Source organism: Xiphophorus couchianus, chromosome 18 (assembly GCF_001444195.1).
Source record: "Xiphophorus couchianus chromosome 18, X_couchianus-1.0, whole genome shotgun sequence".
Lineage (NCBI taxonomy): Eukaryota > Metazoa > Chordata > Actinopteri > Cyprinodontiformes > Poeciliidae > Xiphophorus > Xiphophorus couchianus.
This window is the reverse complement of record NC_040245.1, coordinates 6,478,672-6,548,119: the sequence shown is the minus strand read 5'-3', so window position 1 is coordinate 6,548,119 and position 69,448 is coordinate 6,478,672. Positions and strand designations below refer to the sequence as shown.

The 69,448-nt window shown below is 37.5% G+C and overlaps 4 protein-coding genes across 5 annotated transcripts; all 4 read left to right on the top strand.

Moving 5' to 3' along the window:
* Positions 1 to 9,479: 9,479 nt before the first annotated feature.
* On the top strand, positions 9,480 to 13,187 carry LOC114161889 (tubulin beta-4B chain-like). Of its 2 annotated transcripts, none has more exons than XM_028045520.1 (7): positions 9,480 to 9,656; positions 10,599 to 10,707; positions 11,093 to 11,203; positions 11,764 to 12,008; positions 12,107 to 12,429; positions 12,536 to 12,880; positions 12,952 to 13,187. In XM_028045520.1, exons 1-7 carry the CDS (start codon positions 9,600 to 9,602, stop codon positions 13,094 to 13,096), a joined length of 1,335 nt encoding a protein of 444 aa, XP_027901321.1. In that variant the 5' UTR covers positions 9,480 to 9,599; the 3' UTR covers positions 13,097 to 13,187. The 2 variants fall into 2 exon arrangements, with proteins under 2 accessions (XP_027901321.1, XP_027901320.1); XM_028045519.1 differs by lacking the exon at positions 9,480 to 9,656 and adding an exon at positions 10,269 to 10,423.
* A 4,389-nt stretch (positions 13,188 to 17,576) lies between these two features.
* rab30 (RAB30, member RAS oncogene family) lies at positions 17,577 to 20,930 on the top strand. The gene is made up of 5 exons (XM_028045521.1): positions 17,577 to 17,737; positions 19,277 to 19,375; positions 19,464 to 19,547; positions 19,655 to 19,838; positions 20,397 to 20,930. Exons 2-5 carry the CDS (start codon positions 19,283 to 19,285, stop codon positions 20,645 to 20,647), a joined length of 612 nt encoding a protein of 203 aa, XP_027901322.1. The 5' UTR covers positions 17,577 to 17,737; positions 19,277 to 19,282; the 3' UTR covers positions 20,648 to 20,930.
* Positions 20,931 to 24,309: 3,379 nt separating this feature from the next.
* Positions 24,310 to 39,280, top strand: prcp (prolylcarboxypeptidase (angiotensinase C)). The gene is made up of 9 exons (XM_028045518.1): positions 24,310 to 24,796; positions 32,338 to 32,478; positions 32,912 to 33,013; positions 33,123 to 33,304; positions 33,474 to 33,631; positions 34,257 to 34,429; positions 36,727 to 36,894; positions 36,983 to 37,170; positions 38,441 to 39,280. Exons 1-9 carry the CDS (start codon positions 24,614 to 24,616, stop codon positions 38,688 to 38,690), a joined length of 1,545 nt encoding a protein of 514 aa, XP_027901319.1. The 5' UTR covers positions 24,310 to 24,613; the 3' UTR covers positions 38,691 to 39,280.
* A 6,674-nt stretch (positions 39,281 to 45,954) lies between these two features.
* On the top strand, positions 45,955 to 47,688 carry fam181b (family with sequence similarity 181 member B). The gene has a single exon (XM_028044541.1). It carries the CDS (start codon positions 45,955 to 45,957, stop codon positions 47,182 to 47,184), a length of 1,230 nt encoding a protein of 409 aa, XP_027900342.1. The 3' UTR covers positions 47,185 to 47,688.
* Positions 47,689 to 69,448: the final 21,760 nt, after the last annotated feature.

The window sequence follows — 69,448 nt, the reverse complement described above, 5'->3', positions numbered from 1 at the left end:
CCTCGCGCATTATATGACACAATATTAATATCAGTCATTTATTTATCAGGATCTGCGTGGCCGTCGCTCATTTGCGGTGCTACAGATGCAGATACGTTGTCTTGCTGCAGTATACCAGTCTCTGACATATGAGCCAAACGGATGCTGTTATTTTTTGGTCTGCGCGCCTCAAAGTAGCGACGCACATACACACCCGATGGCCAGAGTTTAGGATCGTATACTTCTGCAACTTCCGAGCACTCTGCAGTTATATGAAACGAGCTAAATCGGTTACGCATCGAGTCTATCTTCCTGCATGTCACCGATTGGCCCAGTTTCTCAGTTAGATAGGCACTCAGAGTGTCAGCATCAAGGTCGGGAGAGAATTTCGTAGCAAAGACACTTACCAGCTTGGTTCTAACCACTGGGATGTTAGTCGCTGTGCCAGTGCCAATAATTCCTCCTTTGCGCTGCTCCCGCTTTTGACGGTTTTGTGTTCCATGTTCCAATGACACTGCTCCCTTCAAGGGTTTCTGGGGCTTCTGCTTCCCTTTCCTCAAAACAGTACTCCAAGCCGGAGACAGGACTTGTTGATTGGAGGCGTCTTCTGGTTGCTGTTGTTTAGCGTCTTTCCCACGTAGCTCTTCCAATTCCGCCTCAGCCTGCGTCGATCCATGCACGGGTTCATTAGCTCGACTGGATTCATAAGGTGGTTCAATATTCGTCAGCCGGCGCTCCAGATCCACCGTCGCTCGTCCAAGATTTTCACTCACAGTAGCCTGAGCTTCCATAGCTCCTCTTAGTACAGAGACTTCCTGGCTCAGACGCTCCATTCTACCAAGCAGGGCCGAGGCATCAATGTTGCCGAAACCAACAGGTGGAAGGTCGTCCAGGTAGTGCGAAACAAAACGGGGAATATTCTCACCACGCTCGTTTAACAACTTCAAACAATCCTTTACATTATTTACGTCTCTCTGCGCGCCCTTATGTTTGATGTTACGCTGCTTTGTTGGGCACAGTTCATACAGGAGTCGTTTGGATTCTTCAATCCAGTCAGATGAAAATTTGTTTGTAGCCAGTAAAACAATGTCATCGTGCGGCAGTGTTTTTATCTTAGCAGAGATAAAATGTAAAAACTCATCTTCCACAATCACTTTACCGCAGGTAGTGTTATAGACATCAGGTTTTGTCCGAGAAAAGGCATTGTCAAAACGATACGCTCCTGCTGTTGCTGCCGCCGCTGCCGCCGCCGCCATAAAATTACACTTCGTAATGTTTTGTTGTCCCATGGGACAAGAATTAACCAATCATCTTGAAATTTAGGTCGCTCAGTCCTACTATCACACAAAACAATCCTTGAGAATTTGAAAGTATTTCCTCTTTAATTGCCAACGTTATGGGAGGGCACCAAATATTTCAGCTATCTGAAATCAGTTGTTCCCCTTCTTATATAGGAGCTATAATTGTTTCAAAAACTTCTTAAGTGTGTTTATTCCTCTCATAACAAATAAAGTCGGAAACATTTGCTCTTTATTTGCTAAAGTGGGCTGAGGGCGAGGAGGTGGGGATATTTCACCTGTCTGAAGGTGAAATTTTCAGGGAAATCTTTGAAGTTCCCAAGTATGATACATGGGAACTTCAAAGACAGTGTAAGAGCCTTATGGTTGAAATGAGCAGTTACTGATGTGGCAGGATCACACGGCTTTGACACTTGGGTGGTGGGTGTGTCGAGGTGGGCGTGACTGTCACTAAGGTATGAATGGGAGCCATACTGGCGCGCTGATTGTATGTATGAGGAAGCGGGTGCGCCGGTGGTGGTCATAATTTCTGTTGACCGTGTTGTAATGTCGCTTATTGTTAGCCACATCGTATGGTTTAGCCTGGTCAGTATGTGTCAGTCCATGTAAAATCTGAAGTATGACAGTCAAGTGGAATAAATTGATGATTGCAACAACAAACTGAAGCGACTTGGAGTGTATTGAAGCACGCGTCGGACAGTCTGAAATTCACCGCGTTAACCCAGTGCGGCCCTCTACAATACCGCTAGTTTGCCGCACAATTATCGTCAACAGAAAGACAATCGAATGAGCGGATCATTGGAAAGGCAAGTCTGGATTCTTCGCTTCTGCTTGGAACAGTTTGGAAGCCGTAATGGCGCACGCAGCGCAGCGTCATCAGTTAATTGAATGAGATTCCTTCACTGCAGCTCAATCAAGTTCGCTGGAACTGAGGTATGGACAAATACACACACTGAATCGCTTTGTCTGAAGAGGAATTGTTAAAGTCAAACAACGGGAAATGGAGTCAGCTGGATCTAAATCAAGTTCCGTTGTAAGCGGTAAAGATGAAAAAAGACGACCAAAATTAACTGTTAAAGCATTACAACATAAAATTGAGAAGCTTCAAAAGGATCTCAAAGCAAAGGTTTATAAAATTAAAGGAGAAATAAACATTATTAAAGAGCTTATGAAAAATGAAGGAAATCTTGAGAGTGTTCAGTCTCACTGTGATGATTTAAAACTAATGCTTGAAAATGCGAAACAGCTGTATGAGTCTGTTATCCCACTGTTTCCTGCTGAAGAACAAGAAAGACAAAACACTTGGTTTTCAAGCTTGTGTAAATATAATTCTGAATTTATACAAGAAGTTGAAAAATGGCTTTCAGGTGCAGAACAACTCAACAATGCAGCTCAAATGGGTGAAGAAGCTGAATTAAATCAGGCTCAATTGTCCAGTGTTGATCTCTGCGTGAATAAAGAGCTTAATGCACCTTTAGTTTCTCAGCATTTAGAGTGTGATGAAAATGCTGATGTTGAGGATGATGTAAAGCCAAGTGACAGTGTTTCTAATGTTGACAGCAGAAGGTCTAGAGGAAGTCGTTCATCAAGAATTAAGTCCTCTGTGTCTTCTACATTTTCAGCTCGTGTTAAAGCAGAAGCAGATATGGCTGCATTAAAGGCACGACACAAGCTGTTGAAACAAAAACATGCTTTAGAGGAGCAGGAGGAACAGCTAAGGAAAAAGAAAGAAGAACTGGATTTGGAGATTGAACTTGCAGCCTCAATGGCTAAAGTTAAGGTGTTTCAGAGCTCTGTCTGTTCTCAAGTAACTAGTGCTGCACAGATTAGATCTGATGGCATGAATTCATATTTTGAGCATGAAAATAAAAGATCTCAAATGTTGAATGTGGATGCAGATACATTTGTACCTACAGCAGCTGGAACTGACTGTCATGATAAAGCTCCAACCTTTCAGTCCTATTCTTGTTTGGGTGCACGACCTAAAAACACAAAGGTTAAACAAAATCCAGACACATTTACTGACCAGGTGAAGATAAAAACAACACAAGTTGAAGTTCCAACAGACCGAATGTTTCATCAAACTCAGCCACAATTATCACATCATAAAAATTCATTGTCAGTTGATGAAAATAAACAACTGTTAAGTGTATTGGAAAGGCAGAATGAAATTACAAGCTTGCTTGTAAATCAACAATCTTTATTTTTTCTGCCAAAACGAGACATACCGATATTTGATGGTGATCCACTCCAATTTAAGACATTCATGACAGCGTTTGAACACAGCATTGAAACAAAGGTGCACAGTGCCAAAGATTGTTTATACTTCTTGGAGCAGTACACTAGAGGTCAGCCTCATGACCTAGTAAGAAGTTGTGTTCATATGCCTAGTGATTCTGGATATGCTAAAGCTAAATCTTTACTTCAAGAACATTTTGGTTGTTCATTGAAGATAATTGCTGGATATATGAATAAAGTTTTGTCATGGCCTGCTTTGCAAGCAGAAGATGTAAAAGCTTTACAAGCGTACAGCTTTCTGCTCAGGGAATGCTGCAATGTGATGGAAAACAATGGCTGTATGCATGAGTTGGATGTCCCTGCCAATATGCAAGCAATCATCAAAAAACTGCCCTTTAAACTGCGGGACAGATGGAGAAATGATGTTTGTGATTTACAGGAGAAGTTCAAAAGAAGAGTAACTTTCAGTGACATTGTTCGGTTCATAGAAAGGCAAGTGAAGATCACCAGTGATCCACTTTTCGGTGATATTCAAGATTCTTTATCTAGACCAAAGAAGGATGTAGGAGTCTATAAATCACAGCAGCGATTAAAGATAAAAGGAAGTAGTTTTGCTACTATTGTTGGAGATATGCAGAAGAAAGCTGACCTTGAAGTAAAGAAAGGACAAGAGACAGTTGTTATAAAGAGTTGTTTATTTTGTGGAGCTGGACATTCCTTGGACACATGCCCTCTACTGGGAAGGAGGACACATGGGGAGAAATTGACATTTCTGAAAGAAAATGGGGTGTGTTTTGGCTGTTTATGCACTGGGCACATCAGCAAAGACTGTGAAAGGCGGCATCACTGTAAAGTGTGTAGCTTAAGACATCCCACCATGCTTCATGTCTTCTCCAAAGAAAAGGAAACTGGTCCAGTCCATATGAAGAAGGAAGTGGAGACAACAAGTGGAAGTGCCTCCATCTCTGCTCAATCCAGTGGTCTAACTGGGGCCGGTGAGCATGGCTGTACTCTTTCTATTTTACCAGTCAGAGTGAAGTCTACAAAGAGCCAGAAAACAATAATAACATATGCTTTTTTAGATCCTGGAAGCTCTGCATCATTCTGTACCGAAGAACTGATGAACAGATTATATGTCACTGGGAGACATACAAGCATCCTTTTACAGACAATGGGTCAAGAAAGGGTGGTTGGAAGCAACATTGTGTCAGATTTGGAGATTGCTGGACTAAATGAAGACATCTTTTGTGAATTACCTGACTTATTCACACAAAGAAGCATGCCCGTTCATAACAGCAACATCCCCCACCAAGAAGACCTCGAAAGATGGCCACATCTGAAAAATTTGAGGATAACTGAAATCAATTCAGGAGTTGATTTGCTTATTGGAACCAATGTGCCTAAAGCGCTGGAGCCATGGGATGTCATCCGAAGTCAAAATGGAGGCCCCTATGCAGTTAGGACGATTCTTGGATGGACAGTGAATGGACCTCTCAGAGGAGACTGTGATGTCGACACAAAAGAGCCACAATCAACTGTTACTGTTAACAGGATTTCTGTGTCAAGACTTGAGAACTTATGGCAACAACAATTGAAGGTTGATTTTCCTGAATGTTCTCAAGATGAACAACCTGGATGGTCCAGAGAAGATAAGCAATTCATGGAGCTGGTTACAGAATCAATTAAGCTGGAAGAGGGACATTTCACCATTGCTTTACCTCTGAGACACAAAGATCTGAAAATGCCCAACAATAGGAAATTGGCTGAACAGCGTGTTTTGAATCTCAGAAGGAAGTTTATCAAAACCCATCAATTTCTTTCTGACTATACTAACTTCATGAATGATATAATTTCCAAGGGCTATGCTGAGAGAATCTCAGTTGAAAATCTTGAACGGTATGATGGGAGGGTTTGGTATATACCACACCATGGAGTATATCATCCTCACAAGAAAAAGATAAGAGTCGTGTTTGACTGTGGTGCAACATTTGGAGGAAAATCCTTAAACACACAACTCTTACAAGGTCCAAACCTCACCAGTTCATTGGTTGGTGTCATCACCAGATTCAGAAAGGAACCTGTTGTTATCACAGCGGACATTGAGGCCATGTTTCACCAGGTCCGAGTACCACCATCTGACTCTGATCTGTTGAGATTTCTCTGGTGGCCAAATGGAGAGTATGATCAGCATCTGGTGGAGTACCGAATGGTTGCACACCTCTTTGGAGCTACATCGTCTCCAAACTGTGCATGTTTTGCACTGAGAAGGTGTGCAGAGGACAACCAACAGCTGTTTACACCAAATGTCATAGATGCGGTGCTTCACAACTTTTATGTGGATGACTGTTTGGTTTCTGTGAGCACAGAAGAGGAAGCTGTGTCATTATATCAAGGACTTCGTGCTTTGTGTAAGAAAGGCGGATTTCAACTTCTCAAATGGATAAGTAACCGACGCAGTGTTCTTACTGCAATACCACAGCATGAAAGATCCATTGAGGTGAAGAACCTGGATATGGATAATGATGATCTACCTGTGGAGCGTGTGTTGGGAGTACAGTGGTGTGTACAATCAGACCTGCTGAAATTCAAGATCATCCTCAAAGATAGACCTCTGACAAGACGAGGAGTCTTGTCCATCATAAGTTCCATCTACGATCCTCTTGGATTTCTGGCACCAGTTGTCTTAGTCGCAAAGGGGATTCTACAAGATCTAAACAGAAGACACATTGGTTGGGATGATCCTTTGCCACATGATATGGTCCAGAAGTGGAAAAACTGGCTGGAAGGACTTCATCAGCTTGAACGGTTTGGAGTTAACAGATGTCTGAAACCAGAAGACTTTGGACAAGCCACAAGTTTGCAGCTTCATCATTTCAGTGATGCAAGCGAGAATGGATATGGAACAGTGAGCTACCTGTTGCAGTGTAATGCTGATGGACAAGTGCATTGTGCATTTGTAATGGGTAAAGCCCGTGTAGCTCCACTGAAACCCATCACCATCCCTCGCATGGAGTTGACTGCTGCAGTGGTTGCCAGCCGTATGGATAAGCTGTTGAAGAAGGAGTTAAGAATGGAACTACAAGACTCAATATTTTGGACTGATAGTACTTCAGTTTTGAAGTACATCAAGAATGAAAGATTGAGGTTTAAGACTTTTGTGACGAATCGAGTTGGAGAGATACTCAATTTGTCAAATCCCTTACAGTGGAGGTACGTTGCTACCAGTATTAATCCAGCAGATTTGGCATCCAGAGGAACAAGTGTGGAGTCTCTTTTGAAGGCTAATACCTGGGTGTCTGGACCAAAGTTTCTTCATGACCCTGAATGGAAATGGCCTGCAAATCCTGAGGACATAAGTCATTTTGCTCTGGAGGATCCAGAGGTCAATACATTGGTTTCTGTTAATGCGACATGCACTAATGAACAAGTGGATCCAATTATGGACTTCATTCATTCATTTTCCTCTTGGGACAAACTGAAAACAATGGTTGGGTGGCTACTCAGGTTTAAACAATTGCTGTCCAAACTGGCTCAAAAGAGAGCACAACTGAAGTTGGACCTTGCAAACTCCAAACTTGATGATATTAAATTTCAAGAAAGATTGAAGAAAGAAATGAATGTGTTCAAGAAAAAGGTTGCATTGGGAGCCTTATCAGTGGAGGAGTTTGGAAAAGCTGAGAGTGCCATCATCTGCTATTGTCAAAGAAAGCGATATCCAGAGGAAATGACAAGTTTACAAAAACATAAAGGTGTGAAGAAAACAAGCCAGCTCTATAAGCTTGATCCTATTCTTGAAAGTGGTGTACTAAGAGTTGGCGGAAGGCTAAGCAAAGCAGCTATGCCTGCTGAAGCTAAATACCCAGTTATATTGGCTAAAGACCTTCACATTTCCGAAATTTTACTGCGCCATATACATCGTCAGACAGGCCATGGTGGACGTAATCATATGCTGGCGGAACTGCGTCAAAAGTATTGGATCCCAGGTGCCAGCGTTGCAATCAGGAAGACTCTATCAAAATGCACGACATGTCGACGACTCCATGCTGCACCAGGAAGTCAAAGGATGGCAGACCTTCCACAGGAGCGAGTGTATCCAGACAAACCCCCATTTACTTGTGTGGGTGTGGATTGTTTTGGTCCCTTTGAAATTAAACGTGGAAGGAGCCTGTTGAAACGATATGGAGTCATCTTTACCTGCATGGCAACAAGAGCAGTTCACCTTGAGATGTTGTCATCACTGGATACTGATTCCTTCATCAATGGTCTCCGAAGATTTATTGCCAGACGTGGTCAAGTGCTGGAGCTGCGTTCTGACAATGGAACCAACTTTGTAGGAGCTGAACGCGAGTTAAGAAAAGAAATTGAAAGATGGAATCAAACTCTAATCAGTAACACTCTCCTTCAGAAAGGAATAAAATGGTCTTTCAATCCTCCTACTGGCTCACACCATGGAGGTGCATGGGAAAGTCTTATTAAATCTGTTCGGAAAGTGATAAATTCTGTTTTGAGAACACAGAGTCTTGATGAGGAAAGTCTTCGGACAGTTTTCTGCGAAGTTGAGGCTATCATCAATAGTCGACCTATAACCAAAGCCTCTACTGATGCCCACGACCTGGAAGCACTAACTCCAAATCATCTTCTTCCCTTAAAGACCACGCCTTCATTGCCACCAGGAGTGTTTTCCAAGAATGTCTACGCTCGGCGAAGATGGAGACAGGTGTAATATATGGCAGATCTCTTCTGGAAGCGTTGGTTAAAGGAATACTTGCCTCAACTACAAGAGCGGCAGAAGTGGCAAAGAACAAGACGGAACCTTCTTCCAGGAGATGTCGTCCTCATCGTGGATGACTCTGCTCCACGCAACTCTTGGTTAATGGGTAAAGTTGTGAACATTGTTCCTGATAAAGGAGGACTTGTGCGGTCAGTTCGCATCAAGACAAAGACGAACTACCTGGAAAGACCCATTACCAAGTTGTGCTTGCTTCAGGAGGTGGAGACACCTTGAACATTTAACGACCTTTTCTCTCCATTCTAATCACCAGTGACTTCCTTTTCTCTAGTTGATTGCTTAGTCTAAAAGATGGATTAAAATAAATTTGATACTGAGCAAATTTATGACTATTTGTTTCTTAGACTTGTCTCTTACAGTGTTAACATTTCAGATAATTATCTTTGTAATAATTAGGGGCCGGAATGTAAGAGCCTTATGGTTGAAATGAGCAGTTACTGATGTGGCAGGATCACACGGCTTTGACACTTGGGTGGTGGGTGTGTCGAGGTGGGCGTGACTGTCACTAAGGTATGAATGGGAGCCATACTGGCGCGCTGATTGTATGTATGAGGAAGCGGGTGCGCCGGTGGTGGTCATAATTTCTGTTGACCGTGTTGTAATGTCGCTTATTGTTAGCCACATCGTATGGTTTAGCCTGGTCAGTATGTGTCAGTCCATGTAAAATCTGAAGTATGACAGTCAAGTGGAATAAATTGATGATTGCAACAACAAACTGAAGCGACTTGGAGTGTATTGAAGCACGCGTCAGACAGTCTGAAATTCACCGCGTTAACCCAGTGCGGCCCTCTACAATACCGCTAGTTTGCCGCACAATTAGACAGTCACAGAATCTCTTGTGTTTAACACATTTGTTTAAGCTTCCCAAACTTCTTGTGAACGAGCTAGGACGAACTGTTTGCTTCTCAAGCTCAACTCCACACAACATAATTGAGAAACGCTTCACATTTTATGATTGTTCCTATATAAAAAACAAATTCATATATACATTTCCAATGTATGTCTCTAATGCTAACTCCACTAGCATCAAAAGTCACCAACTACGCCATTAAATGTTTTTAGCTACTAAGGTGACTCAATTAACGTTGCTCACGCAAATCAAAATTGAACCGACCAATCAAATACGCTTACGATTCGGTCGTTGTCCAATCGCGTGTTTGGTTTGGAATCATTCATTCACCCATTCTTTTGAGTACTGCAGCAGGCGCAACATTGTTCTTATTTAAAAATACAAAAATAAATAAAAATAATAAAAATATATTGCTAGTTCAGCGATAGAAAAATCTTTGATAAAAATGAGGGAAATTGTTCATCTTCAAGCTGGCCAATGCGGCAACCAGATTGGAGCAAAGGTAAGAAAATATACTTGTAATACATTTTGTATACTCTAAAGTGTCTTTGAGTTTTTAGACATGCGCTATACAAAGAAAATGTTATATAATAATACCGACTGAGAAGTTAGACTTAGTTTGAGCCGAAAAACCCTTAACGTAACCGTTAGCTAAAAAGATATTCGTAGCCGTTGTTTCCGTTACTTTGCTGTTCAACCGGGAAAAAAAACAGCTGAAAGGCTGTCTGGACATACAAAATGAAATAGCATGTCATTAATTCATTTTACATTGTTTATTTATTTTCTATTTATTTTTGCTTTGATTACAGATTTATTTTTTATACCTTTTTTGAAAACTAAGTTATAAGAACTATGGCCCCAATTTCGTTATGCTTGTGTACGTTGACAATAAAATACCTTACTTACTTTAAATAGTAGTGGTTACATTCGATTTTAAACCAATTTTCTTTTAAGTACAGTGATAAAACACCAGCGACGCTGTTTTGGTTACTAACACGTCACAGTCAAAATTGAATCGACCAATCAAATGCCGTTTATGACTTCTTCGTTGTCCAATCGCGTGTGTGGCTTTCCATAATAATCGTTAGGCATAATTTTTTTACCCCATTCTTTGGAGTACTGCAGCAGGCACAACTTTGCTCGTTAAAAAAAACAAAACAAACAACAAAAAAAAACTAAAAAAAAAAAAATTCTCATCGAACTTTCATAGAAATGAGGGAAATTGTTCATCTTCAAGCAGGCCAATGCGGCAACCAGATTGGAGCAAAGGTAAGAAAAATATATGTAAGACTATGGTCTAAATTCGTGGAGACACCGACTGAGAAGTTAGATTTAGTTTAAAGCCAAAAAACTTAAACAGTTAGCCAAAAATACTATTCATAGCCGTTGGTTTCCGTTATATTGCTGCTCAATCCGTTAGTTTAATATTTTTTCCTCTCTCTAGTTCTGGGAGGTAATAAGTGATGAACATGGCATCGATCCAACCGGGGTATACCACGGAGACAGCGACTTACAGCTGGACCGGATCAACGTTTATTACAACGAGGCATCAGGTTTGTTCATACTTTGCTTCACAGATGTTTACTTAGTGGAGGTGAAGTTATTAAATATCTCAAGGAAACATTTTGGTACCGTTACCGTCCACCAGAGGACCGTTACATGGCCTCATTTGACTTTAATTGTTACTAAGCAACCGTTTCAATGATGCACAAAAATCCAAGTTACCAGTTGCTATCATTTTTCTTTCATAACTGCTAAAAACGAATTATGACAACAACTACCCCAAACCGTTTATAATACACATTTTCATGTTGATATGCATTTCATATTGTTTTCCATGAATCATTTTTGATACTTTTTTACACCATTTTTGTTTAGTCAAGCATGCGAAGGTGTCACTGCGTCTTTGCATAATTTTCCTCTCTCTCTCTCTACTAGGTGGAAAATATGTCCCTCGTGCGGTGATGGTTGACTTGGAGCCAGGCACAATGGACTCTGTGAGGTCTGGTCCTTTTGGGCAGGTGTTTAGACCTGACAATTTTGTTTTTGGTATGTATATTACTGGAAGCATTTTGTTTTGGTTTAAAAAAAATGAAATGGCCCTATAGGCCTGCCAACCAAACCTAGAATGTTCATTTTCTGTTTAATTTCTCAAAACGTTTTTTTTTTCACACAAAGAAACGTGGCTGTTCAGTTGGTAGTTGTCAAGCATTATTGGCAAAAGACTCCACAAAATAAACAGATTTTATTTCAGTGAAGCATGCATTTTTAAAAGAAAAAGAATGTTCCTTTAATGTGTAAGACCGTCTACACCGTTAGATGTGATTAGAGGACAGAGCTAAAGCGGATGGTGCCTCTGTGATGTTGTCTCCCCAAATTGATAGATACATTAACACATCCAGGTGTTTGAAAGAAACCACTTGACTTTGTTGAAGTTTAAGAAATATTGAAAAAGAAAGGCATTTCATTAAATTGTCAATACATTTTATCGCTGATGTCAACTATGATGCCAATTAGTCAATGGCAATGTCATTCTCTAAATGAAGTATTGGACTTTTTAGAAAGCAAGCAGACTTTATTTTTTTAATAAATATTTTGATCTACAACAGGCCAGAGTGGCGCTGGTAATAACTGGGCTAAAGGCCACTACACGGAAGGAGCTGAGCTGGTGGACTCTGTCCTGGATGTGGTGAGAAAAGAGGCAGAGGGCTGCGACTGCATGCAGGGCTTCCAGCTCACCCACTCCCTGGGAGGAGGCACCGGCTCTGGCATGGGCACACTCCTCATCAGCAAGATCCGGGAGGAGTACCCAGACCGCATCATGAATACTTTCAGTGTTGTGCCATCGCCTAAGGTTTATATCCTGCGTTCACTCGTGTTCAGATATGATGCTTTGCCTCATATCTGCTTCCTTGAAATCTTAAAGTAGGTATTCTTCTCCCCCCATGGCAGGTGTCAGACACTGTGGTGGAGCCCTATAATGCCACCCTCTCTGTCCATCAGCTGGTTGAGAACACTGATGAGACCTACTGCATTGACAATGAGGCGCTGTATGACATCTGCTTCCGTACATTAAAACTTACCACCCCTACTTACGGTGATCTGAACCACCTGGTCTCGGCCACCATGAGTGGTGTAACCACCTGTCTACGGTACCCTGGTCAGCTGAACGCTGACTTAAGGAAACTGGCTGTCAACATGGTGCCATTTCCCAGACTGCACTTCTTCATGCCAGGCTTTGCCCCCCTGACGAGCCGAGGCAGCCAGCAGTACAGGTAAAGATGCTGCCCCTGAAACCGCTCTTGTATTATAACAATAATGTTTGTAATATTATAATGTTTTTACAAACATAAATCTTACTGAATGTCTGTCTTTTCCAAGGGCCCTGACAGTTCCTGAACTCACCCTACAGATGTTTGATGCCAAGAACATGATGGCAGCTTGTGATCCACGCCATGGCCGTTACCTCACAGTCGCCGCCATCTTCCGAGGCCGGATGTCCATGAAAGAGGTGGATGAGCAGATGCTGAACGTGCAGAACAAGAACAGCAGCTACTTTGTAGAGTGGATTCCAAACAATGTAAAGACAGCCGTCTGCGACATCCCACCGCGTGGACTCAAGATGTCCTCTACGTTCATCGGAAACAGCACAGCCATTCAAGAGCTCTTCAAGCGAATCTCTGAACAGTTCACCGCCATGTTCCGCCGCAAGGCTTTCCTTCACTGGTGAGTAAGAATCAGGGAGGCACAGTGGTGTGCTGGTGCGCTGCGTAGATTCTGACACTGTCATGTCACAGGTACACCGGTGAGGGCATGGACGAGATGGAGTTCACTGAGGCGGAGAGCAACATGAATGACTTGGTGTCAGAATATCAGCAGTACCAGGATGCCACCGCAGAGGAGGAGGGAGAGTTTGAAGAAGAGGGTGAAGAAGATGCCTAAACTACTGTAATGTTTTTCAAAGTGGGGGTTGCAGTACCACAAGCTACCTTACATAATTGGATGGAAGATGAGAAATAAATGGAAAATTTTTGCTCTTGACTAATTTTTTGGACTGGTGCACCTAATGTTTTTTCATAGATGCACCACCACAGTAGTTAGATCTACCCAAATGTTTGACTGCATGGCATTTTTAACATTGCACTTTTAAAGGTTGACTTTTTTTTTAATCATTGTTAAATTAAGGTAATACTGACCTGTAAATGATTAAGAATAATGTCCATTTTCAGAACTTTTTCAGTAATGTCTTATTTGAAGCAGAATTACTGGCAGTGTTTAAATAGCCTCTGAGGTGAAATATAAACATGTCAAGATAAAAAAATCTAAGGGGCATAATCTAAATTAGAAGGTGTTTTAAGGGCTATGGATCTTATGAACATCTTGAACTAGACATTTCATTACATTCAAGTCATTTTTCTCGTGAAATATTTCCAATTTGAACTTAGTGAAGGGAAGTTTTTCTTATGTAGCATTAAACTATGTTATCATGTCAGCCTCTACTAATGATCTACAGTATGTGCTGCCATTAAAGCTGTAGATGCATTGTGGTTTTTCAGTGCAAAATGTATTAGAATCACTTACAAATGCACTTTTGCCAGGGTAGTTTTCCCTGACAGAATGTGGACCTGTTTCATTTCCTTCAAACTGCTTGATAGAATTACTTTCAATGTAGATCTGTGAGAAGTAATAATTTGAGTGTAGCTTTAATTAGTCTTTATATTTTTCAGGATTTTGTATTTAATATTAATTTATGTGGTCTAAAAAGGTCTTATAAAAATAGTTGACAGCTGTTTCCAGTGATTTTTTCTGTTTTGTTATCAGAAGATAAAGCCTTTGGTGACATAACACTATTACAGTCAACAGGACGTTTATAGGACATCTATCTCCAAACAGCTTTTTTCTTCTTGCTAACAACGTATATTTAGTTTAAATCTTCATAAATTGATTTAATGATTTTTCCTTTTTTTATCATAAAATTGAATCCTTTTTTCAATCAATATGAAATATAAGAGGTAAACAAAATAATAAAAAATAATGTATTGAAACGTTATTTGCCGTCTGTCAAGCTACTTCTGGCATAGCAGAGCCAACTAAAATCAGAAGGTATGAAAGAGTATTTATGCTAAACCAAGGTAAACAATTATTGAATAGAGAATAAAAGTAAGAAAAAACATTCTTAAAGTTGATGTTTCTTTGCATATTTTGTAAGCATTGTGTGTGTGTTTGCAAAGGGAATCCCTGCCCACAAACAAATGTTGTTTGGGAACCTCTGGCCTTAGCAGAAACTAGTGGTTTTCCTCCCGGTGGGGCAGCATTGTACAGGTGAAGCCAATTATTGCCTTTCAATGGTTTCTGCTGTATTGAAGTATCAAACCAATAATGTCCAAGGTGTTGTGGTGACGTGCTGAAGGGGTAATGTTAGAAATGGTTGGAGGTTCTTAAAGAGACAGAGGCCAATTTCAAGGTGTCAGACATGGCTATGATGGGAAGTCGAATTTCTTTTACGTTATGTTTGATATAAACAGCATTTTTATATCAACGTAAGATAACATAGTGACTTGATTGTGCTATAAAATGGCACCATCTGTGCAGAAAATATCATACTGCCCTTTTAAATCAGTAATACTGTCTCTTGGAGCATCTTGAATGTTTTGCTTCATAGAAGTGAGCTGTTTTTTCACTAATCAAACCTTTCGTTGCTCATAATTTTTCACTGGGACTGTGAAGGTTAGTGTCTTCAAGATATTGTAACTCCTCCAGTCTGACCAGACTCGCATCTACTGCTCAGATGTTAAGCTATTTCAAAGCTCCTTTACTGAAACTCTGACAAGTCAATCCATCTATTGAGTCTTAACAACTTTCTGATTGTGACTTATTTACCATTTTATTGATTGCAGTGCATTACTAACTTAATACTTTTTCTTGTATGTTCATAGATTTTAATAAAGGTTTTCACCTTGGTGCTATGCTGTGAAAACCTTTTTTGTCACGGGTCCTTAACAGTGATATTTACACAAATTCAACACAAATCTGGAAAATTCTGAACTAGCACCTTAACACATTATCTCAAAGAGTTTAAGGCTGCCCTCTAGTGACAACTGTAAACTATTACAAAACATTTTTTATTATTTTTAGTAAGAGTAACCGTCTTGGTTGTGTTCAAAGCATTTTATGATCATAATTTGTCATCTGTCACTATTCACAGCAGGTTTTTATGGCAGCAGTATTTGAACAATTCAATGTTTAAATTACCCTTCATATTTTGAACTGTCTGCAAACTTAAAGCACTTGTGTGATGGCAGACCATGTGGCTTCCTGGATTTGCTTCTCTTATAAGTTTGTTATTAACACTTATTATTCAAGTTATTTTTATTTGTAAATTTGGCTTTATATGAACTAATTAGTGTAAATTCTAAGGCAGGACTGTCCTTGGAGCCATTTGGCGCACCTTCAATTGTTCCTCTGTGGACCATTGGAAAATATGGTTGATGCAGATTGGAGACTTTTTTTATTCTTTACTTAGAGCACAGTTATTACTGACAAATTAAAAATGTGTCTTTTATAATACCTGATTTTTACTTTCCCTTAATTTCATAGACTACTACTTAGAAACAAACTTGGAGAACCCTGATTTTAATTAATTTATTAAACCTAGTTGCTGGCATTTTTTAGACGGAGTGACCCAGATCCTGTTCTTATTGCTGAGAGTAATCTTTTCATCCAAACCCAAACGAATTTGCAAACTAGATGTCTTTTTATTAATATTTTTTTTAAAACTTTAACTTTAGAATCTAGTGATTTAAACGTCCATTCCCTACAAAAAACTCGGATTTCTTTACTTGTTTAATTAGAATTACTGTTTGCTTAGTTTACTGTTGAGCTCTGAAAAAATACGCTGTAATTTTGTTTATGGTTTTAGATTTTTATTTATTGGCCCAAAATGTTTGGACACCACTGCTAAGGTCATTGAAACATCATGATTAAATATTCACAGAGGAACACTTGGTTATTGCAGATTAAATGATCAAAAAATCTCCGACTGTGTGTTGTGAAAAGTAAATAAAGATAAGGTTTGACTCCAAATAGCACCCAAATGTCGCCTTAATATATTGCATGATGCATTGCTCAACCAACCTTTGCTTATCATTTGCAGTCTTTGCCTGCAGTTTTGCACTGAAAAAAGCTGCATGAATGCATAATAACGTTAAAGCATTTGGCAGATGCTATTATCCTGTTAACCAAAGACTTACAAATAAGTAAATAACACGAGTTTAGAATTAGAAATACTTTTTCTTGTTCCTCATTGGAGAAAGTCATGTGTAACAACATCATCAGTACCAGAAGGCTCACACAAAATATCAAAAAGTGTTACAATAAGAATAACAATAACACAATTATAAGATCAAAGATACAGCTCAGATACCAGAAAAGATGTATTACGATCTAAGGTCTGTGTAACGCAGTAGGATTACTTTCTTTCCTTGAATATACATGACTCCTTTCGTTCCAAATCTCTGGGTGGAGTTTAAAATACGGTACTCATTTTTGTCTTGGTTCAGCCTGCCGCAGGTTTAGTGATAATGTTTAAATTAATTTGTTTAGGCATATTGTGATCTATAGTCTGTGCAGTCCTTGAATTCATCTACCACCTCTCCGAAGGAAGTCAAGGACATGTGTGCAAGCGGAAGAAGTGTCCGGGCACAGCAAATGAGGGCGGTTTAGGTTCCACCTACAATGGGTTCTGTTGCGGCAGCTGCGACGTTGAGTGGCAGTTTTGTTTCTGTTTTGTTTTTATTTTATCACTTAATTTTTGATAGAAAAGCATGAAAATCTGGTGGCTGTAAATGTTATTGGTAAATGTCTGTGTGATAACGAATAATGAAAAGTGCAGTAAAAATAAAATGTAGAATATCATCATTCATTATGTTCAAACAATATAACCGAAAATCCATTCTAAAGCAGTGGATACTCCTTGATAATGAATAATTATGTAATAAAAACAGAATTTAAAATTTTGATTTTCTTAAATTGTTCAATTATCAGTGTCAGCGAACACAATTAATAATAAAATTTAGATATTCTATAACTTTAAAAAAGTGTTTGTTGCACGGTGAACATGCCACTACTAACATGGCGGACGCGCTCACGTACGGTTTTTAGATGTCTCCTAGCAACAAAGAGAAGAAGACTAAACCATTTTTGTGAGCTAACAGCTAACTTTCACTTACATAAGTGTTGGTAGCTTCTGACTGGGTATGTCTTTTTGTAATATATCAAACTTAAAACATAAACAGTGTTTTAAACCAAAAAAAAAAAACATAGTTTATTAAATACAGTGGTGTTGAACTTGGCTGATTAGCAGTCCACGAGTGGATGTAAAGCTAATGACATCATTGAGTGTGCACTTTCCTCCTCCCTCCTCCTTGATCAGAGAGGCTGCTGCTGCTACTGAGCTGCCTAGGACACACAGCTCTCAGCCGGGGGAATTATGCCCTGCCCAGCAGCGGCTGCTTTGCCTATTTGAAGAGCCGAACCTATGCATACCAAGTGGTTATAAGTCCGGGGCTATCCCCGTGATTATTGGTAAGTGCAAACAGTTTTTTGGGGTGTTTTTTTTGCGTTGATGCAGTGCTCTGACTGTGATTTTTCCTTCCCTCCTGCATCTGCAGAAGCTGCGAAAATGGCTAGAATCGCAAGGTAGCCTCGCTATTAGCTACTGTTGCTAGCTTCGCTCTACTAGGTATCAAGTTAGCTTGAAGATAAATCATTTTTGACAGGGATTAGAATATTAAATCAGATTAAACATGAACCGCGGGCCACGGTGTTTGGATTTAACATGGGTAAAGGATTAATAAACTCCACGACAGGGTAAAGAGGTGCATTCTACTTGGAAGCTTAAGCTGTTAATTTAATGTAAAAAAAAAAAACTACGGCGGAGGACATTAACATAGGTTCGTGTGAGCAAGCAACAAGCAGTTTGTCTGCCTGAAATGCATTTGTGACGGATTTGATTTGCAGGCACGACTCCCCACAGAGCAGAATAGATGGAACGGTGTTTTTCCCCCCCCCCTAACATTTCTATTAATGTTTATTAAATACTGCTTTTACGCACACGCATTATAAATATTAGGGATGCACCAATATGGAAGCTTGGGCCAATACCCAACATTTAACTCCTCACTTGACTATTCCTAGAAATTCTGTCCATAAATGTTACAAACCGTTATTGCTGTTATGTCGGTTATTCAATATTTGCCAATATTGATAAATTTGGATCACTCAGATCTCTAATTTAGCAAATGCCTGTTCTACAAGTATAACCACTACAATCACAATTGCATGCCACACCTCTTTAGATCCGAGTAGGTAAAGCATTTGGAAAACCAATTATCCATTATACACTACTTGGCCTTGGACTATTACTTAAAAATTCCAATAAAACACATTAAAGTTTGTGGTTACAATATGACGAAATGTGTAAAAGTTCAAGGACCATGAACATTTATGAAAGGCACTTCATTCATAACATTTGTGTATAGTGGTGACCGATTGATTGGCCGGCCAATTGATTGCTCCTGATTTTTGGTGATTGTAGCTGGCCGAACTTTTCCCATTTCCCAATATCATTTACATTTAATTAGCCATTTGGGCATTTTCTTCTTGCAGTACAAGGACTCCTAAAACTTATATATTCATGGTTTAAGTTGTATTTTTAATTTGCTCTTAACTGACCTCAAAACTTTGTGATTTTTGTCAAAGCAAAATACAACTGTGCAGTTTATTTTTGCAAAGTGGCTCAAAACAGGATTGCAATATAACCTGGAGTGAAGGTTGTTTTTTTTTAAATGTAAGAAATGAAAGACTAAAGGATCAGATTTTTTTAGTTTAGTTTACCTGTAGTTTGATCAGCAATGAGCTAACTTGTCATTTATAATTCAGACCATTACCTCATTTACGGTTAAAACAAACTTGTATTGTTTCACAGGTATTTTCAATGTGTTTCAATAAAATAAAATCGGAGCACTGAATGTGTATTGTAACCTTGCAACACCTGACAGTTTTAGGCAATTAAAAGCAATTTTGAGCAATTTTGTCATTTTGAATTCTAAAATTCCTTTGCAGGTTATTATGAGCATGGAAGATTATGACTACCTGTTCAAAATAGTTCTCATAGGAAATGCTGGAGTTGGAAAGACATGTCTCGTCCGACGCTTTACTCAGGTCTGTGTTTTGCCAATATGTTGTCATTCTTATCAAACACACAGAGTTTTTCAGAGTTTTTAATTCTAAATTTCTGCTTAAATTGTAGGGGCTTTTCCCACCTGGACAAGGGGCTACTATTGGAGTGGATTTCATGATTAAAACTGTGGAAATCAATGGGGAGAAGGTCAAGGTACACCCAAACCACAGAGAGGTTTACAAAGTGGAGAAGAATGCTTTGCTAATGATTTACTTTTAAATAGCCAGATAATTGCATGTGTCATTTGCTTTGTTTTACAGTTGCAGATATGGGATACAGCTGGACAGGAGAGATTTCGCTCCATTACTCAGAGTTACTACCGTAGTGCCAACGCCCTTATTCTCACATATGACATTACCTGTGAGGACTCCTTTCGGTGCCTTCCAGAGTGGCTGAAGGAGATTGAGCAGTATGCCAACAACCAAGTGGTGACTATATTAGTCGGTAAGAAAGTCGTGCTTTCTTTTATTATTTTCTGAACGTGGGCTGTAATGCTATTTTGGTGTTGATTTCCTTTTGGGTTTGTTGAATCTTGTCAAATATTACAATATTAGGTTCTCTGCACTAACCAAATTAACTCTAAGGATCCTCCCTTTGGATCTTCTTTCGATAGACCATGAATATATTATAGAAAATGACTTACAGAACTACTTGCCAATGCAGGTACAAAATATCCCCTTAGTAGTAATGAATTGATACATGGTCAGAAGTAAATGGCCCACAAGGTATGAAACAATGGAATCTCCAATAGCACCAAACAAATTCCTTGTCTTGTTTGGTGATTTCTATAAAATGTCAGTCAAAAAAAGGACAAATTTTCTGGGATAAAGCACTCCCACTCAGAGCCTTTGTTGAAATTCATCCCCCACATGCAGGCACACACATACACCTCCACGCCCATCTGTTTCGTTACACTCTGCTCTGTCAGAGTGGCGCTCAGAATAACGTTTCCCAATGTATGTGACGTTAGTTGGCTGATTTGTTTTGCCCGTTCTCTTTTAGGTAATAAAATAGATCTGGCAGACAAGAGAGAGGTTCTCAGGCAGAGGGCCGAAGACTTCGCTCAGGCTCAGAGCATGCTCTATCTGGAGACGTCGGCCAAAGAGTCCGACAACGTCGAGAAACTCTTCCTTGACCTGGCGTGCGAACTCATTCGAGAAGCCAAGCAGAACAAGCTCGACAACAATGACACTGCCCCAATGCCCGGTGAGGGTAAAACCATCAGTTATTTGAACTGCTGCAGCCTCAATTAAAGGGAGCTCAGCTGCCCGGCTGCGGTAACTTGGTAGCCATTGACTGTAGAGCGTAGATGGCTGAGCCCCAATGCCTCCGTCCTGCTAAGATGGCATAAAGCCAACACTTAGTTTGGTCATGTTTTTCCCATGCCTTTTATACGCAGTACAAAGGAGCTAGTTGATTTTAGTTTTTAAAAGTGCTACTATCATTAAAGCCAGTATCCTCACTGGATCAGGATGAACAGGTGCACATCAATCCATGAAAATATCATCAAGACGTTAATTTAAATCACTAATTCAATTTCCATCCATCCATCCATTTTCTGTACACCCTTGTCCCTAATGGGGTCGGGAGGGTTGCTGGTGCCCATCTCCAGCTACGTTCCGGGCGAGAGGCGGGGTACACCCTGGACAGGTCGCCAGTCTGTCGCAGGGCAACACAGAGACATACAGGACAAACAACCATGCACACACACACTCACACCTAGGGAGAATTTTAGAGAAATTGACCTGACAGTCATGTTTTTGGACTGTGGGAGGAAGCCGGAGTACCCGGAGAGAACCCACGCATGCACAGGGAGAACATGCAAACTCCATGCAGAAAGACCCCGGCCGGGAATCGAACCCAGGACCTTCTTGCTGCAAGGCAACAGTGCTACCAACTGCGCCACTGTGCAGCCCCTAATTCAATTTAAGAAGTGAAATTTACACATTATGTAGATTCATTATGAACAGAGTGATGTATTTCGGTTGCAATTATTTACTTCTGGAGCTTTTCATCTTTCTCTTGACAGTACTCGGACAGTACTAAATGAGGTTTTACACAGGCCTGTTTGTTTTTTAATTCAGTACATTGATACCATGGTCATTAATGCAGAGATTGGAAGTTTTGGCAGTGTGGCAGGTGTCAAGATCTGCTGGAAACGGAAGTCAACATTGTCAGCAGAAGGAAGAGTGCTCTTCCATGGTAGGTGACTGTGGACTTCAGAAAAAACTGTGCTCCAACACCAGCAGATGATTCGATTCCCCAAAAATTTACTCACTGTGGAAACTTCACACCAGACCTTAAGCAACTTGGGTTTTGTGCTTCTCCACTCTTCCTGCATCCAAATGAAATACAAATTTTACTGTCATCTGAAAAGACGACAGACGTTTTTTCTCCTTAGGTAAGGCACCTCTGACACATCTGACATCATCTCTGGTTCAGGAGTGGCTTACACAATTAATGCCACTGTTGTCGTACATTTCCAGGATACGTCAGCAGTCTGTGAACAGCCAGCTTCTTTAACAATGCCTTTTGGTATCTTACCCTCCTTTTAGAAGGTGACTCCGACTCTGCATGATACCTGCCACATCAGTTGTATTTCCAAAGAAAAACTTCCAATGAAAAAACATTTCTACATTCAAAATCCCTTTTAGAAATATATTGCTCTGTGTGTAATGAATTTCTAACATTTTAAAGGTTTCACTTAACTCAATTAGTTCATTTTTTTTTTATCATAACCCTATTTCTTCAGATGCACTTATGTTTGACTGATGATGTGGGTAATCTGGGTAGGGCTTAGAAACAGCAGGACTTTCCAGTTTGGCCTTTGGGATTCATTTCTCATCCGACATCAGTATTCACCAGCAGTATTACGAGAGCAAAAAGTTTTGCCAGGTATATTGTTACAATTCGGATGACAATTTTAGTGAACATTGGGGTTTATTAGTTATCAGTAACATGTTTACAAGCACTACATTTTGGAGATTACTACGGTTGAACAAGCTGAAAATGTAACATAAAATCTGTTGGATGTTTATTTTCCCTCTGCTCTGAGAATCACATCACATGACAGCTTTGTCATTTTTAAATCATTTTTTTTGCACCTGTCATTACATACTGTGAAGCAATTTTTTCCCCAAAATTTGACTTTTTACTTGCTGCTAGAACATGTTTTTATGTCATAAAAACTGAACCACATATAAAACCTACAGTATTGTGCATTGCTATTAATATTTTTTTAGTACATTGGCAGTTTTAGTGATTGCTGATTTAGTTTGAAACAGTTGGAAAGCCTTTTATCAGTAAAATATCAGTAGATTTTTCTTTATGATTGTCAGCTGTTTTCTTTAACATACACGTGAATATTCCTGCATTTGTCAGTGCTGGTCATGAAATAGTTTCAAGGGGGTGTGTCCATGTAATTTTATATAACTTGTTGTATTTCATACAATGCTTTCTGTGAATTTATTTTGTTGTCAGCATGGTAGTGTCTAAAATGATCTTTTATTCATTTGCCATAACTACAGGCTGCTGTATTGCACAATGCCATATACTGCACACTTAGTTCTTTTTTTAACTGTAACACTTAGTGTTTTCTTGTACAGATTTATTACTATAGTACATCTTGGCACTTTTATTGTATGATTTTGTACCTTCAGTTTTTTTCTCATTTGCTAGAAGTGCCAGAGTTATGTTATTTCTTGTGCTTTAGGTTTAAGAGGAGATACTTGTGCTTAATTCTTTACATCTTCCTGTCAACTTCAATGGGATTTACATCTGAAAGGCTGTTTGAATTGTTGTGTTTTTTCCTTTTGTGTACAAAAATAATCCCTAAATTACTGTGTATATCATTAAACAGCTACACTAATTATTGACAATTTGTCCTCTGTTATTATTTTTGCTTGTAATGGCCAGATTTTTTTAGTTTTTAAAAAATATTTTAAACAATTCACTCTCTGTACTTTTTACCAAAAAAGAAAGACAAAGCAAAAGATATAGTCATACTAAATTTGCAGGCCTCTGGAGTTGACGTGAGTTTGTCCTGCTTTATAAAATTGGTTAGAAATGAACTGACAACTCTATTAAATGTAATCTGGGGGTAGTAAGTAACATTGAAATGAAAAAAATGTGTAGGGCTCTATTTTTAAATATCACAATTCCAAATTTTGAGCACTGCTGAATCAATTTTGGAATTTGTTGCATCTTTCTTAAATAGAACTCGCACTCCCATCAACCATTGCATGATAGAAGACGAGGCGTTGCCGTGTCCTCGTTAGTCTGAAGACTCGTCGGCCATTTTGTGAGTGGCACTTTTAAATCTCTTGGTTTTCCGAAAATAAATGCAGAAGTTTATTTTCAAAGAGTTTTAATTGACCGTTTTTAATGAACATCTTAAAACCAAAATTTAACAGTATGCTTAAATGCACCTAAGCTTACCCTTATTTAAGTCATAGAAAAAACAAAACTTTTTTTAGTTTGTCAAAAACTGTTGCTTAATGGATGTTATTTCAGGGATAACTGATATCTGAAATTATAGTTCTGAGAAACTATTTGGATCAGTTTTTGTCATATCTGAAAATAATATTCAATACTCTAATATTCTATTAGAATAATAATATGCAATGTATATTTAGAACTTGCATTGTTATCCATGTTAATAATTTCGACTCAGCATGTTAAAAACAGAAAGTGAAGAGGTTTTTGTTATTATTTGTTTTTTGTATATTTATTCATTCATGAAATATCTTGTGTAAAAAAAGAGGTCCATCACAACAGGCCACCCAGTCACACAACTGCTAGAACAGAAATATTTTCTAGTTTTTTTATGGTTGAACTAAAAGTTGCCCCTCACAAGATGGTTGCAAACTTGACGTACGTCGCTGACGCTCATGCGGCGTACGCTCATTCTTGTCTATTCATGATACGAGCCATCTGCTGTGTGTTTACATCCCCGGTAGCTTACATAGCGGTGTTAGTTAAATACTTCCGGAGACTCTGGCACCTGGTGTCCGCTCTTCAGAAGCGGACTTCAGCCGCTGCTCTCGTGCTAAGTTGACACTGGTTTGAATGGCAACACCTCTCCGGACCTGCTGACAGGGAGAATCTCACTTCCTGCCTTCTACGGGAGAAGTACAGTATACTTATTGCAATCGCTGCACAGATCATGCGGCAGTGTTGACCACGTAGAAGATCAGCACACAGAGGGCTGTGATTTACACATGAGCAGAATGATGGCCGGAGGCAGGAATTTGGACACAATTGCAGCTACCGGCATCATAACGTTGTGTTTGGCATGCTTGCACGTGACCTCTCTAAAGTCACAACTTTTCACCAGGCTTGGAGGGTTACGTTACACCACGGAGCCCCCCATCAGCTATAAAACACTGTACTTCGATCAAAAGGTGAGTGGTTTTTTTTGTTTGTTTGTTTAAAATATTTATTTTCTTATTTATTCTTGCTGGACGTGACCTTTAAAATAATAGACCACTGAAGTTTATTCTTTTGCTCCCGTCTTCCGCTTTTAATTCTTTCTCTTTCACTTCTCCTTTAGTTTTTTCTTTATATTAGTTTCAGTAGGGAGATACAATGATGTCTATATGTAGGAAACTTACATACATGTGCTCTTTCATAAGCATATCTGTCACATTATTCCGCTAGATTAGAATGTTCCCAGTATAACAAAAAGAAAAAAGACAGGACCCAATCTTGCAAAATAAAACAGTGGATTTCTTTGTTTACACTATAATGTTCAAGGCTTCTATATCTATAAAGGTCAAGGGAAACACAAAACTACATTTTTTTGTTAATCAAATACAGAAAAAGTTTGCAGATCAATCACAAAAATAGAAAACATACATTTGTATATATCACTTTTTGTGTTGACTTTTATTCAGCTGACAAAATTAATTTCATATTTGCTCACATAAAGAAAACTGTTTTTGTTCATATTTATTTGTCAATTAGATATTTAAAAACATATATGTATACTCACACCTAATAAAAAGAGATAATTTCAGAGCTTTATGGCTAAACCCTCTTAGATCAGGTTTTTCACTTGGACTTATTCTTAAACTGGATCAAGTTTAGGAGCAAAAAAGCATAAATATAATCATTCTTTATATTAGAAAACAATATAACATACAGAATGTGTAGATTTCACAAGTTTAAGGAATAGTTTGTCCTGAAATCACCCCAGCTATCAAATTGAAAGTCAACTTCAGTTTTTTTTTTTTTTTTCAGAATTTCTGAAACACACAGAAGATAAAATCCAGTTTGTCAAATTTTTTTCATGCGCTTAAATATCCTCAGGCTATAATGAATCCCATCAAAGTCTGAAAATTTAGGTCAAAGGAGTATGTAACTAAATGGACATTGGTTAAGAGCTCTGATTTTTAGATAATCAAATTCATCCTATTTTCTACTGCACTTCTTGGTTTCATTGTTTACTGTTTACAAAAAAAAAAAGAAAAAGTACAGAGCTTGCTCTTTCTAAAGTTCCCACTTCATTCTGACATATAGGAGTGCATGTGTTGTGACTGAAGACAATAGGTGTTTCCATCTGGCTTCCTGTAGTGAAGGGAAAGCCATCACAACTGGCTCTGTTCCTGCCAGCAGCACCGGAACCCTCCTACCTGGCTGTCTGCCTAAAGAGGTCTCCGGGGCCCAGTGAATATGAAACGATTTACTTCTCGGGGGGGTTTGAAAGATCTTCATTCAGCCTGCACATTTTCTATTTATTGTTACTTCACTGAGATTCAGATTGCATGTCGGACGGTGTGCGGTGGTACGCGGCACATCTGCTCTTAGTCAAAAAAAGAAACATCTGGGTGCAGTCCAAATGTAAACGTACAAAACGCCCATTCTTTTACATAAAGACACCTATAGCTGAAACGATTTAAAACGTCAACAATGCATATTTTCTTATTCTGTTTTTAATTTGTTTATTTTTTTTTATCTGTGTCTTTTGTTGTTTTTGTCTGTTGTTGTCTGTCTTAAGGGTTTGTATAAGACATTGATCACTTTGAGATTTCCAAGGTCTGATACTGTTAAGTAAGAATATCATAGTTTTGTGGTTTTATGTGATTTTACAGTCATACACGTCACATCTCTGTTAGGATTAATTGGAAAATCCCTAATTTAGCTATGAGATTTCAAAAAGATTGCCAATAGCTGCTAATGCAGCATAAGATACAGAATTGGAATATTCCAAAAGCAAAACAAAAAACAGAGCAATGTCCTGTTTTTGCCACTTTGTCACTCCACATTTAGACGTAGCAACATAAATAAGCAGCCAATATGAGTCTGATATTAAATACAGCATGTATCTAAGGTGAAGGACTAAGTATCATCCTTCACCTTAACATCTCATAGAAACCCATTTTATTGGTCTTCTCTCAGTAACAACTTCCACTCCTAAGATCTCTGTTGTCACTGTGTCCTATTAGCTCTAATAATGCAGTCACTGATTGGAAGAAAATTTGAATGTTTAGTTTCTGGTCAGATGATTACAACCAGCTCAATTTATGTCATGAGCCAATTTCTTGATGCAGCTGTAGATTATTTATGTGCAAAACACAGTGATACATTCCAGCCCTGATTAGTCTGCTTTAACCAAACTCTAGTTTGTCTGATTAGAAAGTCAGGTTCAATTGGGGAGGTGTGAATGTGCAATCGAACTCTGATATGGACCAAAAAGCGAACTCTGGACTGCCTAGAAACGTAGGTCGTGTTTTGGTTGAAGTGAATTCTGGAGCGATCCAAATACATCTGTGAAGGCCAATCGGACTGGAGACCAATACAAAAGCTGGAAACGTATTATAGCGCATCGGATTCAACGTAAATACAACCAAAAACAAATGTGCATGTCTAGCACTAGCAGGCAAAATTACTCATGGTCTTTTACCAAAGACAAAAAAGAAAACCTACAACTGCTAAAATTTGACGTTACTCCAGGGTTTTTTTTTTTTTTTTTTTTTTTACATTTCGTGAAGATGGAGGTTGCACATGGTGTCTTTTTCTGAGATTTTTGTGTTGTTTCCTTCAGATGTTCTTGGTGAAAAACAGTAGACAAGTTTTTCAAAAGGTTTGAATAACACAATGCAGTGTGGTCTCCAATCAAATCGAGTCTACTGCACCATCAGGTGTGAAAACACAAGTCTCACACAAGTTGGTTAGGTTCTGAAACATTGTTTTAAGCAACTAAAACAGTTATGCAAAAATATCAGGTTTATGTTTTTATAGAAGACTCTTTTTTTGTTTGTTTTTTTTAGAAATGTAGAAACTGCAACTTTTGTTTTATTAAGCAAAATCATGAAAATAATGGACACAGTGGCTGATACTACATAGTAAGTCACAGTCATAATAAGTCTCCGCTCTCAACAATGTTTGCATGTGTGGACAATGCTCCACACCTGTTCCTGCCCACAGCATCCTGTCTAATCAACTGAGCTGACAAGAAGATAAAGACCATTTCCTCACTCCTAACACCCCCATCCCTCTATTGTCTCGTCGCATGTGAACTCCTGTTCGCCAATCAGTGAGAAATTATATGCTTCTTTGTCAAATGTACAACAAATAAACCCCCTTTTCAATACCTGTCAGGTCTTCTGTTATCTGGAAGCGAAGATATAGCGCTTTTTCCGCACATTGTAGTCCCGAGTGATATGAACGTAGCGCCAGCAATTGTCATCAGGAAATCCTTTTGACTGCAGTCTGCCATCAGACAATGAATGGAGGTGTCCTTTAGCAACCTTAAAATTAACTGCTGGAGTTAGCTGCAACTTGTGGTCTGTCTGTTCACTTTGCGACTCCGTAGGGTAGAAAACAAATTTTGCATCTTTTGCCGTAGTAAATATTCAAACTCATAGTACCTCGCAATAGTACTCGTTTTAATACATACATTTGTCCATATTTACTCATATCAGTATATTTTATTTGGATTTTAGAGTAACTCAAATAGTATAACGATAAAGCGTAAATACAGCCAGAATTAGCGTGCAATGGTTTAGATTGAGTTTGCAGCCTTTACCATTAAAAGAGTAATTTTTTTCCCCTGTCCAGCTAAATAAAACTTGCTTAGAGCCAGAAGTCTTACATGACCTTTTAGAAAAGATATATTATGTAAGGTTGTTGTTATTTCCTATGAACCACCATTTTATTTTTATTTTTAGGTTTTACAATAAAGAAAAACTTAAAACTTTTGCAAAAAGAGGATGAATATATTTTCTTCCACAAGATGTTATTTGTTAAAAACATTTTCCACCTAATGACGAAAATTAGAACGACATATTTGTACTTTTAATGTCATTCTGTTGTGAAATTTCAATACAATTATTCAAACAAAAAATGTGTTAAGTCACGTTTGTTGTATATATCTATATTTATAAGCTGGAGTTTGTTTTTGTCATTTTTAGTCAAACTTAAGAGCTATTGTGAGATGTCCAAATGAGTCACTCTGGAACCACAGATAGCAGTACCCTGGTTTAAATCAAAACCTGTTTGTGTTTGAATGGCCCAGTCAAAGTCCAGACCTAAATCAAACTGAAAAAGTGAAAGACTTAAACATTGCTATCCCTTAATATTCTCCATTCAGACTGAGATTTAGCTCTTTAACAATGAATTATTTTGGTCTCTAGATGTGCAAACCTGGCAGATGCGTACAGCAAAATCTTTGCAGATTGTTAGTCAGCTTATTAAAAATGTAAAATCTCCATTTTACAATTATACACTAAATTGTTTTGTTCTGTCACATAAGAAAACCAATGTGATTCAAAAACAAAAAAATTACTAGATATTAATACTTGAGGCTCCGCATTCCTGCTGAATATTTATTGAATTCAACTGAAATGGGAGTTACTTGCTTTGGCCACAAGGTGGCAGTAGTTATTAAGTTCTGGGTGGGTTATGAAACCAGATTTACAGGTAGTGTGCTGTGCATACTGAGTATGGGGGTAATTTTTTGCTGAAGCACTGAACTCCAAAAAGAAAGGGTTTGTTTTTTTTTCTTTGTTAGTTTTTTGTTTTGTTTTTATTTTCTTATCTCGATCCACGTTTTACTGAAAAGAAATTTTGTTTCACGGTATTTTCACCTTTTGATTCCTGAAGCTGAACAGCAACTCTTTAAAATCCTTCTAATACAGTTATAAATAATTAAGAATGTGAAATGTAAGAAATTCTTGATAAAATAAGTAACTGAAGTTCTTTGTCCACATGTTACAGCATGTTGGGCCAGTAGCAGTTGGCTCTGTAGCCAAACTGCAGAACATTTCCTTTAAACCGTCTCATGGTCCCCTCCCACCCTCGAAAACACTGCCAAGTGAAGGAATTGAGGCTTGAATGAGCACACTGAGGCCCCCAGAATCTTTTTGCTGTCACTGGCTCATAAAAACCCTGCCTCCTTTGTTTCTACCAAGGAGTGTACTGAGCGACGAAAGAAGGGGGTAAAAACAAAACAGAAACATTTGTATGAAGTGCTGGAAGCTGTTTCAGGGACCAAACCGCAGAGAAACCTCATGGGGTCGTCTTCACCATGAAGCTAAGCCTTTGTTCAGGAAAAAAACTTGGGAAAATATGGTTGAAAGGAGAAGATGGCCGAGAATCCCTGAGGTTTCGTCAAAGGATATTTCAGAGCTCAACGAAAGTGGAACTAATGTGGCATTTTTTTAAAATGGTTCCAGCATTTCTCTTTACAAATTGGTGCTAATTACCCTAAAGTCCAAAATCGGGGCTGTGACCTAAGAGCAGCTTACATTTGAGAAGTGTGGCCAGAAGATTCTCCTTATCTGATCTTAAAGTTATACATAACATTTATGTCATAGCTCTATCAAAGAAGGAAAAAAGGAGCTGAACTTGAACATGAGCCTAGCTGCTGAGTCAAGGAAGCTCAAATTTCTTCTGAATAATAATATATAAATAAGATGACATGCATAAGTATGTGTACCCCTTAAACTTATTTTATATTTTCCCCCAATATTTATACAGCATGAAGCTGTTGCTGAGCTCTGGAGTTCCTTCAGTGACAGACTGCTGGATCCTAAGTGCACAAAGAAGCGTTATCATAGATCCTTCCTAGCAGCTGTTACACTGTTTTAAAAAATATTATATAGTTTACAGTAAAATACCAGCATCTGTAGTTGCAAGAATTTTACCACAGTAAATATGGCTATAGTGTACAAGACATGGTATGTAATATTTTGGCAAGTGAGGATTGGAACTAGAGTTGGAATTTGGTTTGGAAGACAGAAGACTGACCTTAATGTGAGCAAAAACATGAAGACGGATTTTATTAAATCTGTAAGAGATACGAAAAAACCGAAACAAACAGGAGTAGTTGAATGATATGACTACATTTTAATATTTGAATGGCATTTTTGCTGAAAGCATGTGGAAGTATTTAACCATGAAATAACGCAACATTTGTAGTAGAATTTGTCACAAATTATGAGCTTATTAGTTCCATTCATTCATTTCAGTGGGACCCAAGATGATCACAAAAAGCTGAATATTTCTTTAACCATTGCAGATGTCAATACCAAAAGACATAACCGTAATGTCCTGAATGAGCAGAATATGGTAAAAGTTGAAAGGTTTAAATAGCACAAAGTAGTTTTGTTATTTGAAATACTGCTGTGGTTGTGCCTACAGCATTCATACTAATAAATGCTTTAGCAATGTACTGCAGACTATTAAAAGGCTCAATAACTGTTATCAAAATCTATTTATACAGCACAAATACTAATAAATTACGTTGAGTGTGTCTGTTTCCTCGCCATCCTTTGTAGTATCTTGTCCGCCAGGACTCTAGTGACGGGAGCTGTACAGATAATTGGAGTATCCAGGTTGTGTTTCAAACATTCCTCTGAGCAGTGCACAGATGATCAAAATGTGACAGAGGCTCAGTGTAAACATGAGCCTGGTCCTTTAGTCGCATTTAAATTGGATGTTAAATTGCCTTCCATGATGCCATCTAAATCCTCAGCCCATTTGCAGAGTTAAGATTCACAATTTGTAATCAGTTCATGCTTTTGAATACAGAGACCCTTTTTCTGCTAGAAAAGAAAATTATAATGATGATCTGACTCACTTGTCCTCTTATTATCATCCACCCTGCTCGAAAAAAGCAGGGTGCAAGAAAACTGCAAAAAAAGGAAAAAAAGTTATTTTTTCTTTTTTCCAAGGCAAATTCTTTTCTCTCATTTTTCTTGAAAGATAGAGTAAATTTGTAATAACAATGTGCAAAAATATGTAGCAGGTTTAGGCACAACACTGACATTTATTGTAAATATATTTTGTTCTTTGGCAGGTAAAAGATTCTATATATGTTTGGAGGGGGAATCAATGACTAGTCCATGTAATGACTTTGGCCTTGAACCAGAAGGCAAAATATTTATTAGATGGTATTCTGTTATCACCTCTGGAGCGGGGGAACAGAAACATTTTGTTATATCAGGAGCACTGATGTAGAGCAGGATACTTTGGGGTTGTTACAGGACCATGATACATTGAGGTTGCATTAAGGCTGAGACAAAAATTTGCATGTAAGACCTTGAAAGTTCTCAATTATTCAGGACATTTTAGGGATGTAAATTCAACTCTTAGCCTTGGTAAATCTTAGTTAAACTCAAGGAAATACAGGCATGTCTAAATGTGGACACCCTGTTAAATCTTCAGTTTTTTATTAAAGCAGCAGTATTGTGTATTTTCCAGCCACACTGCCATTTTGTAGCACAGCGAAATAACTATTATTCCTAGAATACTATGTGGCTATTTTCTTTCTGAGGATATTCCATTTTGAAAAGCAAAAATTCTTTTTTTTATCATAAGATTTTGCAAAAACTTTTAAAATACCGTTCTTATATTTTTTTTTTGTGGAAACACGGGGTAAAGAAAATTATGTGTATTGCTTTCAGTCAACATGTTACTGACCTGTTATTCTCTTTCACAGATTGATCACTTTGGATTCCTCCAAGACGGCACTTTTAAGCAGAGATACCTTGTGGCTGACAACCACTGGCAGCAGCCAAATGGACCTATTTTGTTCTACACCGGAAACGAAGGAGACATCACCTGGTTCTGCAACAACACTGTAAATATAAAGATGTTCCACTGCATACTTATATTGTTTAGCCTTACAACAGGGGTGTCCAAAGTGTGGCCGGGGGGCTATTTGTGGCCCTTGAAATGATTTGTTCAGCCCCTGACCACAAGTCAAGAATGATTTAAAAAATTGCTCAACAAAACAGAAAACAATTGATGACCCCCTAAAAATTGGAAATTGCCTTATTTCTTTTAATAAGGCAACAGCCTGAAACCCTTTATATATGTGGGATCATTAATGATGTACAGTTTTCATAAAAAGTGTTTATTGTTAAGCAGGTAAAACTTTAAAGGAAAAAAAGCTCACAGTAAATGAATTTTTGCATTCTTAATTTAATGAATTTTGTGGCCTCCCAGCAGTTTGCCACCAGGGCAAAAAGTTTGGACCACAGCCCCATGTAAAACCTTTAACTGTTTTTCAGGGCTTCATGTGGGAAGTTGCAGAACAGTTGGGCGCCATGCTGGTTTTCGCAGAACATCGTTACTATGGAGAGTCTTTGCCATTTGGTCAAGACTCGTACAGTGTGAGTTAAGATCCAAGTCACCAGTCTACATCTAAAAACAGATCTATAAAGTTAATGTAAATAACCAGCGCATGATTCTTAATTTAAAAGCATTTCACTCTGAATGCAGGACGTCAAACACCTGAATTACCTGACATCAGAGCAGGCCCTTGCAGATTTTGCTGTGCTGATTCAAAACATCAAGACTATTGTACCGGGTGCTCAGAACAGCCCTGTCATCGCCATCGGAGGCTCCTATGGAGGGATGCTCTCCGCCTGGTTCAGGATGAAATATCCAAATATTGTTGTTGGGTAAGGTTGTTATGCACAAATCGCCTCATATGTTTTAATATTTAAACATCTGAGAAAAATGTTTGAAGTCCACCTTTACGACTTGTCTTGTCCACAGATGCCGGAGGGAAATGGATGTGAAGTTTTTGAACAAGAAATAGATTCAGTTCTGTTTGTTCTTGGCTTTCAGGGCTTTGGCAGCATCTGCGCCAATATGGCAGTTCCCTGACATGGTGCCATGTGGAGACTTTTATAAAATAGTAACGCAGGACTTTGCCAAAAGTGGCAAAAACTGTGACGCAAACATCAGGAGATCTTGGAAGGCCATAAATAATGTCTCCTCCTCTGGTGAGTTACAAGAGCTGGATTATCTGTAGGAAATAAATCACATCATGTCAGATTGTTTTGTATTACACTAAAGGAATTGGAGTGCCTTTTTATTTTATCCCACAGCATTTTTCTATAAAAGGATGTAACTTTTTAAAGTGTATTTTGAATATTTACAGAAGCTGTAAATGACATGAACTTAAAAAGGACAAAATAAAAAGGATTTCAGAAAAGTATAATAAAAAATAGTTTTTAAAAGAAAAAAATCATTCAGAGACTTAGGAAAAATGGTGAATAACTAAAAGGGATCCTTGCACAGAAAGGATTTTTGTATTTCATAAGAGTCTTTGTTGCGTCAAACTCACAAATATGTGCCTCAGCTTTTCTGTGAATATTTTAAAGTAAATGAGTATTTACTTTTCTCCTGAACAGCCTAATTTGACAAGATAATGGATGTTTCATTTACATTTAGAGTAGCGGCACATTTCTGACATTCAAACTGTGATAGCTAATGGAAGCTATGTTAGTTTTTTTTTTCTCCTTTTGTACCACAGAAAAAAAATCATACAATGAATAACATTAAAAATCTTGCTTCACATTGTTGGGAAATTTTTTAACTGAATTACTATTTTTTTCTTTCATCAAGGATCTGGTCTTCAGTGGCTGTCAGATGAGTTTAGTTTATGCACCCCTCTGAAAAACAAGAATGATGCTGTGAGCTTTAAAAGCTGGCTTCAAGAGACCTGGGTGAATCTGGCCATGGTGGACTATCCTTATGAAGCCAATTTCCTCCAGCCGCTGCCTCGCTGGCCAATCCAGGTACAGACAGGACTCCAGTAAACATAGTGGGAAATATGTAGTTCTCCCGCCTGGCTCGGCTGAATATTATGTTTAATTTCTTTTCTGTCTTTTTGCACCTTGACTTTAGTTCTCTTACTTATTAAGTGCTCTGGATTTCATAATGTGCTGTACAAGTACAAGACTTTTACCATTTTAAATGCAGGCCTCACTTTTCGATTTTTATTTTTTCTCTACTTTGTACCGGTCTATCACATAAAATCCTAATAAATGTCTGGATGTAATGTAGAAAAAAAGAAGTAACAAATATTTTTGCATCATTGTTTGGGTGCAGTCTATTTCAATACTTTTTGGCATTTCACATTCTTATACTAAGTTCTCCCCTCTCCTCTCTGGGCTGCCCACAGGAACCTCATTTTTCCACCAGTCTGATATGTTTCTGTTATTTATTATTGAGCCATTGAATGGATCCGCAAGCATCATGTTTCATCATGTGAAATGAGCACTAAATGGTCACTTTGAGGTTTTTCTGGCTCCTTTCTCTTAATGTATGCAACCCCTATGGGTGGTTTAAGCGGTTTAGGCAGCGGGTGCAAAGAGGAGCTTTTTTAATGACAAAGCTAATGTGATTATCTGAGTGAGTGTGAGAACGGGGTATTGAAGGCTTAGAGAAGGGAAATCTGTTGGCAGAGATGAATGTATAAAACTAATCCTATCTGAAAAGTAAGGAGAAGATGCTTTGGGGCTATTGCAGTGTTTTTTTACCCTCTCTCCACAGTATAAATCTTTAGTTGGACATGTCTGTGGCCCTCCTCAGCCATCGACCACCAACTCCTCCCCTGCCCATAAACAAAAGCCTTGGTAACAAACTCCACTCTGATGCCGATCCCCTCCAACCTCTAAAAATAAAGAGAGCCCAGTTTTTCTGCCTCACAAAAGGTGCGGAACAACAGCGGCGGCCAATTCTGCCGCTGCAACCATAACAACACGCAGTGAAATCAAACAGGAGCTGAAACGCAAATATTTATCATTCACGCTAATAATGCAGAGAAATCAGCGAGTCAAACAAAACAGCGGGAACGAGATTTAAGCCTTTACGTTTTTGAATTATTTAACTTGTTCTGTCTGAATACATGGAGAGTTTTTTTTTTCTCCTCTCACGCCAAGGTTAGAGTAATAAATTCAAGTTCATTCCAGGGAGTTTCATATGCAAATCAGGCGCCACCTTTATGCGTGGAAAAACACTTAATGGCCCACAAGAAAGCATTCTTTAGTCTTGTAAAGAACTTAAATTTAAGAGAGTTGGATGCCTGAATTTTTTCACTCGCACAGAACTTTTAAAAGGTGACAAAACTTTGTTGTGAACAAACCTCAGTTGTTTTGGTTTCATTTCACTTCTTCGCTGTTTTGTACCTTTTATAGTCTTAGTCGTTTCACATCTGACTATTTTGGGTAGGAAATGGGGCTCTTTGGTGCAGTTTTTAGCCTCTGTAGGCATAAAGAACAGAACTCATTACGTTGGTTTCATTGTCCCGTAAAAACAGAACACGGTTCCACATCTTGTCAGTGGTATGTTCTGTTAGGGAACCAATACAGCTTTGCATGGAAACAGGTTTTGTCTGATTAAAAGAAGCAAGCAAAATATGTTCAACTAATTTTTGACTAAGTTTTCTTTCACAATAATATCTGTTCACTTGATTACAAACATTGGTAATACATGGAAATAGTATTTTGCAACTTTGTTGAGTTATGAAGAAACTATGATTGCCTCAAAGATCTGGTTTGAAACAAATTGATGGCATCTATCAGTCCAGAAAGGGTTAAAAGGCTATTTTTAAGGCTTTAGGATCAAAATCTACAAATTAATGACACATGAAACAGTGGAGAATCTCCCAGTGAATGGCAGACTTACAAAATTACACCAAGAGTGGATGAAGGACTCCTCCAGACAGTTAGAATAGAACCCTAAAGAATATCTAAAGTAAGAAAGTCCCCATTTATGTTAGCTCTTATTGTCATTCAATAATAAGAAACAGAAGTGTGGCCCTCAATAGAAACAGGGTCAGGACAAAATTAAACTCAAATGCAGAGTTTTCATAAAATGACATACTGGTATGTAACATTTAAACATTTTTATGACCATTTATCTCCATTTTTAATGAAAATACTAGAGACATGACCTGGATTATTTACTGTTATGGAATAGAACTAGATCAACTTACAACATTTAACATTTATAAATATAACATATAATTTAAATTAGGGTAAAACATGACAAGGTGAGGAAGCTACCTATGTAAATATGCTGATTTTTGAAGATGGTGTGCAAGTATCTTGGTTTCTACTCCATCGTATCTGACGAGGAGCTGCTGCACGGTGTCGCCCAAGCAGCGAAGGTCTACTACAACTACACAGGAAACGCTCCTTGCCTCAACACTTCTCAGACAGCAACCAGCAGCCTTGGTGCCCTCGGCTGGTTTTTCCAGGTATGTAAAACAGCTTAGGGATTTTCCGGGGTGTCAGTGGGTGAGTTTGCCTCTCAGAGTGAACATATGTTTCATCCATCCACCCCAGGCCTGCACAGAGATGGTGATGCCCATGTGCACAGATGGAGTCCAGGACATGTTTGAACCAGAGGAGTGGAGCTTCCAGGCCTTCTCCGATGAGTGTAACTCCGTCTTTGGCGTCAGGCCTCGAGCTGATTGGGCTGGGACGGTCTACGGAGGAAAGAAGATTGGTTCCCATAGCAACATTATCTTCAGGTATGAGACTATAAGTAAATATTGCTCAGTGTGATTGGGTTTATTAGGTGAGGAAGCAACTTTTACCACAGGTAAATTGAAACTAATCAGATTGTTCCGTCCATACATTTCACAACTCTTCACACCTCTAAGAAACAACTAAGCAGTGGTAGGCACACTTCTGCTAATGCGCTAACACAAGAGCTAATTCTTTGTTCAATGCGATAACTTTGACAATGTTTAGTGCACTTAGCTTCCCCTAAGTTTTTTTTCCAGATGAATTCTAATGCGCTAATCTACTTGGCTGTTTTGTAAATTTTCAATTGAATAAAGTTTGACATGGGTGTTAACGTTTCCGTTAACAACTGTTAAGAAATCTTCAAAAAGATGTTTATATCCATGCTCTTAATTTGAAGTGGGTGAAGATTGTTTACTCAGCAGTTCTGTTTCCTCTCCTCACAGTCTCTTTTTTTTCCCCAATAACTTTATTTAAAACATGCAGGAATAGAATGAAATAGACAGATAACAAGATATAAAAATAAATACAATATTAAAGGCATTATAAAAGATTTAAATTATAATGTCAAAATTCAATTGCCGCTAAGGGTTGTAGTCTTTCAAGGGCAGATAATCTGAATTTAAATTGGCTATTTAGCATTAGCTTTGCCTAATGGTGTTAGTGTGGTGCTTTCATTTTTGCCAAGCTACCAGCACTGACTTTTTGTCTTCTCCTGTAACTTTTTCCATTCCTGGAGAAAACAGGGAGAGGGATCCTTGAATGTTACTTGTTCCACAATTTATTAAACTGTCCAGTACCAATTTTTATAATATTTTTGAAAGACTGGTGACTTTTGTGTGAAATAAAACTATTTCTGTATTAATCTGTCCATATTTTATGAATCATTATCTTACTGAAAGACCCAAAAATGACTCATTTCACGGTTCCTTGTAGAGACTCTCAGATTTCTATTTAAAATATTTGTTAGATTCAGCTGTGTTGGAGAAGAAATTGCAAAATAGTAGCTATGAAGGACTGGAGTTTGGCAACCCTGGTTTACTATAAGGAACAGCAATACTTTAGTCACATTCAATCAAGTATTCCTTTCTTAATCTTTATACCATCAATGTATAATGTACCAGTGGTAGAGCAATAGGCCCTCACCATGAGCCTGATTATAAGAAGATTATAGCAGATTATAACATCTGCTGGACAGATGTTATAATGCTCTTATATGGTTTTGTGCTTTGCAAGCAATTCTCAGTGTTTATGTGCATCTTATGTATTTTATAGCAACGGTGGACTTGATCCATGGTCAGCTGGTGGAGTTACCTCCAACATAAGCCAGTCTCTCGTTTCCATTATGATTCCTGACGGGGCTCACCACTTGGACCTCCGCTACAGCAACAAGCTCGACCCACCCTCTGTCCGAGCTGCAAGGGCCTTAGAGTTGAAGTATTTTCAGAAGTGGATCAGGCAAGCTCAAAAGTCGACTGGAACTGGATTTACTATGTCCAAGGACAGGAAAAATTCAATAAAATGATTTTATTGATGCGCAAGATTCAGCTTTAACTTGCATGACATGGAGTTTCACATGGTGCTTTCTGATTGAACAATGCCAAAGTTTGTCCTTTTCTACGTATGTTTTTTGTTGTTTGAGCTTTTCTCATCTAGTTAGAAACACTCCATTTTTAATGCCATAATTTGTAAAAAAAAAAAAGGTTTGATACACATATTGGCAACAAAAAAAACTGCTGACAGAAATGCATTTTCTATCCAGCTATTCAAACTATCATCTTTGAAATTTTGATGTAAAAACTGGCACATTTTAAGTTTATTTTCTTAAAGTAAAAGCAGATATGGCTCGTCTTCCCACATAATGATATTTGTCTTCTTTTTCGGAAATCAGGGTTGTTTTTCATATTTTTGATTTTTAAATCAAATTTTTGATTAGAAAATGACAATTTATCATTTTATTATCATCATGGGTAATTCTGTAATCTGTTCTTTCTAAGTGTACTTATGGGAGCCTCAAGAGAAAATTTGGCACTAAATATGAATGAAATTGTTTGCATTGAAGTCTTTTGTTGCCCTAACAAGAACAATAAAGAAATTGTGCTGTTCAGAAAATAATTTATTCATCCTTTTTAGATTTGCATTGAATTTATGTCTTTGTACAAACTACAAATCAATAATTGTTTCAAAACCATAGACACAGGGCCTTCTTGTACTCGTACCATTTAAACTTTTACATATTTTTATCATGTTTCATGTCTCCAACATAAACCTCAATATATTTTATTAAGAATTCACATGATAAACTGACACAAAGTGGAAGACAATTAGCTGAAAAAATATATGCATATTCTTAGATATAAGTTTATCTTATCCATTTGTATTCACCTCACTCAAATCATTGTCCTTGCAACTACAAAGTCATTCAAGGCAGCTGTCTGATTTTTTTAATTTTTTTTAGGTTAACCTGTAAAGACACTAATGCAGTAATCAATTCAACTAAAGATAAACATGGATGACTTTCTCTAGATCTTACATTAGTCCTTTAATCCTAGAAATGTTACTCAGATGATAAAAGCTGACTTTGTAATTGTCTTTATATGTCTCTGAAGGTTCAGGTCTGAGTCCATCACTACGCCCAGATTTCGGGCCTGGTCACTAGTTTGTAGTTGTAATAATTATTATGCAAATAATGTCTTTACATATCAAACACAGATGGACTCCTATTTACTAGATACATAACTTTTGAAGGCAGTTTGTTTAACTGGGTTCTACTTAGGGGTGACAGTGTAAAACGGGGTGAAACCAAATGAAAGCCACACCACTCTAAAATTATTACTTTAGAACGTTAAAAACCACGTACCCTTTAAGTATAAATACTTTTGCAAGTTACTGTATCTCCTTTTAATTAGCTTTTGATAGAGATGTGACTTTATCCTTCTGAGGAGCCTCTTTTGTCATGTTTATGAAAAAGATGAGGCCATAAAGTTCAATTTCCACCAAGCGAGAACAAATGCACATCCTTGAGATTTAATAAAAACCCAATCGGAGGAGGCCAATAAAGCAAGTGGTGGGAGGTTATTGCGGTTACGGTTGCTGACCTTACCCCTGCGGACCGACCTGTGGGATTCCCCTTGGCACGCATTCATTCACCAGCTGCTATTAAAAGTCTAAATTGTGGGACCAGGACAGCCTGTAGACTCTAGTTGCCCCCCCCCCTCCCCTCCTGCTAGCTATATTAATATATTTCCAACAGTGCTGCGGAGACTGAGAGGGGTTGTTGGAAGGTTAAAAGTGATGCAGTGAGATGATGCAGGTACCCAGAGACTGTTTAAAATCACTTTTGTTTTTTTCATTTTTGACTGTTTCACTTCACACTTTTAACCTTCTAAAGCTAAAGTTCCTGACACAAACATGACCCATGGAGGGCAAAATGTCTGGCATGTCAGTTTATTTTTTCACAAGGAGAAACAAAGACAGATTTCAAGCGTTTTGTCACAGCCTCAAATGAATTTCCTAAGTGGAAAGAAACAGAGCTAAACATGGGGGAGGATGGGGTCTCTTGTACGAAATGCCCTTCTAAAAAAGTTTCTCAGGACTTTGAGAGGTCATTAATTTGGCAGCTCTTTTTCTTTTTTTTTTTTTAGCTCCCTGACAATCGTCATCAATCAGAGGTGTTATTAGTATTCGCTTGAGCTCAAGCTCTTGAGTATGTCCCTGCTCAGATGGAGACCACACACTATTAGGATGAGGTTAAGCTTGTGGATGTCACTTCACATTGTCCCCGCTCACCTCTTTAGGATTTGGTTCTGCTGAATTAGTAAAATTTCTTAAGCAGGACGAGGTACAACTGGGGAAATGTATTAATTTGCAAAGTAATGTTCCCCATAAAATGTTAGTTATTGTTTAATGCTGCAAAGAACTAAAAAATAATTTATCAGAATATTTTCAGTGTACAAGCTGCATTAAACCTCCTAAGCTGTGGTCTCTGTTTCTATTTTTGAGTCGATCTGCACCTTCCCTTCCCCTCCCATCCTCACAGCTTTAGCGCAACAATACAAACTTGTTTCCGGGATCTGTGCGTCAGACTCTGTGGTCTGAATGACCTACCAGCATAAAAGCCAAGACCCCCTGACAAGGCTAAAAATGGGAGGGGGTTATGGCTGCCATGACTGGAATAATGTCATTTTGCCAAAACTGTGCTGCTAGAAGAATTAATTTTAGAATCCCCTCTACGAATCTGATATGTTGTGTTGTTTGCAAGCTGCATTTTTTGTCTTCACTTTGTATTTTAGCTTAGATTATGTTTAAAGAATTAATGCCTTAAAAAATCTTTTTTTTTTTTTTTTTTTTACATATTGTCACATTGCATGCATAGAAGAAGTATTTTATTGAAATTATATCTGTGTGAGCAGATACAACCCCAAAGGAGGTCATTAGTATAAAAAAACATCAGACAGTTCCAGTTTGTTCTTGGTGGATTTTACTATCTGACTTCTTAAACTTCCAGTAGCTAGTAGTAACTAGTTTTATACAGAATTGAAAACACAGCTGGACCTCATTGGTCTGTACCATTAGAAAACAGGTTAAACCAAACAACAAAATTTACACAAAGAAAAGTAAATAAAGTTATTAATCTAATTTACAAGCTTATCTACACAAGTAAATTGTCTGCAAAGTAAAAACCATAATACATTAAACTCAGAAGGTTACTTTAAAGAGAATAAATAATGCTATGCAAAAAGAAAACACTCCATTTGGTTGTGTCTGGTGATGCAATCAATGACATCATAAACAGGAAGTGGCGGGCCGGCCCCTGTTCCGGCGGTAGGATTTGAACGGAGGGACAAACGATGGTGAGTTTCAACAAATAAAAATAATGTACGAGAAATTTACCTGGAGAAAAAAAAAACTAATTAGTTGATGTTTCAGTAATGTAAGCTTTGTAAACGTGCATAAATGGAAACTGTAACACAATGTCGCTACAATAGTAAGTGAAGCAAAATGACAACACCAATATTAAAAGATGGTCAACTGTAAAAGAGATTAAATAATTTAGGAATATGCTTAAGGGACAAGTAAATAAATACAAACTTAACCACTTTGTCACAATTTGATATTCCAAAATGAATTGGTGTTCAATTGTGAAGCAGCTAAAAATTCCCATTTCTGGATTTGTGTGCATATAATTCCAAGTTGTGTCACTGGTTCCCAATTGAATTAAAAGTCCAAACCTTGACTGGGCCTTTCATACATTTAGGGTTGTTTTGCTATTGGAAGGTGAAGCTTTAAATGAGTCTTAATTATTGTGCAGCTCTAAAAAGAATACTTATTTATTTATTGGTCTTCATGATGCTTTTTTTTATAGTTTTATTTGAAAAATTTTGTTTGTAAAACATGTTGTTTACTTTATTATTATGCACTCCCTTGTAGTGCACTATCACAAGAAATTTGAATAAAATTCATCGAAGGCTGTTGTAGCATGACAATGTTGAAAAATTCAAGGGATGTGTCTTTTTAAACCACTGTACATCTGAGCTGCAACGGTCCAAATTGTTCTTCACATTTGGCCTTGTTTTTAGGTTTCCTTTCAGTCAGCAGAGTTGTGTTGGCCAACTGGTTGCATAATCTCCTTTCTGCCTGGGAATTAACATAAGAAAGACTTTTGCTCTGCTTCACTGATTTTTATCATTCAAACACTTAAAACAACTCCGTGCCTCTGTAAATTTATTGACCTGTTCTATTTTTTTCTGTCCTAGAAAAAGAGAAAAATAAATATTTGTATCAAATGGCTGGAGACATAGGAACAAATGCTATTTACTAGATACATTAAAAGTAAATTATACCATTTTTGAGGTTCAGAATGTACTAGAAAATAAAGTAAGTGCTGGCACCAACACTGTCTGGCTGTTAGACACATACTCCCTTGTATTCAGTGCTGGCCATGAAACTTCCTGTAAATACGTGATTGTTTACAGCAGAAGTTTCATACCCAGGATTTCTTAGGGTCAACGTTTCGTCTGGCACACTGAGCCCGAACTGCACTTTATTCCCCTTTAATTTAACAGCTCCGGCAGCTTTTCTAGTTAAATCGACTGTTCATTATTGAGACCCGTTTTACGAAGAGGCTGTGAGGTGCAATTTAATGAATCTCTGGCACAAAGCTCCCTTTCAGTGCTGCCCGAAGAATAGAGGGCTATTTAGACCCCGCTAGGGCTTTATGTCAAAGGCGGCCCATAATAGCTGTCAGGCCAGGGCAGAAATTCCCACTGGCCTGGGAATGCACTAGAAATCAACTTTTGCCATGAGCAGATTAAGACAACAAGCAAGCAGTTGGGGAAGATTCTCCAACATACTGGCATCTGTTTGGGGACAAAGATTTTCCCACAGAAAAGAAGCAACTTTTTGCCACTGTATAGCTTCAGTTTTCAACTTAGTAAGTAATGAAATTACAAATAAATCTCTTAAAGCCTAAAACAAAAACAATTATCAGAAAATTCAGCTTTTTATGAATTGATCAAATATTTTTGTTGGTTTAAGCAAAAATAAATTTCCTCCTTGTCTTTGATGTTTTCTACCTTTAAAATTCATGCATTTGGTTTTTGCAGTTTTGAGGAAAGCTCTTATGTTTTTACTTGCGTCCATAGACATATTTTACCAGATACATTTTACCAAAGTAAATGGTAAACTTTCTGTCTTCACATAGTAAAAATTTTATGTTTTCAACAGTTTTCCAGTTCAAATACTTAAATGGCACTTAAAACACAAGGCTGTTGTATTATGTTGGTCTTGGATTCTGACAACTTTTTGAGTTGACAGGTTATCTTTCTCAGATAATTACATTTGTTTAATATGAAACCTTTAAGCGTTGCAAGGGCAACTATTGACTGTAATAGTGAGAAGATATGGCTTTACAAAAATATAAATACAGTAAAAAAAACTATATATATATTGTTTTTAGTGTAAAAACAGTGTTTTTTACACTGTACAGTGTCCAAAATTGTCCAAATTATTATGCAAATTGGATTTAAGTGTCTTAAAGATAACATTTTTTGTTGTGCTATTAAATTTATATAGGGTATTGTGTGTCAGGGTTCTTTGAATCACTATAATTAATTTCAGAGAGCTGGGTTGATTAGTTTGTCTGGTGAGCTCAATTAAAGGAAATCTACTTAAGAAGGATGTTCCACATTATTAACCAGGCCACAGGTTTCAAGCAATATGGGAAAGAGAAAGGATCTCTGCTGACGAAAATCATCAGATAGTGTAGTGCCGTATGACAAGATAAAAGATTAGATATTTAACGAAAACTGAAACGTTATCGTACAGTGAAGAGATTTGTAGCTGATTCAGAACAAAGATGGGTTTGTGCAGATAAAGGCATAACGAGGAAGGTTTCTGTTGGACAAATTCATCGGATTAAGACAGCAGCTGTTAAAATGCCCTTACAAAGCAGCAAACAGTTATTTGAAGTTGCTGGTGCCTCTGGAACCTCAAGGTGGAGGATCCTCCAGAGGCTTGCGGTGCATGAACCTACTATTCGGCCGCCCCTAACCAGTGCTCACAACCAGAAACGGTCACAGTGGGCCCAGCCGTACATGAAGATTAATTTTCAAACTGAAGACTTCTGTGCAACCCTGGATGGTCCAGATGGACGCAGTAGTGGATTGGTGGATGGCCACCACGTCCCAACACAGCTGTGACGTCAGCAAGGAGGTGGTGGAGTCATGTTTTGGGCTGAAATCATGGGGAGATCGCTGGTCGGCCCCTTCAGAGTCCCCCAAGGTGTGAAAATGACCTCAGCAAAATATATGGACTTTCTGACTGATCACTTTCTTTTATGGTTCAAAAAGAAGAGCTGTACCTTCTGTAGCAATATCATCTTCATGCATGACAATGGTCCATCTCATGCTGCAAGGAATACCACTGTGTCATTGGCTGCTATGGGTATAAAAGGGGAGAAACTCATGGTGTGGTCACCATCCTCCTCTGACCTCAACCCTATTGAGAACCTTTGGAGTATCCTATGTTAACATGTAACTCTGTCTGTTAAGATGTTTTTGATTGAAATAGCTTTTGATTTTGGTACATGTGACCACTTAATGCTGCACATTCAAAGAATGACCGTTTGCAGTTCTTTATAATCCATAAAATGTTTAGAAAATCTGCTGTGCATAATAATTTGGAACAGTGCATTTTGAGTTTATTATTTTTGAAAAAAAATATTGTTCTCATGGGGAGCTTTGTTCAGTAAAATTTGATTGTAATCTGTAAATTTGATACTGTAATAGTTCATGACTTGAAAATTATACTGACCATCATTTGCATTGACCATTTAAGAAAATCTGAGAAAATATCACTTGCAAAATAATTTGGAATATGTATATATATATATATATATATATATATATATATATATATATATCTCATTGAATTCAATGAGAAGGTGTGTCCAAACTTTTGGTCTGTACTGTATATATATATATATATATATATATATATATATATATATATATAATTTATTTTAATAGCGCTATTTCTGGTGTTCGACTGGTTAAGCAATTTGTTGGAATTGTGTTTAGTGACTGCTGTTTAGTTGCAAAAGAAAATAAAACATGCCATCAAATGGGGCTTAAAGATCCTTTTCTTCTCACTATTACAGTCATATCCAACAGTTCCACAAAAGCTGTCATGGTTCAGAGCACACACTGACAGTAAAACCAGTGGAGGAGCTCTCTGACAGAGCACATTGTCTTCTGCTCAGTAGGAAATTTCAGACAAATCCCTCTTAGATGCAGGTGGTTGGGCACAAGCAAAGAGTTAAGTTCCCTGGTTTCCCTTCGCTCCTCCTCTTTGATGTTCTGACATCATCGGTCCTGCCCCCTGAAAGATCCCCTTCCTCATCCTCAGTGGCCGTCACTTCCAGTCTGGATTGTTTATGGAAACTTCACGAGCAGCATCAGGAGCAGGTGTTAATCCGCAGAACAAAGTCATGCTTTGAAGAAACTTTCAGTTCAGGGATCACAGTGGATGCCACAGGTGTAGCCGCCGGGCTCGACAGAGTTATGGCGGTTCAAACTGCAATCATGAACCCTCAGTTTATGAGTTTTTGCTTCCCCGATTCTGTGATGGAGTACGACGTGGAAAAGAGTCTGGATGGGAGTCTGCTGTGCGAGGCAGAGAACGACGAAGACTTCAAAGAGACCACCAGGGACCTGCTGAGCTTCATAGACTCAGCCTCCAGCAACATCAAGCTGGCTCTGGACAAGCCGGTGAAGTCCAAAAGGAAAGTCAACCATAGGAAGTATCTGCAGAAGCAGATCAAACGCTGCACTGGTATTATAACACCAGGGAACACATCAGAAGCCCCGCTGAAAAGACAAGGTTCCCCGGTGAATCAGCAGGGCCCTGTGCAGAGTAAAACTCTACAGAAACGAGAGGGGGGTCAGGCCAACCTGCAGAGCAAGAGCTTGGCTGCTCTCTTCAGCCCTGTCAAGGAAATAAGGGGGGAGAAAGCAAAGAAGCCCCCCATGAGGCACCGTAATCTGCCTCCGTCTTTCTTTACCGAGCCTGCCAACTGCTCCAGAGTTAGCTCCACGTCTGGAATGACACTGAAGGACTTGGAACGGGGCAACCCGGAGGCCGCTGACTTCTTTGAGCTCCTGGGGCCCGACTACAGCAACATGGTGAACGAGCAGGACATTTATCAGGGCGTGCCTTTGAGGGGGCAGCCAGACCTGGGAGGCCTGGACCCTGCTTCCTATGACCATTTAGTTGGTGGTCTCCTCTACACTGAACCCTGGACTAACTGCTCTGGACAGTGTAAAAAACCCTCAGAGGGTCTGCGGTCAGGTCCACCGCAGCCTCCAGTCTATAGTCAGGCTGAGGACACTTCTGTGCCCTTAGACGACAACGGCCTGTGCACTTTGACCTTCCCGAACTTCTTCCCAGACTGCTCCATATCTCAGGTTACCTATGACTTAAATGGTGGATATAACAAAACACATTTTTCATGTCTATGAGAAACTGAAAAGCCTGCAGACTGTTCTAACAGTAGAGGAAGACACTTTGATTTTCATTAACATTGCAACTGGGACACCGTTTTCATGTTGCGTCTATGAAAGACCCATTTTATAAAACGCCAAAAGCTTCATGTGTGTATTTTTTTTTCCATCTCAGGCAATTAACAAAGACTTTCTGAAAGGATCTAACTGTAAGGTGACAGTGATGTTTATCCTGCTTGACACATTAGTTTGTCCTATAGTGGCTGATTTTAACAGTGAAGAAGCTGAACTAAACAACAGATGCACTTTTCCAACTTTATTAGTAAAGGTCTGTGCAGCAGCACAGAAAGAGGGAAACTAATTATTGCTAAAACAATGACGACTCCGCGTGTTTGTCTACCAGAAATTTATTCAGAATTTATTTTCAGCTGGTCGACTGAACACTCTTCGTCCCCTTTTGGGAAGGCATTTATTGTATCTAGCTATTGTAACAGGACAAAATAAAGCTGGTCTTTATTGGTGTGTCTGTTTCCTGCTTATTGTGGATAAGTGTAACACAATTTTTCACTCAGTGACTACAACTGCATTCTACCTCGATGAGGTTCTAGTGTTGAATTTGCAGGCCTGTTATGATAAAAACAGGCAACAAATTTACAAAACATATCGGCTCCCCCTAGTGGCTATGTTTGTTGTAACGGTATGAACCCATAGCACAATGTTTGATAAGTTCGTGCATATGTGTAAAACTCAAGGCCTGGGGACCAAATCTGGCCCGCCATAACTTTTTATGTGGCCCTCTGAGAAATAGTACTTTTAAGATAACAGTTGTGTGCTTAAATATTATTTTGTCAATCAAATCAAAGCAGTTATATCTGAGTAGAGCCAAAAGAAGTTAATATGAAAAGATGTTTAATATTTTATTCTACAAAGTAATAGAATGCAGTTAATAACATTTTAACAATTTAATTGGTAGTTTTATCAATATATTCTGCCACAATCAGCCCTATTGAGTACATTTGTGAACTTCAGTTGGCCCAAAGTGAAAATGAGTTTGAGACCCCTGAGTTAAAGGGCCAATAATACAAAAAAACGGATTCAGATTTATTTCAAACCTTTATTTCTGTTTATTTTAGATATTATAGCTTACCGCTCATGAAAACTAATTAAGTTTCTTAGAAAATATATTACGTGAAAACAATAAAAAAGGGATTTTTAATAGAGAAATCTCAGCTTATTGAAATGGCCGTCCATATGTTGTACAGTATCTGCACTCAGTACTCAGCCTCAACTGCTTTTACATGAATTACAGCATTAATGCATCATGGTGTGGAGGTCCAGGTTTTTTTTTTTAAAGGAAACTTCAGTTTATCTGCATTGTTGGGTCTGGGGTTTTATATTTCTTTTAAATAATGAAAATGAGGTTTAGTTTACTTGATACCAGGGTCATTAAAACAGTGGACAAGTGGAAGACCTAGTGGGAAATAAAATCAGTTTTTTTTTTATAAAGCTTGTCAGTAGACAGAAGCGAGAAATGCTCCAAAATTTCAGTTTATGCATTTTTCTCATTTCTCATCCAATTTTATTGATTTCATGACCATTTGCACGCATGCTTTTCCTTCACACATGCACTAGATGGCAGTAATGTTTCATGGAAGGGCTTCCCCACCACTCCCATCTGGCCATAAATGATGTATGATGTTTTGCATATCATTGTAGTCTTGTATAGTAAAAACCAAGTTGTTCATCGAATATCTGCTTGCATTATAAAAATAGATTTGGAGAAATATGAGCAGTTGTTAAATTTGATATTTAATCACTGTTTTTATACTACTCCCATTTCAGAAGGATTCTCCGAAAATGCTCAGTCTTTTGAGCACAAAAAATGATCTAATGCTCCAATTTGAAGACATGTTCTGTAAGACCTGTGGTTTGCCTCCTGCCAGTTGGCTTGATTAGCAAATTGTTCATTACTATAATATATCATACACTGGGACAGGCCATCATTTTATCTTTCTGTACACTGAAGTACACACATGGGAGGCATATGGATTTTCTGTCCCAGAGTTGACACTGGCTAATACATTCAGATTAGGTCTCACTGATGGCACAAGAACTGCATCCTGCTTTGATTCGATAAATAGTACGGTGGAGACGCTGTGTTTGTCCAAGTGATTAACCACATCTGAGATTTTGCGCATAGGAATATCGAGACTGGAGTATTTGGTCTAAAAAAAAAAAAATCTGACAAAATATATTGCATAGATACGCATGCCGAATGCAGCTAAAATAGACGTTATTGCAGGTAACGTATGTAGAAAATGAATGGCAAAGGTCAGGATTAAGTTCTCATCAGGCACCCCTTTGCAATCTCATAAACAAAGCAACAAAATATCTAAATATCATTGAGTTTTAAAATGTTTTTCTTTTTTGTCTTAATTTTTATACTCCATTCAATAATTACATTGGTTTACCATAAATGTTGCTTATACCTTCTGATTTTAGTTGGCCCTGAGTTCTTAGGGTTTTTTGCAGCAGTGTCTTTGATAGCAGGATCGTTGGACAATTCCATCTGTTTTTTTCCTTGAAACTTGTCAGTTTCGCGGTTGCTATGCTATCCAGAAGAGCAAAGCAGCTTCATAAATTTGACCGGCAGCCAAAAAGAAAGATGAGCAGAGCAAATAACATTTTGATAAGTTATTTTAGCTTATATTTTACGATGTTGATAAAAACAGGTAATATTTTATAATTAAAACTTATATGATCAAAAAATTTGAGATTACGTTTCTTTCTTTCTTTTTTTGTGCTCATTTTCTTCCATCTTCCTGATGACCATCGTCCTGATGACCCCCCATTTTGAAAAACTCCCATAGAGAATAAGCTCTGTTTGGTTTCTGCTGTTGAGACAGATGTTGACCAGGTTTTAAATTTGTGAATGTTAAGTTTAATTGTAGCAACATATTCTGCTTACTTCTCTGCCTTCTGCATGAATTTTGTCAGATTACTATAACGATTAAAGGTATTTATTGCTGCTGTTTAATAAATTCCAGTTTTACCTTATGTTTCATTGGTATTCTGATTTTTAAATTTTAATATTTTTAATAGGTTTTGGCTCTGTAAACAGTAAACAGTAGCTTGTACAGTTTTTAAAATATTGATCATAACATCTCAGAAATGTTCTACTCTGTCTTCTCCTGCAAATCCTTGATGACTGAATAAACATTTACATTGCCAGATCTCGCTGTCCTCCTTTTATACATTCCCCCTTACACATTCCCGCATGGATAACATTTTTTCCCCATGTGCATTTTTTTTCTGGTCTTTACTTATTTTACCAGCAAACTTTGCTGGTGCTGTTATCAAATTCCTGCTCTGCCTTAAGGCGTATCCTAGCAACACTAAAGGGCTGTACTTTTGGTTTAGGATTTAGCAGATACCACCAGTGACTGAAGATGTTCATAACCATAAAATATTGCCATAGTCTGCATATTCTTCAGTGACATTCTAGAAAAGGTATCAGAGTGACTAGTTTTCTCCAGGTCTATGAACTAATATTGTGGTGCCTGTATACCTGTGCATTAGCTGCAAAAAAAAGAAGAAACATAGAATTAAAACAAAAAACATTTTTTTCATACTTAAAAGAAATACAAAATGACTTATTTAGATTTTTTATTTTTGAAAACTCACTAAATTTTGCTGCTCTTTATATTATTGTTTAAGTCTATGTGCTGATAAATCTAGTGATCAGTGAATTTTAGAAGTGGAAGTGAATGTTACTTTTTTCTTTTGAATAAAAGCAGCTATATCATGTTATACGTATATTTTGTTTTCATGTTTTGTGCAAACACTATGATCCTGAGAAACTCATATTATTACTCAACGTTATAATATTGTGAGAATGTCACGCCTGCCTCTACACAGCTACTCTATAATGCTACATATCTGTTATAACTTGGCAAATAATTTCTAAAGAGAGCTTCTCTCTGACCAAAAGTTCTTCCTTTAGGTTCTTTTTAAAGATTTCCTGCTACATTCTTGAAATAAATTGTCAGCACCAAACAACTTCAGACATACAAATCTGAAAAAATGTTTCATCATGAAATGTGTTGTGGGCAACCTTCGACCTACCCACGACATTCACCAGCAAATGCTGTTAGTGGAGATGTGACTTTAGAGCTCACGCTACATTTTTCTACCCACCAGTGGTAACAGTCAGAATCAGTAGGATCCTTTCTAAAGCCTGAATAAAAACACAATGGCCACAAGCAAAGGTTCTTTGTAAACATTCACTTCATATTAATATTTTATCCTTGGCTTGATCTTTTACTTTTCTGCAATATGCGATTTCATTATGCAATATGCGATGTATTTTGAAGCCTCGACACTTTCCATTTTGAATTTATTTTATTCAGCATTTAAGCATTGTTCTTTTCCCCCCGTAGGGTGTTGCGAGCTTGCACTGTGTGTATTTGTTGGGGTGATAAGAAAAAACTGCAGCTGACAAAAGTCTTAGATCCATTACAGACAACACAGCTCTGAATTTTTCATCTCTAGAAAATTATATTGACAGACACAGTTTCAATCCAAGCATCTTACTTGGCAGGGAGATTTAAACTGATTCACTTGCTTCTTGTGCAATGTGTTTCAATGTAAAAAAAACTCAACATGTGATCATAAAATCAGTGTGGGGGTTTGGTAATTGGAAATGACTTTTAACATATTTTTCATCTTATTGAGGCTTTACTTAATTAGTTAAGTGCACTGGCACTTTAATTATTTAATATTTTATTTAAAAGTGAATTAAAATCAGTATTTCAACTTGAAGGTGAAACTCAAATTGAATCATTTCATGCTGATAAATTTGAAGTGCTTATATTTGTTAATTTGAATGTTTATAATACACACATGATGAAAACAGAACATTATCTGAGAAAATTCCAGAAAAATACGCAATGTACATTTTTAAATTTTTCTACAAACAAACCCCAGCGGACACACTGATTCGCACACACACTTTCAAATTCACATCATCCAGAAGGACAAGGTCATACCAACAGAGTTCATATTTCATCACAGTTAGGATACCCTCCTCAAATATCTTTTTGTGGAGCAAAACATGATGGCACATGTAGGCAATCAGTTTCCTTATATGGTATGTCTGGAATGTTGATGCAGGGCGTGGAAAAAAGAAAACAAAAACAATACAGATTACATAAGATCAATAAAATATTCTATGACATTTTAAGGAAGACAGAACACAAAAAGTTATGCTTAAATAAACTAGCAGTTCTCAAAATGCTCTAAGCATCATCATGGAAGGTTGAGTGGAAAGAAAACATTTTAGAAATATGTGCAAAAAGGATAAATGCAGTCTGTGTTTAGAAGTTTTAAAGCTAAGCCTTTTCAAGAGTTTGAGGGATATTCATGAGGTGTGGGACACCTCAGCAGAGCGACAGCCTTATCGTCCCCATGCAACACTGCATTGATGCAGTTATTCATGCGAATTGAGCCTCATCCAAGCTTTGTGTGCATATAGTGTACAGTACACGAGCATACTTTTCAGCAGGCAGACATTTATGTTTTAAAAACCAGTTTATTCGCTTTTATGAAGTGAAACTTTTCAGAGAAGCAGCAATTTTGTTTCAGTGATTGCTGCCATCCAGTTCCTTCAGAACCATCTTTGTCTACTGCAGGCTTCTATAGTTAAAAAGTCAAAATGCTTTGACATGATAAATATCTTTTGTCGAAGAACTGATCCACGAGCCACTGAATTATTAAAAGTTCCTCCGCCAAATCATGTCTGGGTTGTTTGCAAAGTTAAACTACTCAGAGAAGTGAGGTGTAACTAATAGCTAACTCATCCTGTTAGTTATTTTCCACTGATGCTCATTGTATTACAAACTAATAGTCCTCAATTTACCACATCTCCTTTTCCAACTACAGACCAGCTCTCGTTTGTCTTGTTGCAGCTTCATGCCTTTATAACTCAGCTAAGCATATTGTCATTTGCAACTTTTTTTCCTTTTGCAAAGCATCGGAGTGATGTATTAAACTGCCAAGCTTTTTTTTTTTAATTTAAATTGGCACATTTGGTTTTGCACATCTTTTCACATCTTTCTAAATAATAAAAGAATGAACTAAGGATTCCCAAGCTGAGAGTGCATACTTGAAATGCTCTGTGCATCCTGTTCCTCCTTAAGAAAGGAAGTAATCTTGATCAGCTGAAAACATTTGCTGTGTTTAGAAATCCAGAGATTATATAATATTGGAGCGGCACTTAGATATACGTATATACAGTACATTGCAGTACAGTCGGTTGATAAATGTCCTTTCTAAAGTAATTTGATTGTGGCTTATTCTCTTAGTCCCCTCTTACTGGCCTTGTTATTAATATTTCAAGCTTCTGAGTAATGAAAGCATACTCAATGCCAAAATTAACAACATAAGCAGAGAGACACTTTAAGGTACCACTTAGCCTGCAGCCATTTTATATTCCGCGTCTAAAAGTCTGTCAACTACCTCAAAGCGAAAACAAACAAAAACTCACATTTAATTTGCTTCATTTCTTGTCTTTAGGTAATAAAAATACACAATCAAAAGATTTCTGCACAATACTTTTGCAGAAATATGCAAACCCTGTCTACATTGGCAGCCTAGGCAGTCATTACATAAGGCTTCATAACACTTGCTTTTCCAAATTCTTGCGTAGCCTTCATGCTAAGTGGGAATGTGAGTGACTTTCTCACCTCAAAATAGATGCTACTCTGTGAAGATCATCAAAGCTGCCTGCCAACAAGGCCCACAGAAACTGCTCAATTATGGAGTTTTAATGTCATGAAGCAGAGCCTCAATTATTTTGCCGCTGCAAGTCCTCCTGATTGAAGAAAAATGTATCCCTGGCTATTGTCAGATGCAAATGTTTGGACATGTTTGCATCAAAGTGAGCCTCCGTTTCTCTCCGTCTTTGTCTCACGCTCTGGACAGGAAGTGATTTGAAGATTTAAATTAGGTGGTATTCGTCCTAAGATGATGAAGATGTGTTATACCGCCTGCTTATCCCTTGAGAAGCATGAGAATCATTCAGAGTCGAAAAAAAAAAAATCCCATTACCAAAGGCAGATTTCTTCCACCATAATTGCTGGAGTCTCTCCTTTGGGAGGAATGGGAGGTGAAAGATGCCAGAGTCATTGATATTCCAATATCTGCAGGAAAAATCTGGGGGAAATCTATTTTTGTCATTTCTCCCAAAGCTTGGGCTGGCCTTGGAGAAAAACTGAAAAATGATTTTGTCACAAAACAATTTTTCAACCACATTTGTTCACCACTTTTGTTGAAGACCAAAGAAATACACAATGAAGTTATACAAGGAAATGGGGAACTGGAACACCATACACTTTTTTAACCTCATACTTTTTTGAGAAAGAAGCTTTTCTTTGTTTTTTTCTTAGTAGAACTGATTGAGGTTGAATTGAATAGTTTGTTCATAGATCTTTGTTTTTCTTTCCATAGAATTTACTCCTGGCCAAGTCTTTCTCTGTTTGCATTTCTCTTTTCTGGGTAAAACCATTCAGAATACCATTGATGCCATTAAGTTTGTGTAATCTCTTTTTTTTTCTTCCCAGAAAGCCACTCATGGCACCTTGGTTTTTCTGTCTTGTAAAACTACAATGAATTTTTCTAGATTGGCCTGCTGTCTTTTTGTATAACAGAAGGTACGCCTGGCTAATTGATTCAGCATTTTTTAATGTTTCCTCTCTGTCCTCTCAACCCTAATCCAGTCTCAGTAGATGGCCACTCACACTGAACTGGATTCTGCTGAGGGTCTCTCCCCGTTAAAATGTAGTCGTTGTTTTCCACAGTCTCCACTTGCTCAAGATGACTACTGCAGAGTTAAGGTCTCCACAAGAACTTCTTTAAATATGACATTTCACTAACTGACAAGGCATGACCAACTGATTTTTACTGTGTTGTATTATAAGAAGTGAGAAAGTTACTGACATTCACACTAAGCATGAAGACTATGCAACAATTTGGAAAATCAAGTGTTGTCCAAAAAACTTATCTGAGATATACTAACATGAGAGAGACTAACACAAGAGAAAAGGAGAGATTATCAGGCAACCACAGACCTGAACCTTCAGAGACAAATAAATATACTGTAATTACTAAATGAGCCTTCTATTACTTCTAGAACATTTCTAGGATTAAAGGACTAATGTCCCAGCAAGATGTAGAGAAACTCCTCCATGCGTTTGCAGATCTGCCTAAAAAGTCAGACAGTCAAACAACGCTGCTGCTCACGTTTTCACTAAAACCAGAAAAATAAAGCACATAACTGCAGTTCTAAAGTCCTTACATTGGCTCCCTGTAGCTCAGAGAATAAACTTTAAAATCACTGAACGGTTTAGCAACACAATACATTAAAGATCTGCTGTTGTGGAATCAATCTTCCAGACCACTCAGGTCTTCTAGTTCTCATCTACTCTCCATCCCCAGAACCAAACATGGAGAAGCAGCATTCAGTTGTTATTTTCAAATAATCTTGAACAAATGTCCAGAAAACTCCTAAAACACTAAAATTCCTTTAAATTAAAACTTAAACCCAACCTTTTTAGTGTTACCCTTGATTCATAATAACTGGAACATTGATCAACATATTTGATGTACATTTGCTAGTGTAATGTTTATTGCTTGTTTCATTATTGGTTACTGTAGTATGTTTTTATGTTGGAAAGTATTTTTGAACTGCCTTGTTGCTGAACTGCGGTATCTCAATACACTTGATTTAAACTTGACTTGACATTGTTGATAAGGAGACACATTGTCCGACTCTGTGAACTTCTTTTTGTCCCTGGCTTGCACACATAAAGCACCTCTCTACAGAACAAACAATGTAAATGTGTATTTAAGATATAATAAAGTAGAAACCTATGCAATCCAACCTTAAACAGGTAAAGCAATTCACCTTTGATCACACTTCCTTCACAGGTGTGGGACACACCATAGGCTTCTGTGAGCTGACCTGAAAGATACTCTTGTCAGGTGAAATTACACGATCCAGACAGCTGTTTGTTCTGCTCCTGCAGTTCCGTTTGTTCAGCTTTTACATCCAAGTCAAACACCGCTGAGATGCATTTGGCATTCTCGTCCCCCACAAGGCCTGAGCTTTTTTTGCGTTTTCCCCTAACCTAACAAGAAATGCTATTAAATCTGAGGAAAATTAGATGAAATAAAAGAAACACTGAACATAATTATCTCAGTTTTTTCAGGAATCAAAAGCCTCCCATTACAATCTTCTGTCTCTTTAGAGGAGTACAATATATTAAATTAGCAAATTCATTCAAAATGCAGCCAGAACATAAATTGTATTCCAGCTTCCCATTGTTCTCACGCTATAAGAGTCTCTTTGTTGTCTTCGATGTGATCAATTTATTTTTGTTCCCCTGCATGAGCTCAGATCCATCATGCTTTTGTATTCAATGCCCCGCTGACTGTTCAGGTGATCTGATTAATGTCCAATAAATTATTGTGTCCAGGTGTATCCTGGGATGTGACTGCTTGGTTTGTTTGTCTTTCCCCCCTGTTTGTTCTGCATTGTGATGCAGGGTTGAGTAATGCCATTCTGCGAATGGTGGCGCGCCCCCATTTTTAACGAGCTGTTTATCTGCTGTCTGGTTTGCTGGAAGTGTTTGATGTCTGCACACGGGAAGAGACAGTGCCAGGGAGCGAGCGTGAACTGCTTTGTTTCGTCTCGTTTGAAATGAGAAGATCTCTGTGCGCCTTTAAAAGAGCAATAAAAAGATAAAAGCAGGAAGGAACTCAAATAATTTATGGGATTCTGACTTTTGAAGACATCAACTCTCAGAGTATTGAATTGTGTTTGAGTTTCCTAAGTGATCTTGCCAGTAAAGATAAGTCATCTCTTGATATGGTGCTTTTTAGTTTACTCAAGATAAAGCAAAATTCACTGATATTTCAAAAAACAAAATCAGGTAGTTGCTGATAAGGATACATTGTATACACGGGATTGGTTTCAGAAAAGTTTTCTTCCACACGAACCCACACAAATATTCTCCTGAGTGTTGTTTAAACATGCCAAACCCATAGGGGGGCAGTGTAGTGCAGAGCTAAAACCTATTTCAGCCAATTAGATTTCTTCAAAACAATCACAACGTCCTGTTAGGACGTAAATATGACACTACAAAGTTCATTTGTGTGGACATACTCAACTACTTTTACACAGACTATATTACCATAATTAGGAATCATGTCAAAGCAAGTATGTGGATATTTATGGATATTATTTTTTGCACATGGACTGTAAATGTCAGTTTTCCCAACTACAAATAAAAACAAAAATAGTTTTCTCTAATCTATTTGAGAAAACTATAGATTAGAATAGTCTAATCTACTTAGATTAGACTTTGCTCAGAGTTTTTATAATAACCGTTTTGTAATGATAGTAGAGTTTTCTCTGGATGAGAGGCTAAAACATATAAAAAAGTATTTGTTTTGCAAGATATCCAGCTACGTTTGAACTAGGCCTTAGAATATTGTCAGGATCTTTCCCCTGGGTTTGTAGTTTCATTGTGTCCAAGTTCAACTTTATTTTGTGTTATTACTGATTTTCCCTCTTTCTGCCTTTTTGCTCTCGTCCACAGTTGTTCCCAGTAACCTAGCATACGTCATCTACCCATGGTTCATTGCAGTGTAAACAACATGGTGACGTATATGTGACATTTAAGTTTAGAAAAACTAAACAGCCTAGAGTATCTCTATTGCATTGCATTTACTTCTGATGTAAATATTCTCAAATAACTATTGTTGCAAGAAGTTGTAGAGTTCTTTAAGATAAAAATAAAATCAACAATTTTCAGCTTTTTTCTTTTAATGAGGCTGAAACGTTTGACAATAATCCTGATGAACACATTCGTTAAGGGCCAGTTTGTTTTTTAATCTCTGCATCTGTCTCTGTATTTCCTTTAGTTACTGGTAAAGCAATAAACTTCCTATGTATTGGTCTTTTTTCATGTGCCTGTTCTAAACTGCCTCATACGCCATTGCTCTTAATATACAGTACAAAACAAATTTCTTTATTGGTGGGTAAATTTTTCTATTAGCAGTCTTCTAAAGATAATTCCAGCCTTTCCAAACATCAGCCTTTTCTTTTTTTCAATATCAGTATTGTAGCTGTGGCTTCCGACAACACAATTACACGTTGAAAAAGGTTCATTTTCTGGGATGTATTGTGTATAAGTGAATGCATCTTTACTGTGTGTGTGAGACTATGCGTATGTGTTAAAAAATGAAAATTAATCTCAATTTCTTTTGTTCCCAGCATCCGTTTAGCAAATAGAAAATCCTGCCGCAGAATTCGTTCTGCATGATGGGTTTCCTCTCAAAAGTTTGCAGATAACATAAACTCTTTCACCTGAAGGATGTTGGCTTACACTGCCAAAGCAGATGTGTGTAAATAGGTGAAATCCTCCCAAGCAGCTGCATGTGGTGCTGGTTCATTTACCATACAAAGACAAATGACTAACAGCTGGTTTACTTGCCGCAGTCACATTTCTCAATAGGTGAATTCAGTTCTTTATCTGTTCCTTTTATTGTGCAAAATGTACTCTAGTTTTTTGTTTGTTTGTTTTGTTTCTTTTGAGAAAGCTCTCACACAGAATGCACAAATGTTCAAAATGTCTTCGTCAAACAAGGCCACATGAAACATTTTTCTTATTGGGTTTATGCTTTTGTTTAAATTTGCTATATCAGATTGCTAACAATAGATGGAACAAATATGCATAAAATTTTCCCTCTCCCTTGTGTACTGTAATCTGAAAGTGAATGCAATCACATATTGTCCTCCACATTTAATGGGACACCTGGCTTAGATGGGTAAAATGCCTTAAAATAAGCTTATCTTTTATTGCAGCAGCATAGTGTCACTCTGTAGAAAATGGCAGGTTTCTCAGTGAGCTTTGGAAATATTTTGCTACTTTGCTCACCAGCCTGCTCATTGTCCTATTCCAGCTTTTTTTCTAACCACACTTCTGTTGTTTCAGGCTGTTTTTACACCTGACAGTTCGGCAGACTCGGTTCGATTGTGGACCAAAATTGCAACATTTGTTACATTTTCAGCTGGCGTGGTTCGCTTTCACACTGCTCGGTGTCAAATTAAATTAAATTGGAGAAAACAGGACTGGTGTTACTGCACCCTTCGACATTTTATTTATTGTTCTGACTGTAGATATTGACAAGCAGAAATACAGCCATTTCTCAACTTATGAAGACCAATAAGCATCTTGGTGATATGACAACCATGTTTTCCTATTTCCCATGTTTCAAATGAGCACAATGAATAAGGAGAATAAGGATTACTAGTTAGAAGTGCCTCTATACTCTAATCAACCTAAAACAAAGAAAATATTATCAAAAGGATTACTTGGGGCTGCCACTAATTGTCGCATCAAGTATTAGGTTGAAACAATTTAACTTAATAAATGCACTGAAATTAAAAGTTTGATTTTGCTATTTTTGTGTGTGAAGGTTGGGGAAATAGTATCAAATGAAGAAATGCCAGTTGGATATAAAATGGAAGAGGTATTTGTTTGTAGTGCAGCTTAAGAGATGGAAATCATACTTTGCTTGATGGCTATGTAAATCTTAAACAAAATGTCAACAATTTTGATGAGAAAGACCGAAAATGTAAACAATAGTTCTACCCTTGAGCAAAGAAACAAATTTATATTTTTATCAATAAAGATTAAAAGTTAGCTCCCATAGCAGACTTCTAATTCTATATTATTTCAAAACCTAGATTAGTGAAAGTTTTACGTTTTCTGGATGTAAACAAATAATTTTTGAGTACCACAACTGGGTAATGTTATGAAAGCATTCATATTCTGGACATTCCACAATCCCACCTGAGTGGAATAAGATATTATATTACCTTTATATTGTAAACATCTTTTGTCCAGTGCAGATGTAAAATAACCTAAAGTGGTGCTACTTGTATTATTCTAGCACCCCTTAATGCAGCCAGGTTTCAGTTGGTGCTACGGTAGTTATACACCAACAAGGGAAAAAATAAATTAGTATTCATATTTTTACAATGGTTTACTATTGTAAGCATGTTTTGTAGAACTCTCTGGATTCTTTAACTGCACCCACAAGCAAGTAATATATGGAGAAAGAATTTCAGAAGGCAGCCCAGAAAAAGATCTCAGATATGCAGGTTTGTAAAGATGAAGCTGTTACAGAAAAAGATTTGTAAGATAAAACATTTTCCACTCATCAATAAGCACCACCTAAATCTTGTCAATCTGCCAAAAGCTTAAGCAAATCGATTTGAAGTCAACAGATTTTGATCCTCAACATGAGAATGTTTTAATGTGTTCCAGTCATATAATGACATAATCTGCCATCTGAATCTGGTTTAGACTGTGGAACTGCAGGCTATGTGTAAAATTAATATCAAACTATATTAGTGTCCAAAGCAGAAGCCCATCTTAGCCCATGAAGTAATATTTAACTGAATGTCTAATACTATTTTTCTTATATGCGTGTATATTTAGCTCCAGTTCTATCAATCAAGACAAACACCATTACTAGGAGTATAGTCCTGTGTGACCTTTTCAGAGAGTGCTATGATAGTGAGAAGGTCAGCGAGTGTCTTCTGTGTTCAGGAGAGGCGGAGGTGCATTGTGAGCTACTCTAATTTAGATATTACAACAAGGCTGAAGGGTATGCTGTTAATAAAACGCTCATATAAACAAAAACATATGGCTCACAGTCCAATAAAACCTGGTTTATATTGTGACTTTTTTTTTGACTTATTACATGTCAATTAGGAAGAACAGACAAGAATTATAAATGTCAAAACAGACGTGCTGTTTGGTTTTATCTGACAGACTACAGACGTTGATAAGAACGCCATGAGATCTAGTTTTGTATAATAGTGTATTAAAATATTCTATAGAGGACTAAATTAATTGGCCTATTAAAAAGACTGCTTCATCAGCAACAATGCTTAATCCTCTGCAGTTGCTCTTGAAGTAATTAAGTTAAATAATGCAAACAAATACTGCAAAGGCTTCTTTTCCTTTTTAGTTAGTGGCCTTAAATTATTTACTGAGACTAACCTTTGTTGCCAACATGTCAGCAATTTCTCCATCTATGAAACAGAGTAGGAGCTCAGACTCCTCTTGAGGGTAAACCGCAGCTCTGACCTTGGTAATTAATTTCTGTGGGATTTACTGTTAATCACAAATCAGTGAATCAAAAGACTGTTAGTAGATGAGTAAAAAATATATATAAATGGGAAGAGAGTAAGAAAGTAGCAATAAGCTTGGAAATGAATGTCACTTTCCTGTGCTGATCAGAGAAAAAAAGGCAAACTAGAACCTTACAAATGTGATGATAAAGTTGTTTACAAAGGTAAAAAAAAAAAAAAAAAGATGCCACAAAAAGGGTTGAGTTTAAAGGTGGGGTGTTTTATAAAATCAACTTTTTATGAGCTTTACATTGTATTGCGTTATTCCTTTAAAAGCCTGGAATGTTGCTTTGATTCTTTCATGCATGTTTGAGTGTTCCCCCACTCAGCTCCCACAGACTAGCGCCAGCAGGAATTAGCAAACACTTGGTAAAAGTGTGCATCTGCTGAGCTAATCCCAACTGCTTCTTGATCAAAAGCTCCTAAGAACAGTTTTAAACGGCATAGTGATTATGATAATGTACTGAGACAGAGGTCAGTTTCAAGGAGTCAAATTCATATTATGTTTGATATGTACAGCAATTTATAGCAACTGAAGGTAACAGTTACTTGATTGTGCTATGTAATGGTTCAATATGCCTAGAAAATGCATAATGCTGCCCCTTAAAGAGATCTCTCAGCATACAGTTCACTCCACAGTTATGCCTTCCAAATCTACATGTTGATTTTTAAGTTAATTAGTGTTTATGAGACCTTTTTAGTTAGTAATCCCAACTTCCTGTTTCTATAAAAATGATGCCACACAAATACCAGCTTAACTTAGCAAGGTTTATACACATCTTTCATTCAAAATCAAGTTGTAATGAAGTAGAACAGAACCAGGAATGGATAGATCACCAAGCTGGGGTTTCCATATAAAAAAATATTGATTAATAACAAAAACTAGCAGTAAACATGTCAAGGAAAGACTAACTCATGAAACTTTGATTGGCCATATCATTTTTGATTGGATCCATTCGTAAATCAGTTTCAACACGGATGAAAAGATGATTGATTTTTTTTTTTTAAGAAGAGGTGAGCAAAACAAAGTGCATAATCTGAATGCTGAACATGAAAGATTTAATTTAATTTCATTTATTGATTTATAAGCTGTTTAAAAGATCCAAAGAGGCAACCAAGGTGTGTAAGAATAAAATCATAACATTGATTTTAGAGGCAAATTAGATATTACTAGAATCAAAGTCCTCCTGTTAGTCCAATAAATAAGCTATTATTTTGTGGTCAAGGGCACAAAAAGGAAAAAAAAGTAATTTATGTTACCATAAACAGCATGTGCAGCAAACCACCATCTGTTGGCCAGTTAATTTTTTTCCGTGGCACTTACATGTGACACTCATTCATTACCCTTCACTGTGTGTCTGTTATTTGCACCTGCATGAACCTGAAAATGTAACATTCACAGCATATCATTCATTAATGTAGACTCTGATGAACAGATAAGTTGATGGAGCTCAGTTTGCACAGCCAGTTCAAAGTGTTAAAAGAACCCTTTCATAGCGCTATTAATGTCAAATGAACTCTTTTTGCCCTATTTTGCAATGATGTTTTGAAAAAATAAAAAGCTATTACCCTGCAAGCTGAAATGTCAGCTTCATGGAGAAAATATGTCCCTTGAGAACCTTTTCAGATTTGTGATATTTGCACTTGACTATTCTGGTAAGTGTAGGTGTTATCGTGAAATGTAATAATATCAAGGAAAAATCAAAGCAGTGACGGGCTGTGATAGCAGAGGAGCAAGTGGATGAATTTTAATTTTGCTTGGCTCACAATGTCACTTACTGTTTTAATTTTGTGATTAACATTAACTTCATCAATCCAAAGCTCCTGTTAGCCGAATTTCCTTTTAATTAAGGGCTATTTTAAAACTGCAAAGGAAACATAAAATATGTAATCAGCCTTTGTAAGATAATTGCATGGGGGTCAAGGAAGTAATAGCTTAATGGGTTTTTGCAGAGTTGGTGAAGAATGAAAAACCAAAGCTAAAAAGACTAGAAATATTTCATAATAATTTCAAAACATAAACTCGTATATTATACAAATCTTTTACCCAAAGAATTTGCTGTGTTTATTTCTGTTAATTTAGATGATTATGGCTTACAACCAAAGAAAACTCAAAATACTATTTCACAAAATAGTATTTTGAAAAAAAATTCTAGTATTACTCAAGTCTAGTAAAAAAAAAAAAAAAAAAAAAGAACTCCTAATACAGAAATGCTATGTGTTGATAATGCTATGCTTAAAATTGCTGAGCGCCCAATGGACAGCCATTGACAACCTTCACAAGGAGGATAAGCCACACAAGAATCATTGTAAAAGCTGTGCCCAAGTCTACTAATGGAAGGTTGAGTGGAGGGACAATATAGAAAATGATTCACAAGCAACAGATGATGTTGTAAACTTAAAAATATCTGCATTGTCAAGCAAATTCCTTTGAAGAGTCTTAAAACAAGAAAAAAAAGTTTTGTTACAAGTAGAAAAAATCTGCTAGTGGGACTAATACCTTTTCAAATATCTCTATTCAAGAATTTTCTACCTAAAACAATCTGAAGCATTGTTATTTTTCGCTTCAAGTTACATTTAATTTAGTTTTGTCTTATTTCAAGTAAAACTGCATGAAAGTAACATGCATTGGTTATAATGGAAACTGTTCCAGTACTTCAATGGGATTGTGTTTTACAATACAAGATTGTCCCAATAAGCAACGAATCAATTAAACGCAGGATAAAGTAAAATAAACTCAATAATTTGTTTTTCTTTTTATTCTTTCTTTTGACCAAAAACTGGAGGACAAGACTTCAATCTGGTGCTTTGGTCCCAACTAGCCCTTTTTTGAAGAATAATTTGTTTTCTTTATTTATTTTGGATAATCAAAATGTCTTCTAGTGTTTCGTGTTCTTTAGAAATTAATCTTTAATCATCTTTGAGAGGGTGAACTTGCATGCTATCACCATTATTTTATTTGAAAATAGTCTCAAAACGACAGTATTATCGTTTGTTGCAATAACTTCTGGGACAATTTACCGTCTAGCAAAATATGTTATTGTGACAGACCTGTACACAAGTGTAATGTAATCTTGTCATTATAAGACTGTACAGATTTCTCTGTACAGTCTTACAATGAGCCAGAATCAATCTGCCTTGTCCGTACTTGACAAGGCAGTGAGCAGACACAAAGTTCTGCTGTTAATCTGTATTTTGTTGTTTCGCGGTTCTAGAAAAACTAAACATGCTGCACAGGAAATGAGTTAGCCTGTTATTTTCTTCTCGTTTGAACAAATTCCAACGAGAAGACGGCTGCTATTAAAACAACCAGAGTTTCTGCAGTAGCTCTGCAGAACCGCAGTAGTGAGTGCTATATTGTAAAAGTACCATGGTCATGCTTTTTAAAGCCATCATTTCTGTACTTAAATCACTTTTTACTGGTATTACAAAACTTCTTTTTTAGATTGAATTTGGGATTTTCAATAGCTGTTAACAGTAACCATTAAAAATTACTGAACAAAAATGTTTCAAATACATAACTCTGTCTGTAATGAGAAATAGATTTCACCTTTGAAGTTTAACTTCCAAAATAAGTTAGCTTTTCAATTATATTCTAATTTATTTAAGCTATGCCTATATGCGCTGGGATTGTGCAACTTTACACAAGTAATAAAACAAAAAACTATCAACAAGTAATTACCCTTCAGGATTTCGCCTCAGCTCACTTTTTCACATTTTCTCTTGCTTTCCTTGATGCACCTTCTGTTATGATTGATAGAAATTACGCGGTTGTGGAAGAAGAAGAACAATTTCACCGCAAAAGATAATAACCTGGAAAGGTGCTTAGAACAGACAGATTTAAATCAAAGTAACAGACCATTAGAGTCCTCCAAAACCCTCTGCTCCTCAGGGGGAACAGCATATCAAAGGTGAATAGTTTCACCTCAAATAATTCTCCAAATAGGCTACATAACACATTACGTTTCAATGAGCCATGTGTCACTGAAGGTAATCTGTGATAACCATACTGTGCAGGCTATATTGGATGCACAGTAATGCAATAGTACTCCTTCGCCTTGGAGGCTGTGCAAGTGAGAGATACACTCTGTTATATCTCAATGTCATCCCAGAGATTAGGGTAAAATAGCTTTGGAGCTCCTGACAACACTGAAAGTGAGAACTAAATAATAACATGCATAAATAATATGGGAGGACAAAAAAGGAGTGATCAGGGAAAACGCCTTTGAGGGCTGCTTTACAGAAGAGGTGACATCATATAGATCTGAACTAGTGTCTGCTTATAGAGCTCTCTGTGTAGCGTAGATTCTCCCATTGTCGCTGCTTCATTTGCTGATATTTTCAGAACCTCAAATATCCTCTGCAGCACGGTTATTATATGCAATCAAAAGTATTTTCCTGGAGCACAGATATAGCTCATTTTGCCAGGGCATGATTGCAGATGCACGCCTTCTCTTCAGAAACAGATTTCGAAGGCTCAATGCATTCTAACCTGCGACGGCAAAAAATCTTCTCATGTTCTGGGGCTTTCTTTCATTTCGCATTTGTTTCATTGCAGCTTGGAAATACCCAGACTGTGCAGTGGAAATAGATTAGACTAGCCATGACCGTGCGGCAGTAAACACTGACACTGTCTGTTCAGCACTGGTGCTTCGTTGCTGGACAAGAAAACTGCCAGCTAAACACTCATCTCATCACTGTCATGCTGTAAACATCTCATCATGTTTTCTGCACAGCTACAAACACGGACTTGCTGGTAGCTGTGCTTTTTGGTTTCTGTTGACTTATTTATTATCATTGTGACTGTCCTCTGGTCTGGTTTGCCCTTGAATCCTGAACAGCTTCAAACAGGAAGAGTCCAGCTTTGGGTTTCAGGGAAAAAGAGGTATTTTAACATCCTGATGATGGCTGCATTGCCACGGTCACTGGCTGTTTGGGTTATTTATTTCTACCACCAGGTAAACACATTTTCATTGTTTTCTGTTTCTGAAGCCATCATGGAAGAAATAAACAAAATTCAGGAGCTGTATCACATTTGCTATCTGTGTTCTGGAGGGCTGCGGTTTTACAGTTTTCAATTTATTGTTATTTTTGGATGATGTTGGGAGGCAGATATTTTCTCCAAAAATAAAAGGTGACCTGATGAACATCCCTCAAAACAAGGAACTAATTTATCACTCGGAGTTAAAATATATGTTACAGTTAATTGTTTAGGTGAAAACAACCAGTTGCTGTCACTGCTGGTTCTGCTTTGAAAAACTAACATTGCTAATATTTGGAAAAAATTTGATTCTATTGTCAACTGAAAACAGTTCTGCTTAGCTACGAATGCTCACTGTGCTAATTATGCTAGTAGCTAACCTGCTAAGAAAATTATAAAATAATAATTTTGTGATTATTATAAACTTGTTCTTGCAAAAACTTGCTCTTGTTTAACGCTAGTTTTGTAGATGCACACAAATATATGCTCAAGCATATATATATATATAATATAAAAAACTATATTTCTTAAGCGCTATGATAGTGTGTGGGTGTTTCTTGTGAGATAAAAAAGTTGCTCTTAATTAAAAAATTCGTTGACTGTTACCTCAAGGAAGATGTGGTGTGTCGATAAGTTTTTCTTTCATTTTGCGCTTATTATTGCATGAACCTGCTCTGCACTCCTTCTCTAATTATCTTGCTTCTTCATTTAGGTTTTATTTCCAGACAAACGTCACCATTTTATGCTCCTCTTACAGTGTGCAGCATCAGTGTATCTTGATGGCACACATTGATTCTATTGATTGAATTAATGTGGCCTGGCAGCCTGGAAGGCAAGAAAATAATATTTTGAGTGTTATAGTTTTAAATGTTCCTAAAGAGAAATGTAAGTATGCTATAAAGATTCATCAATTTTACTTTTTGTTTAATTTGGGTTTTAATAACATGAAAAATATGTTGTGGTTTTGTTCTGAAATTTACTGTATCCAAGACTTCAGCTCGTGAGTTTCTCTCATCATATTTATAAAAATAACAGCTCAACACCAGAGCAGAAATAGGATGACGGCTGTCCAGAGAGTGAATCAGGGAGTGTGAATGCGTCCGTCCATCTGTCATAACCTGTTTGTAGTAGTTTCTCTGCTTATTGATTTTGTCAATAAATCTCTTTGGTTTCATGTTCCATCTCGTCTGCTTGCTGCCCTGCTGCTGATCGAACTGCTGTCCCCTCTGACCTCTCCCTCAGCAGCTCTTTTTAAAACCTCCCAGCCAGCCAGCCAGCCAGCCTTCTGTTTCGATATTTCGGAGGAACAATCTCAGATCTGTACAACATAAGAATTTGACACTTATCCATATGTCTGGGTGTAATGCTCCAGTGTACACAGAATCAGGTTTCATATCTGAGTCGATAACCAGCAGTGGCAGCTGTTGTGACGGCTGGTTTTTGACTTATTTTCATATGACATGGTTAAGTCTTTGTGCATAAATATGTCGTAATATTTAGCTGCGCTACATTACATTAATGTTCATTAACAATCTAATAAGATAAGAGAATCAGTCTAAAGGAGTGATTCATTTTCATTCTCTCCATTTAGCTTTTATTCACTACTGATTCACTTAAAGAAGTTGTAGTTCCACTGGCAGTCTTTCTTTACTTACTCTTCCCATATTATTAGCAAAAAGGGGACAATATTAAGGAATTATAGTCCTAAAACAAATTCATAAACCTTGCAGCAAATTCACTTGTTGATTTTGTCTTATTTCAAGTGTACTAATATATTTGCACTAGAAAGTAGACAAAAATGACTACAAGATTTTGTGTTTTTGCAGTGCATCAACCAGAGTTCTGCTCCTGGCCTATCTGTGAGTTCTGCTGTGAGTGTAAAACTGGAAAGCAAAAGGAGCCGGTCTCTGCAGAAGTAAAAGATATTAAGTTTTCATTTTTTGAACTATTCATACATGAAGGCTGCTGTGATGCAAATAGTCCTGTTTATGTCGAGAAATGAGCCGAACTGGGTGATTTCTCCGTTGAGTCTCGTGTTTTATTCCTTCTGCTAGCTTAAGGGGCTATCTAGTTAGTGGGAGCATTATTCGGTTTTTGTTTGAACTGTGGAAAAAAACACATCAACTAGGGTGTGATGTGTAGCTGCAACGTAATGTTTTTTTGTTTTGTCTGTGAAGTGAAACTGTGTTTTAAGTGATATTTAACCATGCCTGCTAATGCTGTAAGTTCTTTAGGAGTGGATGTACTTGGTTTATTTTGAATGATGATGCTTTTTGCTATGACAAAGACATTAATTACGAGATCCTGCCAATTCCTACTGTGATAAATGAGTCTTAATTGACTAACCCTCTACATACAGGCTTTTTGTTTGTTTGTTTTTTAGACGACAAATTTGCTGCGCATGAGCCAGTGAAGTGTCCAGAAGCAGAAGGGTTTTTACCGCCATCTTTGTGAAACCAGGAACGTTGCTGAGAAGTCTGGAGTTGGATTTTTGCTTGGACAACAGGTGAATTCGCTTATACATATAAAAATGCTGTACAAAAACACATAAATCATTTAATTTCACAAACTATTCGTTCATGAACTTTACTTAGGATGACAACTGATGTGCACATTTAACTGAGCTGACTGACTGAGCTGTTTATTTTTTAAGGAGCAAGTGTGTTTCTTTGAGCTAAAATGTTTGAAAAATAACTACTCTGATTTTGCAACATTTTTTCAAAACAATTTAGATATAATTTGAATTTTTGTTTGGTAATTTTTGTTGCCTGGATTTCATCATTATTTTTCTTGGGAAGGAATTAAAATAAACTCGAGTTGGTAAAACTTATTTATTTACCATCCTCTTGTGTGTCCCCAGAATACAAGGTGAGATTCTTTGCTCACTTCATTACGTACTTGTTACTCTACAAATATTTTCATATCTATGGAAATATATATACAACAAAAAAGAATATTGACAGGACAATTTGGCTAAACTAAGAAAGGGTTCATTTAATCATATTTTAAGGCAAAAACATCCACACAGGTAAATA

Coding starts and splice junctions, on each gene's coding strand:
- fam181b (XM_028044541.1), top strand. CDS start 45,955: ATGCAGGTGGTTGGGCACAAGCAAAGAGTTAAGTTCCCTGGTTTCCCT.
- prcp (XM_028045518.1), top strand. CDS start 24,614: ATGAGCAGAATGATGGCCGGAGGCAGGAATTTGGACACAATTGCAGCT. Junction 33,305..33,473: donor TATCCAAATATTGTTGTTGG/GTAAGGTTGTTA, acceptor CTTGGCTTTCAG/GGCTTTGGCAGCATCTGCGC. Junction 36,895..36,982: donor CCCTCGGCTGGTTTTTCCAG/GTATGTAAAACA, acceptor CATCCACCCCAG/GCCTGCACAGAGATGGTGAT.
- rab30 (XM_028045521.1), top strand. CDS start 19,283: ATGAGCATGGAAGATTATGACTACCTGTTCAAAATAGTTCTCATAGGA. Junction 19,548..19,654: donor TCAATGGGGAGAAGGTCAAG/GTACACCCAAAC, acceptor TTTGTTTTACAG/TTGCAGATATGGGATACAGC. Junction 19,839..20,396: donor AGTGGTGACTATATTAGTCG/GTAAGAAAGTCG, acceptor GTTCTCTTTTAG/GTAATAAAATAGATCTGGCA.
- LOC114161889 (XM_028045520.1), top strand. CDS start 9,600: ATGAGGGAAATTGTTCATCTTCAAGCTGGCCAATGCGGCAACCAGATT. Junction 9,657..10,598: donor GCAACCAGATTGGAGCAAAG/GTAAGAAAATAT, acceptor TCCTCTCTCTAG/TTCTGGGAGGTAATAAGTGA. Junction 10,708..11,092: donor TTATTACAACGAGGCATCAG/GTTTGTTCATAC, acceptor TCTCTCTACTAG/GTGGAAAATATGTCCCTCGT.